This window comes from Leopardus geoffroyi, chromosome C1 (assembly GCF_018350155.1).
Source record: "Leopardus geoffroyi isolate Oge1 chromosome C1, O.geoffroyi_Oge1_pat1.0, whole genome shotgun sequence".
Classification (NCBI taxonomy): domain Eukaryota; kingdom Metazoa; phylum Chordata; class Mammalia; order Carnivora; family Felidae; genus Leopardus; species Leopardus geoffroyi.
Window position 1 is genome coordinate 18,326,491 of NC_059328.1, and position 62,383 is coordinate 18,388,873.

The 62,383-nt window shown below is 47.8% G+C and overlaps 1 protein-coding gene across 1 annotated transcript; it reads left to right on the top strand.

Annotated features, from left to right (window-relative positions):
• Positions 1-28,529: 28,529 nt before the first annotated feature.
• LOC123599843 (non-compact myelin associated protein) lies at positions 28,530-41,384 on the top strand. Its single transcript, XM_045482209.1, has 4 exons — positions 28,530-28,715; positions 31,711-31,799; positions 35,004-35,088; positions 38,582-41,384. The coding sequence occupies exons 2-4, from the start codon at positions 31,718-31,720 to the stop codon at positions 38,721-38,723; spliced, it is 309 nt and encodes a 102-aa protein (XP_045338165.1). The 5' UTR covers positions 28,530-28,715; positions 31,711-31,717; the 3' UTR covers positions 38,724-41,384.
• Positions 41,385-62,383: the final 20,999 nt, after the last annotated feature.

Consider the following 62,383-nt stretch of genomic DNA (forward strand, 5'->3'; position numbering starts at 1 on the left):
AAAGCCCAAAATAACAGATCTGGGATCCCTGCTTCCTATGGGGAGGAGGGGTAACATGATTAGCATATCCAGAGCATAGAGGTAGGGAAGGGCACTTGGAATCCCAAATCCCACACGGATTTGGTGAAGGAGCCACATGGTCAGAGGTGAAGGAGCTGGAAGTCTGGGTAGGTCAAATACCTTTCTCATGTCCTCTCAGTGACCATCTCAAAGTTATGGGGGGAAAGGAAGGAAGGGGGCCAAGAGACAGCAAAGGACCATGGGTACCCGATGGGAGCAGAAGATGAAAAGGGAAAGGAGCCCCCGGGACCCCTCCATGGGGGTGGGCGTTCCTCACCTTGACCCTGCTGGTGTCTGTGCTGCCGATGATGAGGTGGTCAGAGGGGGCAGTGTGGTGCCAAGCAGGCCAACCGCTGGGTGTGTGTGTGACGAGCCAGGCACGCACTGAGCTGGGTTAGAGGAATGTGCTGTGACTTTAGGGGAATCTGCTGTAGTAGCTTTATATCAACGGCTAATCCTAGAGGCCAGGTCCTGTGCTCCCTGTCGCTCTATGGACTGTGGCCAATCCAGCCTCAGGCCGGGAGGAGCTGTGTCTTTGGAAATAGAACCACTCGAAGTGAAGTGAAGAGCCTTTCTCTTTTCTGAAGTCCCGGAAGGCAGATGTTGGGTTTCCACCTCCCCGGGGGGTGACCAGGAAGATGTAAGAAGCAAAGGTCGGAGGTGGAGGGGAGAGTTTGGGGGGGAACACATCCACAGGAGATCAGAGGCACTGTACCCCTCGAAAGAGCCGGGTTCATAACTTCTCCTCATAGCGCTTTCCATAATTTCCATAATCATTTGTTCAATTTGCAATTTGCCCTGGACAAATCAGTGCCCCAGAGACCCACGGGGGTCCGAAGAGAAGGAAAACAACACCCACACTGATCCCCTCCCCACTGCTCCTGGGACACAGGGTCACAGTGTGTGAGGGCTACGGGGACCCTTGGCAGTAAGAGAGGGCACCCTCCATTTAAATTTGTTTTTTTTAATGTTTATTTATTTTTGAGAGAGAGAGAGAGAGAGAGGGAGACACACACTCCGAAGCAGGCTCCAGACTCCCAGCTGTCAGCACAGAGCCCGATGCGGGGCTCGAATTCACGAACTGTGAGATCAGACCTGAGCCAAAGTCAGACGCTCAACCGACCGAGCCACCCAGGCGCCCCAAGAGGGCACTCTCCATTTAAAGGTGTGGAAGCAGAGGCCACCCAGGCAACCCCCTAGGCTGAACTCTTGCTGTCAGATGGACCTGGGCAGATGCACACTTTGCAGGCTGCCATCGAAGGGCCCCTGAAGGCGGCCTCGAAGCCGCAGCCTGTTTATTTCTCCTGGACAGTGTCCAAGCCCTGTGCGTGCTGCCCCATCACCTTTCCCACTTCCATCCAGCCTGCTGATGCAGTCATTGGCATCTTGGCTTCTGGCATCCCACTCTTTGCTTTGGGATCTGGCAGGATGGATCCCTCTTTGTTTTCCCTCAAACAAATTCCTTATCGGAACCAGAGATCCTAGGCAGGCAGGAGAAGGTAGGTAGGAAGAAGGGGGACTGAGCCAAGGCAGAGAGCGGCTGTGGATTCCTGAGCAGGGCTGGGGTGTAGGTAAGGCTGAGGGAGGTGTGGCAGGGGAGGCGGGAACCTCTCCTGTGGTTTGAACTCCCGGGAGTGGTGGCCGCAGGCTGGCCTAAGGAAGGAAAAGAGGGTGTGCCAGTCTCTAAGACAGAGAGGCCTGTAATTCGGCCAGCTTCAGGGCCTGCTGTGAGCGGCCTCCTGCCTGGGCCGTCACTCCTGAGCCGCTGGGGCCCTTGGTGGGACTGCCACATCCTATGGTGGTTGCTGGGGGCCTTGAGGAAGCGGGGCAGGTGGTGCAGACCCCGGAGAGCCGGTGCGCCCTGCTCCAGGCCAGCCTTGGGCAGAAGTCAGCAGCAGGCCTGGGCGAGGAGCAAGGACTTGGACCTCTGCTTTGGAGTTGTGGGGTCTTGTTTAAGCCATGACACCTCTCTGAGCCTCAGTTCCCTAATTTATTAGAGAGAAAACTATCCACAGCAGTCACTCAATAGATATTAGCTTCCCTTCCCCTTTATTTATTTATTTAAAATATTTATTTTTGGGAGGGGGGCGGGGAGGGGCAGAGAGAGAGAGAGAGAGAGAGAGGATCTGAAGCAGGCTCTGTGCTGACAGCAGAGAGCCGGATGGGGGGCTCGAACTCACAGACCCTGAGATCATGACCTGAGCCGGAAGTCAGACGCCTGACCCTCGGAGCCACCCAGGAGCCCCTTTCTTCCCCTTTTAAGAAACTTGTGTCTTGGGAACTGTGGAGCCAACCTGGAGGGCAAAGAGCCTCTGAATTTTTGAATTCCTCCACAGTTTACACACCATTCACTCATCCCACTTCTCCAGGGCTACCAAGGCCCCCGGCCTGCCCTGGGGATTCCGACACACCCCCAGTTTCTTGCAGACCCCCCAGCACAGCACCCTGGCTTTGCTCGGAAGCTTCTGTATATTCCTGCACCTGGGGTATCTCCTCAGTCTCTTTCTTGTGCCGTCAAAGGCAATTGTGTAACTAGTTCCCCCACTGCTGTACGTCATCCCATCATCCCCCTCCCCCAGATTCTCTAAGGTTTCAGCCTGCAGGTCACAGAGGGAAACAAAGGCGCGCCCACACGGTGCTAAATGCTCCCCGCATGCCTCCCTCCCTGTAACACCCACAGCATCCCAGGAAGCGAGTTAGGAGGATTCCCTAGTTCCGGACCAAGGTCCGGAGACATGTGCAACCTTCTGGTTGTCACAGAGGTAACCAGTGATGCATCCTGACTTTCCTAGGCAGTTCTGCCTTCAAGGGCCCCTTCCTCCATAAAAATATCAAAAGTTTTGGGGCGCCTGGGTGGCGCAGTCGGTTAAGCGTCCAACTTCAGCCAGGTCACGATCTCGCAGTCTGTGAGTTCGAGCCCCGCATCAGGCTCTGGGCTGATGGCTCAGAGCCTGGAGCCTGTTTCCGATTCTGTGTCTCCCTCTCTCTCTGCCCCTCCCCCGTTCATGCTCTGTCTCTCTTTGTCCCCCCAAAAAAATAAATAAACGTTGAAAAAAAATAAAAAAATAAAATACAAAGTTTTGTTTACGACTGCATTGAATAATTAATTAATAATTAATTAAATAATTAATATTTAATTTTTAAATTCAAACTTTTAATTTTTAAATTTAATATATTTAATGTTTAATTGAATCTATATTTAAGTAATATATATATTTAATATACAGTTTTGAAGTTTATTTATGTTGAGAGAGACAGAAACAGTGTGAGTGGGAGAGGGGTGGAGAGAGGGAGAGACAGAATCCCAAGCAGGCTCCGCACAGTGAGGAGCCTGACCCAGGGTTCAAACCCACGAAGGTGCGAGACCATGACTTGAGCCAAAACCAAGATGACACTTAACCGACTGAGCCACCTGTTGGTTAGTGGGGAGCCCACTGTCTCCCCATGTCTCCCCAATGCCCCACTGCATTGGTATATTAAAACATTTTCTTCAACCTAAAAGTTCCTCTTTTCTTCTGTCTTGAAAGAAATGGAAACATTTTTGTGGGCCCCGGGGCTTTGTCTCCTGCGCCCAGTGGCAACGTTGGCCCCAGAGCTAATAGGGCCTGGAAATCCGGCCGACGCCCGTGGGGTCGCTGTGAAGTTCTAACTCCTCCCTGCGCTGCTCTTTAGCAGTTAAAAAAAAAAAAATGAACAAAGAACTGGGGGAAAGGACTGGTTATCTGACACCGTACCACCTGGAGTGGTATTAACAGTTCTTTCTGGAAAAGGAAACTTGATTTGTATATCCCACCCCCCCCACACACCCCCACCCTTCAACCCCCTCCCTGCCTTGCTGGTTTTGGACCAAAACTTTAAAAACATTTTTAAAAATATTTATTTATTTATTTATTTATTTATTTATTTATTTATTTATTTTTGCGAGAGAGAGAGAGAGAGAGAGGGAGACACAGAATCTGAAGCAGGCTCCAGGCTCTGAGCTGTCAGCACAGAGCCCTCCATGGGGCTCGAACCCACAAACTGTGAGATCATGACCTGAGCCGAAGTTGGATGCTAAGCCGACTGAGTCACCTGGGCGCCCCTTGACCAAAACTTTTTAAAGGTCAAGCCCGCTGAATCCTCTTTCTCTAAAACTCCAGATGCCCTACCTGGGCCTTTTCTCCAGTCACAGACCTTAAGGAGAACTGTTTTGCCCAGAGGACAAAGGGGATTCGTTTATTTTTTAGAAATAGCTCCAAGTTCCTGCCTAAGCCCCGAAATCAATATCGTTGGTCATAATAATAGCAACAACAATAATTAACACATTTGCGCCCTCTCCGAGTGCGGGGTGCTGGGCCAATCCCTGGGTGCGCATTGTTTCCTAAAAGCCTGGGTAACCCTATGGATAGATACTGTGAGTATCTCCATTTTGCAGATGAAGAAACTGAGGCTTAGGGAGACTGAGTGGCCCAAGTGGCAGGGGGTCTGCGGGTTGACTGTCAAAGCATAACCTCCACGAGGGCAGGGACTGTTTCCCACGGTCTCCCCATCACCCGGCACGACGTCTTGGTACACACGAGCCTTCAATACAGAATGAATGTTTGACCCCAGAGCCTCACTTCCTAACCTCTCCTCTGTCCTGCTCTTTAGGGAAGCTTACCTGCTTCTGGTCCTGCCCTTACGGGGCAAAAATTGGTAGCTACAGCCCAGGGGTGGTCTGGGACGGGTCAAAGCTGGGGGCAGACTTGAACAGAACAGACAAAGGCGGAGGCATTCACTGCCCCATCAACACCCCTCCTACCACCCCCACCCCCAGCCTATGGAATCCCACTGGGAGAGTCTACCCCTCGCCCAGGCCGCTGCCCAGCTAGGAACTCAAAGGTGCAGCCTGACAGTCACGCAGGCAGAGTGCGGCAGGAAGGGGATGGCCGAGGGTGTCTGTGTGGCTCTCCACCCTGGGGCCCATCTTTTTTCCTCTCCTGTTAGGCCTTTGGCCCTTCCCCGGGGTTCGTGTACAGCCAGATAGCTGGTACCCCCAGGGGAACTTGAACTCACCTGACAAAGTAATTAGACACCTAAGAAATACAGCTACTATAAAAGAAGGACAATAAACCAAGCTACACGTTCCATCTGAAGCAGAATTATTGAAGCAGAGGGACCAAGATTTGAAAAAAAAAAATTTATGTTTATTATTTTGAGAGAGACAAAGAGCGCAAGCAGGGGAGGGGCAGAGAGAGAGGGAGACACAGAATCTGAAGCAGGCTCCAGGCTCCAAGCTGTCAACACAGAGCCCCATGCGGGCTCAAACTCATGAATCATGAAATCATGGCCTGAGCCGAAGTCGGATGCTTAGCCGACTGAGCCACCCAGGTGCCCTGGGACCAAGATTTTAAAGTAAAACCTGATCATAATACTTAAGGAGATAAGAGCAGACATTTGTAAAACGATGCAGAATAAGAAGTCATAGGTCAGAACCAAGTGGTAACATGAGCTATTTAAAATAAAGGACCGAATAGACCGGTGTAAATACATCAGGATGGATACCACTGAAGAATTCACTAGTCAAGAGCCAATTCGGATTGAGAATTATCCCCCCAAAGCAGGAAAAGATAATGAGGTAACAAATAAAAAAGAAAAGCAGAGAGAGATGGAAAGTAGGAGTAGGAGTCCCAAAAGGAGAGGAAAACAGAAATGGAGAGGGGAAATAAGGAATCAGATGATGGAGAGTAAACATTCCAGAATTAAAGAAACATAGATGAACTCAGATTAAAAGGGTTCCTAGAGGAGCCAACGGTAGAAATAAGGGAAAATCCACACGGATGGGGGTGAAATTGAGACTATGAAAGACAAAGAGGAAGAGCAGAGAGAGAGAGAGAGAGAGATGATGACCCTTACGAAGGAACCAAGAATCTGATGGCCGTTCTATTCCTCACTATGGACTCTTGATAAAGGAAGTCACAAAGTCATTAACAACTGAAAGAGAAGGAGTCTTTCCATCCAGCGTTTTAAAGCCAGCCAAACTGTCACTCGCACATGAGGTCATAAGAAAAATATTCCTAGGTAAATAAAACTGCCGAAGGGGAAGTACACAGACCCACACTGAAAATCTTCTTAGAGGAAAGACTTCAATAACGAAAGAAGCAAATCCGGGAGAATCCTGCAACAACTGAGGCAAGTCGGTGCTTCAGGCCAGGCTGAGTGCAAGTGGCAGGGGTGGTGGTGCTCAGCATTTTAGGTGGGAAGAGGGTCTTTAAACATATTGGAAAGACTGGAGAATGCCACGACGCGACGGACTGGCCAGACCAGGGAGCTATATACAGTGCCTGCTCTAATCGGGAAAGTGAGAGAATCCCAAAGCCGCCCCTAACGTTGAAGTTAAGGACACAGTGGCCAGAGCTGTGCGAGCCAGGGTCTGGAAGCTGCTCTGCTGTAACTGCCCGGATCCTGGAACTCAGAGTCCACCGGCTCCAGTGTTACCGACAAAACTTGCTCATCTTTTCAACAAAGAGAGGGTCAGCCCCGGGCTCAGACACTGGGAGGTAACTGTCCAGCTAGAAAGCTGGAACTTAACGACATTGATCTGCTTCATCTAATTTATTTTGTTACCTGCTGTTGATGGCAATGGACATTTTTTTTTTTTTTTCTGTTTTCAGAAGTGATGGGAAATTTCTGTTTCAAATAAACTGGTAACATATTTCAAAGGAAAAGTAGGTCCCGGAATCTCAATACAAAGTCATCATGATTAGTGTAAACACTTATTTAAAGAGGTCAGAGGTGGCAAAGGTGACCTGGGGAGGAGGGGGCGGTTGGGTCTCATGATCGAGGCAGGTTTAGCGGGCTGGAGTTGGGAAGACGTGTTCCTGGGGAGCCAACTGCTCCAAAACTTAGTGGCTTAAATCAACAATTTATTATTTTTTGTCTCCTGGCGCTGTAGGTTGACCAGGTTCAGCTGGGAGGTTCTCGCTCAGGATCTCTCACCAGGTTTCGGTCAGATATTCAGGCGACTGGCCTGGGTATCCGAGGTGGCTCATGTGCATGGCCACCTGTTGACCCTGGCTGCCAGTTGGGAACATAGTTGGGGCTGTCACCTAGAGCATCTACCTGTGGCCTCCCCGTGTACCTTGGGCTTCTCGCGGCATGGCAGCTGGGTTCCAAGAGGGAGGTTCCCAGGAGCAAACACTCAGGAAGCAAACGATGGCACCTAGGGGCTGTACCCAGAACTGCCAGTGTCACTCCCACCATATTCCAGTGGTGCTAGCTGTCACAGGGCCCGCCTAGATTCCAGGGAGTGGACAAGTAGACTCTGTCTCTTGGTGGGACGAGTGGCCAGGAGACATTGCTGGAGATCTTGTGGGATGGAAAACTCTGCGCAGCCAGAATCCGGGACTCCTGGGAAGCACCGGTGAGTGTGGGAGAACGGAAGTGGCTCATTCTGCCTGGGGCAGGAGGAAAGAAGGAGATGCGTGCTGGCGGATCAGACTGAGAAAAGTTCATGGAAGATGTCGGGTGCCAAGACTAAGTCAGAAGTGACCGATGGTATTGGAACGGCAGGGAGACCCCGTGCAGAAGACTAAGGTGTTGGCCGTTCTACACTTTGAATTCCTTTTGCAACAAGTAGGTCCCCAGGGAAGAGGCTGGTGGCTTCTGTTCCTTCGCAGTGGCATATCCCAGCCCCATGACGGAGTGAAAAACACTCTGCCCTCAATCCACTGGGCAGTTGTTGGATGGTTAACGTATGCTGGGTGCTTGACCAGGCCAGGCCAGGTACTGTGCAAGTAAGTCCGACTCATGAACCACTGGCTATTCTGGAAATTCCACTATTTCTACCTTCATTCTGATGCTGGCAGGCTAGGTCTGGGGACCCAGAGGGGGTCCCACAGGACCAGCCTAGAGGGTCCTTCATAAAGGATAGAAATTAAACTCGAGGGGCTCCTGGATGGCTCAGTTGGTTAGGTGTCTGACTCTTGATTTCAGCTCAGGTTATAATCTCATGGTTCATGGGATCGAGCCCTGCTTCGAGCTTTGTGCTGATAGCGTGGAGCCTGCTTGGGATTCTCTCTCACTCTCTCGCTGCCCCTCCCCTGCTCACGCTCTTCCTCTCTCTCAAAATAAATAAACATTTAAAAAGAAATTAGGGGCGCCTGGGTGGCGCAGTCGGTTAAGCGTCCGACTTCAGCCAGGTCACGATCTCGCGGTCCGTGAGTTCGAGCCCCGCGTCAGGCTCTGGGCTGATGGCTCAGAGCCTGGAGCCTGTTTCCGATTCTGTGTCTCCCTCTCTCTCTGCCCCTCCCCCGTTCATGCTCTGACTCTCTCTGTCCCAAAAATAAAATTAAAAAAACGTTGAAAAAAAAAATTAAAAAATAAAAATAAAAAAATAAAAAGAAATTAAACGCGAGCCAGCAGGAGGTGAAAACAGGTTATTGAAGATGTAGAGAGAGCAGATACAGACAGACTGGGAGACTCAGGAAAGAAGGGAGGGAGTCTCGTGTTTGTTCGGGGCCTGGGGGTTTTTACTGAAGACAGGGGTCTAGTGTATGTGTCCTCTCAGGCATCCAGGAACCAGTCAGAACAAAGAAGAGGGTTCGGGTGTCGTTCCTGGGATCCAGGGGGTCTTGGCGTCCAGATGTCTATGCTGCCGTGGTCTAGAATACACGTGTAATAGCTTTCTGTGGTCATTCTCACCCGGTCCTTCCTTAGGTGTTATCTCTTCTAGAGAAGTCAAGGAAGACATATGCCCTTTGCATTACAAGGCTTGTGTAAAGTGGGGTGGGGGTGCAGTAGAGCTCAGGGAGCTCTGGAGTCTGGAGAGTTCAGTGCATGTTCGAAGCTGACCTTTCCTTGGCATCTGCCCGTCTCTTCCACGAAGTGTGCATTCATTCATTGATTCATTCAGGTGTCTTCCTAGATGGCAGACCCCGCGCCGAAGGCTGGCAATACGGCTCTCGGGCAGGATCTGTCCCCCAGGGGGCTGCTAGGATAGAAGGGAAGACAGACCAGTCTACTAATTATGCTTTCATGTGCTGAGTGTTCTAACCGGGGTCCCTATGAGATGCTGTGAAGATTCTCAGAGGAGACTGACCTCCTTGAGGTTGGTGGGGAGGCTCTGGGCAGGTCTTGGAGGAAAAGGAAACCAGCATTTCTGGTGCCCACTGTGCAGGCTCTGCCAGGGGTTTGGCACGCGGGACTAAATGACTCTTGTAGGCAAAACCCTTACACATGCCCGGTTTATACAGCAAGGAGAAGTCATTGGCACTTGTTATGAACAACTATTATCTCATTTGACTGTTGCAACCAGGAATTAGATAGAAATCACAAAGCCCAGCTTGCATAGGAGGAAACAGGCTCAAAAGAAGTTCAGTCACAAGCCCAAGGTGACTCCATTCAGCCAGATGCCAAGCCCGGGGGAACTCTAAAACCCCTACGTCTGTCCTAACTCTAAAACCCATAAGTCTGCCCACTGTAGCACCCTGCCAGTTCACAGGGAGCAGAGTACCTGCCAAGAGAGGGGAAAAACCTTGTGGGAAGGAAAACTCGAGAGTCCCCAAAGAGCCAAGCTGTGGGGTGTGTGGGTGCCAAGGTGGAATGGGAGAAGGGGCAGGAGAAGATGTGAAGGGCCTTGAATGCCAGGCCGGGGGGGGGGGGGGCTTTATTTTATCTGCAAAAGAGAACTGACCGAGGGATTTGTGACTCCCAGCCCATACTGGAGTCTCTCCTCCCAGGTCACTCTCCCATGAAAGCTAATGTCCACGTCCTCTGACGCGGAGCCAGGCTCTGAACACGGGTCTCCTGACTCCCAGCCCAGAACTCACTCCACACCCAGTTTCCTCCCTGTCTCGGCCTCCCTTGCAGGCTGTGGTGTTTGCTCAGAACCTGAGCCCAGGGCAGAGAGCACAGAAATATTTATTTATGTCACGGCCAACCCTGCCTCCTGGAGGCCCCCAAGGGGTACCTCACAGAGAGGTTCAGTTATATAACCCCAAGTTGACACAGCAGGAAGAAGGAAATACATTATAATTACTCATTTTTCTCAATCCCGGACACATTTTGAAACTGACTAGCTTAACGTTTTCCTCTCTTCTTCTCCCTCCCTCATCTTATTGACCTCGGATTTCCAGGATCTTGGTGGTTCTAGATCAGTTGTTGATTTTAGCCTCGATTCTGGTGAGACGGGGGGTTTGGGGAGATCTTCCTACATGGGGCGGAGGGGAGAGAAGTGAACGTATTCAAGTTCTGCTTTGTGCCAAACCCTACCCCAGGGGCTCTGTAGTCATGATCTCATTTCCCCCCAAAAGAGCAACCCCATCCAGAAGGTCCCATTCATTACCTTGATCTTACAGAAAGGAACGGAGGTACAGAGAGATTAAGTAACTTCCCAAAGGGCACCCAGTACAGCCAGGTCAATCTGGGGTTCAAACCTCTCACACGGACATGTAACAGGGATCCTTGAGAGAGCAGGGTGCTGGCTTCTCCCAATCCCAGTAAAAGGGGCACCTGGGTGGCTTAATTGGTTAAGCATCTGACTCTTCTTTTAGCTCAGGTCATGATCTCACAGTTTGTAGGTTCGAGCCCCACGTCAGGCTCTGTGCTGACAGCAAGAAGCCTGCTTGTGATTCTCTCTCTCCCTCTCTCTGCCCCTGACCTACTTGCGTGCGTACTGCCTCTCTCTACCTCTCTCAATCAAAATAAACAAACATAAAAAAAAAAAAAAAATCCAGTAGGGGCGACTGGGTGGCTCAGTCAGTCAAGCATCCAACTTTGGCTCAAGTCGTGGCCCCACAGTTCATGGGTTCGAGCCCCACGTCAGACTCTGTGCTGACAGATTCTGTCTCCTTTTCTGTCTGCCCCTCCCCCACTCGTGCTCTGTCTCTCTCAAAAATAAACATTTTTTTAAAGTCCCAGTAAAATATAATAGCAATACCAATAATAATAAAACTTATAAAGTTTTTAGAAAACTGCTTGGCGCATACTAAGCGATCATTACATGCTTATTCTTAACATTGAACCCTCAAAATATGGAACAGACGCTAAGTCAGATTGCCTGGGTTCGTGCCCCATCTCAGTTGGTGACCTTGGACAAGTTATTTAACCTCCTTGGGCTTTGGTGTCTTTCTTTCTTTCTTTTTTTTAAAGAACATACTTTAGCTTTTTTTCTTTTTAATGTTTATTTATTTATTTTGAGAGAGAGAAGGAGGGTGGGAGCAAAGGGAGAGAGAGAGAGAGAAAGAGAGAGAGAGAGAATCCTTAGCAAGCTCCACGCTCGGCGTGGAGGCTGACATGGGCCTTGATCCCACCACTGCAAGATCGTGACCTGAGCCAAAATCAAGGGTCGGATGCTCAACCTGGGCAACCGAGTCACGGGGTCACACAGGCACCCTGGCCTCGGTTTCTTCATATACAAAATTTAGATGGTAATATGCTTTCCACTTCTGGTGGATGAGACAGTCAAAGAAACATAAAGTACTTTGTAGAGAGCCTAGCACTTAGAACCAATGTCAGCTACTATTACATTACGGGGATTCAGACCCAGGTCACTCTGTACCCCTTCCCCCAACCCAAGAATTTAGTGACCACGTAGTACTACTCAAACTCCACCCTCCCAGGCAGCCTGCCTTCCCCCCCCCCCACCCCCGGCACCCTCCTCAGTGACCTTTCTCTGAGCTCCGCAGCACTCACAGCCTGTCTTGTGTCTTCGTGTCTCGTCTGCATCACCGTGGCAGCCACATGTGGCAGGAAAGCACAAGCCAGATGATCTGTGCTTGATCCTGGCTCGATAGGGCCATTCAGCCAGCAATTACTGAACACCCTCAGCCCCTTCACTAAGCCAGTGGTTTATTTCATTCAGCAACTATGTGTTCACACCTGCAGTGTGCCAAGCAGTTTTCAAGGCTCTAAGGATTCAAAAGGTAAAAATCAAAACCCAGACACGGCCCCTGCACCAGTGGGGAGAGAGGGACATGGCGTTGTGAGAGTGCGCAACACGGGGATTTGAAGTGATGCTTGGGGTAAAGTATCAGATGTGTCAGTAGGTGAGGAAAGAGTGCTCGGCACGTGCAAAGGCCCTGTGGCAGGGATGGGAGGGCCTAATAGGACTGAGCTCAGACGGAGAGGAGAGTAGAAAGGTCTACAGGATCCAGACGCTGTACAGAAGACTTGTTGGCCACTGTAAGTTCTAGATTGGGGTAGCCTTGAGGTGTTTGGAGACGGCTGTGGCTGCATGATGAAGGGTTGCAGGGGCTCAGGGCGGAAGCAGGCAGGACCCGTTGGGAAGTCTGGTGCCAGAGCCTCCGTTGTAGCATCCTGCACCGCTGCCCATATGGCATCGTCTTCATTTCCTAAGTGCTTCCTAGGGTGCCAAGAACTGTGCCAGGCACTGGGATGTCACCTCTGGGTGAAAAAGACAAGCTCCCCACTCTTGCAGAGCTTAGGGTCTGGAGAGATGGATGGGTCACAAACAAGACAGAGCTGGTGAAGGAAATTCACGGGGGTAAGTGAGATGATTTCTGGGGGCGGGGTCAAGGGAACATCTCAGACAGAAGTGACATGGAAACTGACACAGTCATAAAATTGCATAACCACGCGGTAGTTTAGAACTCCAGCGGGGAAGAGGGGCGGGCATAACAAACTTGTGAAGCAGCATTTTTTTGTGTGGGGGGGGGGGGGAGCATGGGACATAAGTTTTTGAGGTATTTGAAGGTTTGGTTTTGAAGTATAAGTAGGAGTTCACCAGGCAGACAGGGTTACGAGGTCACCCTAGAGAGAAGCACAAATACGAGAGAGACAAGTAACGTTACGAGGCGTGTACAGCACAAAGGCTTTGGCATTTTTATTTTATTTTATTATTACTTTTTTAACGTTTATTTATTTTTGAGACAGAGAGAGACAGAGCATGAACGGGGGAGGGGCAGAGAGAGAGGGAGACACGGAATCGGAAGCAGGCTCCAGGCTCTGAGCGTCAGTCCAGAGCCCGATGCAGGGCTCGAACTCGCGGACGGCGAGATCGTGACCTGAGCCGAAGTCGGACGCTTAACCGACTGAGCCACCCAGGCGCCCCGGCTTTGGCATTTTTAAAGTGTGGTCCTTCAGCTCCATGTGGGCTCACATGCAGGGCCTGTATCGTTTCCTCTTCGTGTCCACTGTTGAGTGCCATCTCTAGCACATAGCACACGATGAGTGAGTATTTACGGAGTGGATGCGTGCACGACCAAAGGAATGAGTGAGTGAGCGTCGGTAGGGGAGGCAGCAAAGAGAACGGGTTGTCCAGTGCAATGTTATGTGAAGCACTCACGTAGTTTTAAATTTTCTAGTAGCCACATTTAAAAAGTAAAAAAGATGAAAGGCAAAAAGAAACAGGTTAAGGGGCACCTGGGTGGCCCGGCCGGTTAAGCGTCCGACTCCAGCTCGGGTCGTGATCTTGCAGTTCACGGGTTCGAGCCCCCGCGTCGGGCTCTGTGCTGACAGCTTGGAGCCTGGATCCTGTTTCTGATTCTGTGCCTTCCTCTCTCTCTGCCCTTCCCCCGCTTGCGTCTGTCTCTCAAAAATGAATAAACATTAAAAAGAGAAGAAGGGGCGCCTGGGTGGCTCGGTCGGTTGAGCGTCCAACTTCAGTTCAGGTCATGATCTCGCGGTCCGTGAGTTCGAGCCCCGCGTCGGACTCTGTGCTGACAGCTCAGAGCCTGGAGCCTGCTTCCGATTCTGTGTCTCCCTCTCTCTCTGCCTCTCTCTCTCTCTCTCTCTCTCTCTCTCTCTCTCAAAAATAAATAAACATTACTAAAAAAAAAAAAAATTTTTTTAAAAAGGAAGAAAAAACAGGCTAAATACATTTTGAAAATATATTTTATTTAACTCAGTATATTCCAAATAGCATCAAACAGGTAATCAAAGTTTAAAAATTCCTACTGAGATATTTTCAATTCTTTTCACTTTGTACGAAGTCCTGGGGGTCCCATGGGTATTTTACAGGCGCCACACATCTCGATTCAGACCAGCCACTTTTCCAGAAGTCAGTAGCCACATGTGGCTGCCATATTGGAAAGCACATGTCTAAATGCTGCCAGGCAGTAAGAAAACCTGCTGAGGAGTTCGGACTTCACTCCTCTTAGCTGATGAGAGGCCGCTGAAGGTCTAGGCAGGGGAGAGCAGGGTTCAGATCTGTTGCCTCGGGTGGCTGTGCAGCAGATGTTTTGCGAGTGGACAGGCCCATTCTGTCCTCTCCGCTGTGGGAAGGAGGGTCACACTCAGGGCGTATCTCACTCCACCAGGCTGTGGTGTGACCAGAGAGGGGAAGATCGGGCACTCTCCCCAACTAGGAATCCTCCCTCCCTTGCTAACTCCAGAGCCCAAGGCTCCCGCCCCCACAATCAGCCACTTCTGTGACTCAGCCTGTCTCTCCCGAGGCCATCAGTGGTCCCTGAACAGGGCACGCTTTGGCTGAGCACGGCATCTGTGTAATTTGTAGGTAAACAGATGTGGCTCTGGGCAGCTGGGCAAGGAAATGAAGCACCTATTAGCGTGTTTAGCAACAGCCCCACCTGGCCTAGCTCCCTCGGGGTCTCCTGGGGACACACTGGCCCACGGAGGCACATGCTCACATACTCGCCTCCCTGCCCCGTGCAGCTCAGTGCCCCCAGGAGTGTTGCAGGTGCCCCTGTATACCCCTTACATCCTTCCCTGGACCCCAGACTCACACGGCCTTGCCTCTTCTGCACGCCCTGAAGGTCTCTTCCACAGTCCCTCCAACTTCAAGGACGGCAGAGTGAGTGCTGGGAGGTGTCTGGTTTGGAAAGCAGAAGACCAGGCCCCAACCCTGCCCTGGTAGCTCTGCGACTCCGGGTGGGTTACGGCCTCTCTGAGCCTCAGTTTCCTTGGGTGAAAAGCAGAATGGTGCCATACGGATTAGATGAGACTGTGAGTGTGAAGGCCTAAGTGCAGAGCTGGGCACAGGGGAGGGGCCCAACAGAAGCAGTCATGACTGCCTGCTAAGTGGCCACCATCCGCCACCCCCCTCCTGGGGACCCAGGCCCCCCGCACACACCCAAGGCCCTGGATTCTTCCAGCCTGCACGCCTGTGGTCTTTCCAGGTTGTCAGCCTCAGGACAGGGCTCACCCGGCATTGAAGCTAGGGGGTCCTGCAGAGACGGGGGTCCCTGTGCTCAGCTCTGTGGGTGTGAGGTATGAGGTGTTGGTATTCCAGGACTCTGAGTTCCACGGGCGACTCTTCAGAGAGGACACCGGGGCCCTCAGGCCTTAGAGACAGCACCCGGGACAGGTCAGCACCGAGAGAACCCTGAAACAATATCGGGCTGGCTTACCCCCTGGGCACGACAGACACAGGCTCATGAAACTTGTAAGGACTCCCAAAATATTTTAATTTCTTTTAAAATCGGGGTGGGGGCTGGGGCGCCTGGGTGGCTCAGTCAGTTAGGTGTCTGACTTTGGCTCAGGTCATGATCTCACGGGTCGGGGGTTCGAGCCCTGCATCGGGCTCCGTGCTGACAGCTCAGAGCCTGGAGCCTGCCTCGAGTTCTGCGTCTCCCTCTCCCTCTGCCCCTCCCGTGCTCATGCTCTGTCTCTGTCTCTCCAAAATAAATAAACGTTAAAAAAAAAATTTTTTTTAATCGGGGTGGGGGGCAAAGAAAACCAACTTTGAGTGCAGAAGAAAATGTTTCCAAGTTTTTCCTCACATCAGGTAAGGAAGATTTAGAAAATATTTAGAGCCCGTGAAGATTTATTCTGAGGTGGGGGGAGCCCACAAAAGCCATGACGTGGCTCTGACTGATTCTTCGTTCAGATGCTTTTGTTGGGCAGGCTACTTTCTGTCAGTTCTTGTTCAAGCCTTACACTCTGGTCCAGCCACACACCTCTCTCTGTTACCTCAGATGAGGAAAATGGGACGCACAAAGGGTCACTGAGTTGCCGGGGACAGGGAGCTTAGAGACGACAGCGGTGGGATGTGGGCTTGGGTCCATCTGAGTCCAAAGGCTTTTACTTTGTGACAACACACTATTTGCAAGTTCGTCATTTTACTTAATTTGGTCCCCACAGCAGAAGGGGGGGGACAGTCCCTCCCATTTGAAAGCTGCGGAAACTGAGGCCTGGGAAGAAGGAAGTGCCTTGCTCGCAGTCACTTGCCTTGTCGGTGAGGGAGTCGGGGACTAGCCCTCTCCTCCCGAACCCTGCCTACGGCCCCGTTGCCTCCACCCTCGCCCCCACTGTGCCACCCTCACCTCGGCCACCCGGCACGCGCATATGGCTCCCCTGCCCTCCTTCCCAACCTCCGTCTGCCCGTGTTCCCACCTACAGAGGGGACGCTCGGGTCTGTGCAGTGTCCACATCCCCCCTCCTAGCAAAGCTGGGGGCTGGAACTGCCACCCGAGAGGGTGGGGAGGAAAGAGAGGCCCTGGGCCAAAGGCCAGAGTGAAGGTTTTTGAACGAAACCATGGGTCCCCCGGACAAATGCCCCTCTGTATCTCAAGGCCTGTTGTGACAGGCCAGGGGCCAGCTCTCACCGCAGGCGGCTTAAACGGCCGGGGTGGTTTCCTCACCTCCTGTCCTCTGCAAGCCAGTGCCTGCCAGGCCCGAGCTTGGGCAGGAAAGGGCAGGGGTGTTCCCTCTGGAATGGAGGGTGTGGGAGGCAAACAAGAGTTGGAGAGGCCGAGGGGCCATGTCCTGAACCAAACTGGGGGACTGCGCGAGTCACAAGACGGAAGGCGTGCGAGAGGGAGGTCACGGAGTCCCCGCTCTGCGTCTTGCGGGAGAACAAGTCAAAGCCCAGACAGAACAAGCCACTTGCCCAAGGTCACGCAGCAAGTGCGTAACAGAGGAACTCGTGACTTCCAGCCCAGGGTCCCCACCCGCCGCAGCAGGCGTCCCTGTTAGACTGGCGGCGGTGGCTCTGTTAAGTAGGTAAGGTGGTGAGCTCCACGGACCAGGCGAGAGTGTCACATGTTAAAATTACAAAGTACTGAGTTTCCTAGAATTCCGTGTGAACGTACAGATACTCCAGACGCAGTTTACATCCTACGCTCATTAATTACAAACACTTTGAGGTTAGCCCAGCCCTTGGGAAAGGCAGAGGAAGAGGCAGAGAATCAAAAGCAAGACCACTGAGGGCCACCTGGGTGGCCCAGTCGGTTGAGCGTCCGACTTGTCCTCAGGTCGTGATCTCATGGCTCGTGAGATCAGTGAGAACTCATGCGAGTTCAAGCCCCACATCGGGCTCGCTGCTGTTAGCACAGAGCCTGCTTCGGATCCTCTGTCCCCCCTCTCTGCCCCTCCCCTGCTTGCACACTCTCAAAAAGAAAGACTCTAAAAAGAAAAAAAAAAAAAAAAAAAAAAGCAAGACCGTTGAAAGGTTGGTATTAGGGACAAGTCCAGATTGTTCGAAAACATACCACATGAACTACCCACGGACTTTCCTGTCTCCGTGCCCCTGGTGCCTCACCGGCCCGCAGTTTCTTCATTTGTGAGGAGAGGGCTGCGGACCTAGTCGTTTTCAGGCTGGCTTCCATGGGGTCCTGCGACCGCAAGGAGTTGCCCCCCCACCCCAGGACCACCCCAGGGGTGTGGGGAGGGGTGAACGAGAAATAGAGGCGGGGGTTGGAAGGGAGGCGTTTGGTTCCCCAAGCCCTTTAGGGAAGCTTTTCTATCATAAATTCATTCCCCAAACTCTCCCACAGAAGAGTGGATTTCCTTTCAGTCTGGACCCACACACCAGAAAAGCGGCCAGTCGCCCTTTCTCTGGCTGGCGGCACCCCCTACACCTCCGTCCTCCCCCGAGTAGGACAGGTGACCGCCAGGCTGCTGCAGGGCACCGCGCTGGGCTCCCCCGGGTCCCCGGATCCCGTGTCCTTCTCACACCTTGTTTGTTCCTCCCGGTCGGCGGGGCCCGTCCTCCAGGAGCTCCTGGGGAAAGGTGACTGGGGTGGGGTGGGTTTTTTTTTTTTTTTTTTTTTTTTTAATTTTTTTTTTCAACGTTTATTTATTTTTGGGACAGAGAGAGACAGAGCATGAACGGGGGAGGGGCAGAGAGAGAGGGAGACACAGAATCGGAAACAGGCTCCAGGCTCTGAGCCATCAGCCCAGAGCCCGACGCGGGGCTCGAACTCACGGACCGCGAGATCGTGACCTGGCTGAAGTCGGACGCTTAACCGACTGCGCCACCCAGGCGCCCCGGGGTGGGTTTTTTTTTGAAGCTTCGCCCGGCAGAAAATGTCATTCTTCTACCCTTCCACTCAATATTTAGTTTGGCTTGCTGTACCCTTCCAGGCTGGAAATTATTTTCCCTCAGAACTTGGGAGCCTTGTCTCAGAGCTCCCGGTATTGCCGCTGTCAGACTCTGATTTCGTCTGATTGTTGGGCCTTTTATTTGTATTCGACCTTATTATTATTGGTTTTTTAACCCACAGACATGTATGCGACATGTGTCCTGAAAGGTCACAACGATGCCTTCATTTCTGGGAGGCTTTCGGGTGTTCTTTGATAATTTCCTCTTTTCGATTTTCTTTTTTTTTAAACATTTCTGGAATTCTTACCAACATGATGTTGGGCCTCCAGGAGCAATCTGTTCCCACCTATTTTCTTTATCTTTTTTGTTCCACCTTCTGAGAGATTTTCCCCTCTTTCAACCCTTCTATTGAAGTTTTTGTTTTGTCATATTTTTATTTCTTGGCACCCTTTCTTGTTCTCAGAATATTCTTTTCTTATAGCACCCTGTTCTTGTTTTATAGATGCAGTGTCTTATCTCTCTGAAGACAAGGAAGTTTTCTTCTGCCTTTTGTATTGCCTGCTTTTTTTTTTTTTTTAATGTTTACTTATTTTTGAGAGAGAGAGCATGAGCAGAGGAGGGGCAGAGGGAGAGAGGGAGACACAGAATCAGAAGCAGGCTCCAGGCTCTGAGCTGTCAGCACAGAGCCGGATGCAGGGCTCCAACTCAAAAACCATAAGATCATGACCTGAGCCGAAGTCAGAGGCTTACCCGACTGAGCCACCCAGGCGCCCCTGTCTGCTTGTTTTAAATGCCTCCAGCTGTTCATTTGTTTTGTTTACTGTCTGTTCAATCACGTTTGAGGCTTTTCCCCCCAAAGGTCTATAGACCCTTGACTATTTGTTTTTGTTTAAGAAGAAAGCATTAGAAAGCTCATTTATTTTTTTGTAAGTTTATTTATTTTGCAGGGTAGGGGGAGAGAATGTCAAGCAGGCTCTGAGCTGGCAATCCAGAGCCCAAAGTGGGGCTCGATCCCACCAACGGTGAGATCATAACCTGAGCCGAAACCAAGTCTTGGATGCTTTACCAGCTGAGCCACCCAGGTGTCCCTAAAAAATTCATTAAAAAAAAAAAATCATGAGAAGCTCTGGGTGTGGGGGTGGGCTTTTCAACTCATGACGCCATTGGCTGATTGGCAGGAACCTGGTCATTTCATTGGAGGATCCTGTAACTTGAGGCAGTATCTGTGTCTGTTCTCTTTGGCTGGTCAGGCTCCCCAGCCCCTCTCTAATTTCCTGCCTGGAGGTTTTAAGCCTGATTGTCCAGAGTTCTGGCCCAAGTTGCTAAGGGGACTGGGTGAGCCCCACACTTCAGGATTTAGACTTGCCCTTAGCCCCCTTTTCAGCCAGGAATTGACCACCACCAGCCCTAGGTTTCTCTCCTCTGAGTCCCAAAGTCAGATGTGCATTGAATCACCTAGGGATCTTGTAAAAGGTGGTTTCATGTCCAGGTTCTTATCCAGTATTCCTGACGTGGCCCGAGATTCTGCAGTCCTACCAAGGTCCTCAGAGTTGCCGATGCTGCTGACCCACCAGCCATGTTTTGGGAAGCCAGGGTCTAGGGCAGTGCTGCCCCATACAACTGTGCGCACCAGTGGACCCTGCACCGACCAGTAGGGGGTCACAGAGCACATTCAGCACTTGAAATGTGGCTGGTGCGACCAAGGCACTGAACTGTGATTTTATTGAACTTTACTTGGTTTTCATTTAAATTTGGGTGTCCACAGGGGGCTGTCACCTAGGGCAGTGCAGGTCTCACCGTACTGTGCAGGACAGAGAGGCCAGTGGCAGGGAGGATGGGGGAGCGGGGCTGGAGCTGAGCCTCTTAGAAACCTTCATCTTCCTCTTTTGAGCCCCATTTGGCACCCTGCCTTTTGGTGGCACTCGTTGCCACCTGTTCGTGAGCTTTCCTGAGCTTCTTCAGCTTCTTTTGTCGGTTTCCCCCGATCTGCAGGTTTGGGCCACCTTGGCCTTTTCCAGCTGCAGAGTCATCAGCTCGTCCAGCTTTCAAACCTGGGTCGGCCTCTCTCCAACGTGGCTTCTTCTCGCCTTTCCCTTTGGCCGCGTGGATACACATTTGATTCCTTTGCTGTCCTCCATGGGGGTTTGGGGAGGACGCAGAGATGAATGTTTGTTCTCCCTCCATCTGCTATGTGTAACCAGAAGGCCCTCTGCAGTTTTGTTTTGTTTTCTAAGATTTTATTTTTTTAAGTAATCTCTACACCCAACGTGGGGCTCAAACTCACAATCCTGAGATCAAGAGTCACGTGCTCTACCAACAGAGCTAGCCAGGCACCCCCTCTCTGCAGTTTTTGAAAGATAAAAATAGATCCCAGACTTTGTTTCTCCCGGGATAATGCAAAGCTGAATTTGGCTGTTCCCTGTCGTTTCCTATGGGCCAAGAGACTTGTCACACTCGGTAGCCTGGAGAAACCATCCCTAAGTCACTGCAGAGCCTGAGAGCTGCTGGACAAAGTCAAAGGCTCTGCCTGTCTGGGGCGACAGAGCCTGGCTCACCCACTCAGGGTGGTTTCTCTATTCGATGAAGGGACTGGGGAGCCCATGGAGGGACCAGACAGCTGAAGGCATCCTCACACATCAGAGCAGGGCAGGGAGTGGATTTACAAGACTGAAGGCTTTCTAAGCCCTTGGCAGGGGGGAGATTTGGAAAGGACAGATTGAGAATGGTTGCCAGTTGACTGGGCAAACAAATCATGCAGATGGGACCAAATCCTGGCTGGCAGGGGCTGGGCTGGGGTGGTCCTTCGGGACAGACGAACTGCAGATGGATGTATTTGAAGCTTAGGTTGGAGGTAGGTGCTGAGGCTTATGGGAAATCAGCTTGCGTGGCGGGAGTTGCCCACCTGAGCCCACATCTGCACCCATGTCCCCGCTGACCCAGGGTCCCCAGGACTCTCTCTGCTCCTCTCCAAAGCATTTCTCACATACTCCTTCCCAATGCATGCTGGTGCCCACAAATCTCTGGCTATGTGACCCACCCCACATCCCCCACAGCGGCTAGGTACGTCTCTTCAGGCACAGGAGGGGAGGCAGGAGTGGATTGAGTACAAACCTTGGGGCCAGAGAGATGAGAGTCTAAGTTCTATGTATTGGGCTGAGTGATGGCCCCCGTGGGATCCACATCCTACCCCCCAAAATGTGGGATCATGTTCCCTTACATGGCAAAGAGGAGTTTAAATTAACAGTTATGAGGGGTGCCGGGGTGGCTCAGCCGGTTAAGCATCGAACTTCGGCTCAGGTCATGATTCATGATTCATCTCATGCTTCAGATTCTGCGTTTCCCTCTCTCTCTGCCCCTCCCCTGCTCGCACTCTGTCTCTTCTGTCAAAAAAGAAAGAAACATTGGGGCGCCTGGGTGGCGCAGTCGGTTAAGCGTCCGACTTCAGCCAGGTCACGATCTCGCGGTCCGTGAGTTCGAGCCCCGCGTCGGGCTCTGGGCTGATGGCTCAGAGCCTGGAGCCTGTTTCCGATTCTGTGTCTCCCTCTCTCTCTGCCCCTCCCCTGTTCATGCTCTGTCTCTCTCTGTCCCAAAAATAAATAAATGTTGAAAAAAAAAAGAAAGAAACATTAAAAAAATTTTTTAGGGGCGCCTGGGTAGCTCAGTCGGTTGAGCGACCAACTTCGGCTCAGGTCACGATCTCACAGTTTGTGAGTTCGAGGTGAGTTCGAGCCCCGCGTCAGGCTCTGTGCTGACAGCTCGGAGCCTGGAGCCTGCTTAGGATTCTGTGTCTCCCTCTCTCTCTGCCCCTCCCCCACTCATACTCTGTCTCTCTCTGTCTCAGAAATAAATAAACCTAAAAAAATTTTTTTAAATAAATAAAATTTAAAAATTTTTAAATAAATTAATGGTTATGAGGTGGGGAAATTATCCTGGATTGCCTGGGTGGGGCCGATATAATCAAAAGTCTTTAGAAGAGCAAGGCAGGAGAGCCAGGGAGAAGGAGGCAAGATGATGGAAGCAGAGGTCAGGGACAGAGAGACAGGAAGATGCTACACTGTGAACTTGAGGGAACTCCACCGAGGGTGGAGCTGGAGGGCCAAGGAATGCCAGTGACCTGCCTGAGCTGGAAAAGACTGGGAAACGAGATTCTCCCCTAGAGCCTCCAAAAGGACCACGGCCCTGCCCTCACCTTGTTTTTAGCCCAGTGAGACTGATCTAGACTGCTGACGTCTAGAGCTGTCAGAAAATTAATCTGTGTTGTTTTGAATCACTTCCTTTGTGGTAATTCTTTACAGCAGCCCTAGGAAACGAACACCTAGATCGGCCATATGTTAGCACTGAGACCGTGGGCTGGCTGCCTAACTTCTCTGAGCCTCAGGTCCCTCGTCTGGAAGATAGAGGTAATATACATGAGGAAGCACATGGGAAGTCCTCGGCGTGGGAGTGGGTCTACAGCAAGCCCTGGATGAACGGGCAGCTGTTGTGTTTGTGGTCATCGTCACCGTTGTCGTCACCACTGAGCGTCTGTCCGCAGACGTAAGTACAGACGGGACATTTCCCTTGTTGCCTGGACTTTCTCGGGTCGCAAGGACAGGGAACTGTCAAGACGTGGGCCGATCGCTCGACTCCAGTATTTCTCGACCTGGGGCGATCTGCCTCCCAGAAGATGCTTGGAAAGTCTAGAGACATTTTTTTTTTTTTTAATGTTTATTTATTTTTGACAGAGAGAGAGACAGAGCATGAGTGGGGGAGGGTCAGAGAGAGGGAGACAGAATCCGAAGCAGGCTCCAGGCTCTGAGCTGTCAGCACAGAGCCCAACGCGGGGCTCGAACTCACAAACCTCGAGATCATGACCTGAGCTGAAGTCGGATGCTCAACCGACTGAGCCACCCAGGTGCCCCTAGAGACATTTTTGGCTCTCACACCCCAGGGGTGCTGCTGGCATCTAGTGGGTAGAGGCCGGGGATGCCGGCCAAAGCCCCGGGTAGCCCCGCAATAAAGAGTTGTCAAATGTAAACCGTGCCACGGTGGAGGAGCCCTGCCATCTGCTGAAGGTTCGTTGTGGCTCTTGGGCTCAACTACTAACGAGTAGAAAGAAGAGTGAGCACAGGGCAGGCCCCTCAGAGTGTCCCCAGGAATATTGCTTACCTCCTGCGACGCTTGGCGGCCACGGGCAGCCTCAAGGTGGAAGTTGTGGGTTTGAGACGCAGCTTCTCCACTCGCTCGCTGTAAGACTTTGGGCGAGTCGCTTCACGTCTCTGAGCCTCTGTTTCCTGTCAGCAAAGTGGAGACGAGAAGGCCTGCCTTGTACTGATCAGATGAGAAAACGCGTGGAAGCCCGGTGCCTCGTGCTTTGTCGGTGTCCCCTTAAATGGTCGTTCCCTTCCCTTCCTGACTAGAAGGTCAAGGGGGAATTAATTACTTCCCTCTGACATATTCACGTAGGGGCATAAACTTTCTAACCTTTTAAACTTCTTCCCCCTTCGGGACAGTGGGACACATGGAGACTTACATGAGGGCTCGGATGTGGTTTGAGGACTTTTGGGGGCTGGCCCTTGGCTTGGGCCCCAAGACCGAGGGGCAAATGGAAGCCACGGGTCACATTCCAGCTCTAGGTCGGTCTCAACCACAACGCCCACAGGTCTCCCTCCTGCTGACTCCTGGCACGGCCCGTGCTGCCCTTCTGGCCCTAGGCAAAAATCTGCCTTGTGACCCCTTTCCTCTGGGATTTCTATTTATAACTTTTCATACATGGAACTTCCCAGGCTTGTAGGTCTTGGTTGGAAGCTCTTGGGACACCTTTCTTTCCGGTGTGGGCCACAAAAATCAAAAAGGAAGGGTGTTCGAGCCAGAATTTGGCAGGATGGGTAAAAAAGACTTAAAAGATATGGTGGGCTTGAAACCCAGACTTCCAGATCCAAAGGCTACTCACTGCTTTTTCCTTAGGACTTTCGTATGATATTGATCAGACACCCCAGTGATCAGTGCTGGGCGAGGCATGAGGGGGCTGATCCCCACTAAATACTGATTGGAGGAAAGATTCTTAAAGGAAACCATTCCATTCTCATCCTCTGTGTCTGAGCTCTGGAGACGTGATCCCCATGGTTTTTCTTTGAATCCTCTTAGCGCGATGTACACGGTGGGCCTGGTTGGATGAATGACAGGGAAAATGGACAGAGGAACAGGTGGAAGGATGAATGTGTTTATAGTAGAGGGTGGGTGGCCGGGTATGTGAGTGGATGAGTGGGTAAAAGAATGGATAAATACACGACATAAGAAATTTGCTTCCTAGTTTCAGGGAACCAACCAGAAGGATTCAGCATGTAATTGTGTATGACCCCAAATTCAGGAGAGCGTTAAGCCAATTCAGACCCCACCTTTGGGAGCTGTGACACACAATGGGACAAAGTCACGCAGATAGGGCAGGCGGGGTGGGGGAGACGATGCAAAACCTAACAGGAATGGAGAGTCTAGGTGGTGGCCATTTAGGGTTCAGCTAGACTTGGGTCAACAGAACTTTTGAAGGCTCATTCCTAAGCGTCCTGTATGCGATGCTGCTGACAAGTCAGAACGCCTCTGTGTTCTCCTCGGTTTGTTCCCAGTCTCAGCTGCCTTCGAGGAAGGATTCCTGCCTTCCAGCCTAAACTGCACGCACTCTCCTCTCTCTCCTAACATCTCCAGAGTCAATATCTGCAAAGAAGAATGGGCTTTTGGAAAACACTCGTTCTTAAGATAAGCTATGAATGGCTGCAGTGTAATAAATAGAACCACAGATTTGAAAATCCCTTAGTGATCACTAAGGGGGGTCATTTTATAGACAGGAAAAGGACCCAGTGATCACTGGGTCATTTTATAGACAGGAAAACCAAGGTCCAGAGAAGGGAGAGGACTTTCCAGAGTCACATGGCCAGTCAGTGGCAATGGGAGCCCTGGTCTCCTGGTTCTCACCCCAAGTTACGAATCTGTGGCACACGCTTCCCCACCCCATCCGGCAACCCTCATGCTCTACCAGTCCCTTTAGGATTTTGCCTTCCTGGCAGCGGTTTTACTGTTCCTCAGTGGAAATCCAAGAGCAGGTCAAACCCTCCAGAAGTCTAGTAAATCCCTCTTCCATTCCCCTCCCTGGGACACCATATTCATGGTTTGATTCTCTGACCTCCCTGTTCATACTTCAGTTTGGCCAAATGCAGCAAACACTTGACCAGGTGGAGGACTCGGGGCTCAAGGGCCAAGGAGAGCAGGGAGAGCACAGACTGATGTCAGAAGAAAAAAAAGAAGGGGGGCCAGGAACTGACATTTACCGCTCACCCACCATCCACCAGGCACCCTGCTGGGTAATTATATCTCACTGATTCTTATGGGATAAAGGGTGTCATCCCTGTCTTACAAATGGAAACACCAAGGCCCACAAAACTGCCTCGGCTTATAGAGCTGGTCAGCGATGAGGCCAAGATCAAAACCCAGGTCTACCTGACCCCCAAGCCCTCGCCGGGTCATGAGCTCCTAGACAACGTGCGCTGTTATGACAGAGCACCAAAAGTTCTCAAGAGCCACCCAGAAGGAGCTGAGGACCCACATCAACAAGATCAAGGTTACCAGGGGCCAATGCAAAGTCTTATATTTGAGCTCAAAATGACATTTGCACAAGAGCGTCGTGGAGACCTGGTTATTGGGCAGCAGCGGATCATAATGTTGTCCGCATCGCCACGCAGCTGCTCTTGCCTTCTATTTCCAAAGCACTTTGCAGTTTAGAAAGCCTTTCCACTTACCAACCTCAGGGCTTTGACTCACTGGAAACGAGCATAAGACTAAGTCCGAAAAAAGTTTGGGGTTGTATCAATGGGGGGTGTGTGAACAGTATGCTGTGATTGCCGATAATGAGCTATTTGTTTGCATTAACCCAGGGTAATCTCAACAGACTTTGTGCACAGCCACTGTGCCAAATATATTACATGTTTTATCTCTGTTGATTCTCACAACGGACCCCGTGGAGCTTGCAACTCCTGTTTCACAGATGAGAAGACCAAGAGGTAAAGAAAGTCGACCAGGGCCACATAGCTAGAATTCAGGCTCAGGTCTGATAAGTATCAAGACAAATGTCATTCTGGACATTTCAGGCCCCCTCTGGAGTTATGTGTCCCGTTTGGGGTGCTTTGTCTAAGGGAGACATTGACACACGGCGAAATGAGGAAACCATGAAGGAAACTGTCATTATAAAGACTGCTTGAAGGAGCTTAGAATATTTACCCTGGAAAAAAATAAGCAGAGAACGTATCACTGCTGTGTTCAAGGGCAGAAAGCTCCTTTAAAAGCAGATTGGGGGGGCGCCTGGGTGGCGCAGTCGGTTAAGCGTCCGACTTCAGCCAGGTCACGATCTCGCGGTCCGTGAGTTCGAGCCCCGCGTCGGGCTCTGGGCTGATGGCTCAGAGCCTGGAGCCTGTTTCCGATTCTGTGTCTCCCTCTCTCTCTGCCCCTCCCCCGTTCATGCTCTGTCTCTCTCTGTCCCAAAAAAAATAAATAAACGTTGAAAAAAAAATTAAAAAAAAAAAAAAAAAAGCAGATTGGGTTCGCAGGACTTTTACCAACCGTTTTTGGGTGGGGTTAAACGGGGTATACTGTAGCCAACTGCTATCGCCACCTATTGGTGGGAGGTAAAATTGCTGTGCTGATACCGGCTGCTGTCATTGTTCTATCCTTGAAGTTTTGCGTTTCACCGTTCATACCTAGAGGTGCTTTTATTATTATTTTTTTATTTTTTAAATGTTTATTTATTTTTAAGAGAGAGATAGAGACAGACAGAGCGCGAGCCAAGGTGGGGGGAGAGAGAGAGGGAGACACAGAATCTGAAGCAGGCTCCGAGCCGTCAGCACAGAGCCTGACGTGGGGTTCAAACTCACAAACCGTGAGATCGTGACCTGAGCTAAAGTCGGATGCTGAACTGACTGAGCCACCAGGAACCCCCATAGAAGTGCTTTTAAACCCATCAGGGTGTCATGTGTAAGAGGTAGCACATTTACCTTCGTGGGAAGAGAATTAGGACTGATGGGTGAAAATTACAAGGTAGGGTATTTCGGTTTCAACATGAAGGTTAATTTTCCGAAAAAAACATCCCCCAAACTCAAGAGGCTACTTGGGAGTAGTGGGGCTCAAGTCTGTGGAAGAAACCAGGTCATGCCGAGTTTTCCATGGTTCAGGAGGTGGGGAGAAATCGATCCCAGTGTTTTGGTGGGTGTAGGACATTCATGGGTGACCTACTCTGAGTTACCGTTGGCCAGTTGCATAGCGGTCTGCCAGTGTTGGTCGTGTCTTTGTCGTCTTATCCAGGAGGGAGCTTTTAGGCCAGGCCAGAGGGAAAGAGGGTACCACTGAGGCAGAGGAGTAGGGGAAATATTTGGGACCGGTGGGATCTGGCAATGTTTATCTTCCAGATACGGCTCGAACACTTGACCAAGGGCTAGGGAGAGAGGAATGACTCAGAGAGTAAATGGTCCTGACCTTCCGTCACTTTCCAAACCAACCTCCCACACAGGACCGTTTGTAAACAACCCAAGGGAACAACAGTTCCTTGTAGATTCTGTAAATGTGATTAAGGTTCTGCTGAAGACAGAGGTTCAGAGTGTGCCCAAGGGCAGCGGCCAGGAGATAGGACCAGTCAGGGGTCTGGGGTCTGGGGCAAGGGCTGAGCTGCAGCCTGTGTGAGTTTTCTCATCAAAGCGTTACGCTGATTTAGGCCCTGGGTATTGGGCCCTTTGTGTCCTGTGCGTTCCCTCGGAGGCAGTCCAGTGCGGGTTTGTGGAGAAGGGGCTGCAGAATAGGACAGCCCCGGGCTTGACTCTGAGCCTGGCTACATATTAGCCTTGTGGGTTTAGGCTAATTGCTTCTCTACTGTGAGTCTCAGTTTCTTCATCTGTAGAATGGGCAGCGATTGTGCCCTCCTTACCTGATAGGTATGGGGACTGAATGAGACCTCCCTTCATAAGGCACTGAGCACCATGCCTGGCACACGATTTATTATTATTGTTGTTATTATTATTATTAAATGAACCTCTGTCTGTGAAAACCGTTCTCCCCCTCCCTGCACCCTCTTTGCTTTTCTATGGCCGTGAACCTGGTCACAGGCACATTTGACACTGAAATCCCCCTGCTGGACCTCACTTGGTTAACAAGAATCACTGGGTCCCACACATGAAAACACCCACATCCTTGGCCATCAGTGTTCCACCACCCTCCCTCCCACCTTCTCTGATGTGGCAGAAACAGAGATGTCATTCAGAGCCTCGGGTCCAGACATAAGGCAAGAAATGCCCTGAGATTACTCACTGTTCCCTCAGAAGGAAGAGTAGCCGGCCCATCCGTAAGGAGGTCTGCACCCAGCACTGGGCACCCCCGAGGTCACCTTGAAGGGCCTGCAGAGGAATCTGTGTCCTGGTGGCCTTAGGCAGCTGCACTACTGGTCAGTGTGTGTGTATGTGTGTGTGTGTGTGTGTACATGTGCACGTGTGCATATTTCTATAGTTACCTATCATGACCCCCTCTAGATGCCCAGGTGCCAAGAGCAGGTTGATGCCGTGGGAATTACACAGGCTTTGAAGTTTGCAGGGCCAGGTGCAAATGCCAGGTCTGTATCTTCCAGGCTGTATAAGCAGGGAGAGAGAGCTTGATATCCCCCATTTGATCAAGGGGCCCTCATTTGATCAAGGCAAGAGGAAAGCCTGTTTTGCAATGCGTTTGCTAATTGAATCAAGGCATGGATTAAAAAACAAACAAAAACCTGGCAAAAGGTCTTGGCACACAGCAGGCACTCGGATAGAGGCTTCTGTCATTTTTGTGCACGTTGTTTCAATGGCAGATGTGTCCACAGGCAGGGGTTAGCTTGTCCAGGGATTACGCCATGTCTCTGTCACTAAGCGCTCCTTGATCTGTGGCCACCTATTTGCTTCTCTTTTCTGTTTTTAAAAGGAATTGGAAGAAAGGATTATTGGTGAATCTTCTCAGCTTGATATTGGTAGGGATAGAAGCAGAAGGTTTAGGCAAAGCATAATAAAACTCTTTCCGATGGGACGGGGAGTGGGGGAGGCGGGGGCAGGTGCCTCTCACTGGGAGTGGGAGTGGGGGGGCAGGGGGTGGGGGAAGACTTTCATCCCATGTTCCCCTACGGGTCCCTGTGTATTTTTGGAAGAAGAATTTTTTCTTGCTTTGACCTCCAGACCCACCTGTTTCTCATTGAGTTTGGCAACTGTTTGCTAATACCCACTACAATCCTGAGAGCTGCCATTTATTGAGCACTGAAAGCACTTTCCATACTTAACCTCGAACCCTCAGCTCCCTTGGGAAAAGCTGCCTCGTTTTACAAATGTGCAGCAAACCAAGCTGGGAGAAGTCCAGTCATTCGCTCCAGAACTTCTAACTGGCAGCGGTGAGAAGAGCCAGGCGCTGTGTCTGGGAGAGGTAGAAGGATATGAAAAAGACCCCGAGTAGCCTCTACCTTCAGGGCCCCGACAGTGAACACGGAAGGTTAACTAGCAGACACAGCGACTGAGACACATGCCGTGGTGGCTTCTTGGCAGGGCGCTGCCGTGGGGGCAGAGGACGGATGGCTGATTCCGGCTGGGGGACGGGGAGTCCGCCTAGGGGTGGCTGGGCTCAATCTTGAAGGATGTGTTCATTTTGGAGGGGGAGCAGGCAGTGGAACGTGGCCGCGGGCCTGTTTCAGACAGTCAGGAGACAGGAGGCCCAGCCAGGAAGAAAGGTTGGCCCTTGCGGGAAGGTCAGGCAGAGCCCTGCAGGGCTCCTCGGGAGAGCCCGAGTTGCGTGGGTCCTAAGGCCCTAGGGTCTTTGGTAGGAAGAGACAGGCAAGAACTGGGGGTTTTAGGCAGGGCCCCATGGCTTAAAGGAGGGCAGAGAAAGTGAAGGCAGAGGGGGTCTTTCTGAGTCTGAGGCCCCCACGGGGCGGGGCAAGCCACAGACTCCAGAGCCCCAGCCTGGGTGCAGTGACCTGTCCCCCCCCCCCTCCCAAATGGAGGGACACTGACCCTTTTCCATCAGGAGCTGGGGGCCTGGGGAGCTGCTCTCAGGAGAGGCCCACTGGGGGGACCTGGGGAGGCCAAAGCCTGGGACAGCCAGTCTGCCGACCGCAAAGACCAGGAACGACGGGGGAGGATGGAGTGGTCCGTTGTCACAGAGGTTGGGCAGAGCTTGGTGTGAGGAGGCAAGAGGCTAGGAAGAGGGCATGGAAACAGCCAGGGAAGGGTTTGTCCTGCCAGATACGCAAGTGTGGGCGCTGAGAGACAATTGTGTTTGAGCCCGAGAATGCCGTGATCAAACCTACAGCCTCTCTCACTAGAATGTGAGCTTCTGGAGGCAGGGAGTCTGTCTCGTATCTCGTGGTGTTGTTCCCAGCGCCTGGCACAGCGTCGGTCACTGAGTAGGTGTTCGATTCTGGAGGGATCTGGCGGGAGGATCTGGACGCTTGTTTCTGGGGGGTGTGAGGTGCGAGCCGCGTACCTCCTGGCTCACTCCTCAAGTGTAAGACCACGGGGGTGTGAGTTTGGATTCCTGTCGCTTTCGGGGCAAGGGGACAAGACCGTGCGCTCGGCGAGTATGTTTGAGTCCAAGCTCCACGTCTTCCTCGCTGTGTGACTCGTCGAGTCACTCAACCGCCCTGAGCCTCAGTTTGCTCAGCGGCAAAATGCGATGATGCTTGAGAAGATTAATGAGTGAGCTGGTAGAGCGTGTGAAGGTGCCTGTGACAGAGCCTGGTGGTCGCTCAACACGCATTATCTGTCCTCCTGCCGAGGGCTTTGTGCCACCTGGCCTTCGTCCTCTCTCCTCTCCTCTCAAACCGGGCCCGTCCCTCAAGGCCCATTCCAATTTAGCTTTTCCTCGAAATCTTCGGTCACAACCCAATGATGGCTCATGTCACTGGCTGTTTAACAATAGTAGTCAAGGTTTCCCTCTGCTTATTTACTTGTTTACGTCCGCCTCCTTAGACTGGAAACTTCTGAAAACAGGAACACCATTTCGAGCGTTGCAGGGGGTTTCTGACAGTCCCACCGGCATGGGAGGCGGGCGCCCTGGGTTACGTTCTAACTTGGGGCTCCATGAAGCTTTGGGGGCTTCACTTTCATCCGGAAGATGGCAATAATAGCCTCCCTCACAGAATTTCTAGAAGACCAATTTAGACGTTCTGTGTGAAACCCAGGAGACATTTAATAAATATTGTTGCATTAATTTAAACTGCTTCGAAACATAAAGTTCTTCACAAATGTCAGGCATTAGTTTTAATTCTCCCTAGGAGATAGCGAAAGGCCTTTTATTTACTTGCTGTGAGGAGAAACCGCGTGCTTGAATATTCTCCCGTCATCCAGGTGAAGAACGAAAGAGGCGTTGTACAGGGATTATAAAGCTCACTCTGGTTTTAAACACAATGTCATCTTTGTTCTTACCAGGGTCGAGATGACCACGGCCACCCCGTTGGGGGGGACTACCTTCTTCTCACTGAACGTGACCACCAGGGAACAGGACTTTCTGTACAAGAGTAAGGTCAACTTGGCTTGGCGACCGGGGGAGGGAGTGGCGGGAAGAGGACCAGGGGCAAGCTCATGGTGTAGAGGTCAAGAGCATGGGCTCTGGAGATGGACTGCCTGGGTCTCAGTCTCCGTTCGACCAGATGCCCGACATGACCACTGCGTGACCCTGAGCCCATGACCTCACCGCTTTGTGTCTGATTTTTTGTCAGTAAGAGGGGGATATCACGGAAGCTACCGCATGAGGTAGATGGGAAGACGAAACAATATAATCCATGTCAAGAGCTTAAAATAGTCTCGAGGCACACAAAGTACCTGATGAGTATTATTATTATCATTACTGCTATTACTGTTATTGTCATCAGGGAGTTTGGGGGTCTAGAGGGCAATGGACATTTGACTCTCACGTGAGATGTCTTTAAACGAGTCACCTTAAAATGTAACTACTTTCATCCCACGTTTGTAAGGCGAAAACATCCCATCAATTCACAAAGGAGTAAATGAGTAAAGCTGGGAGTAGTCTGGGGAGACACCTGCCAGGAACGAGAGGTCCGCAGAAAGAAAAACTTGATGACCGCTCTTCAGAAAACCACTGAATTGTATTAGGGGAAGTTGGGCCCATTTCCGTCATTTCTGTCGACGTCTCTGCACATGGAACAGGCCTCCCAATACTGAAGTGTTTCCCCAGTAAGAACAGCTCCAGACCATGTTAGTGGCAGGACGTGTCTCTTCCATGGAGACCCAGAAAACATCACTCTCGGGACACGGTCCCACATTAGCCTGCTTCCTGCCAGGTGGGGGGACCTGCAGAAACCTGCTGAAGTATTTCACAACGGTTCTCAAGGGAAATGTAGGGTAGCTAGAATTTTTGTCAGCAAGATGGGAATAATTCTGCTTTCATTTAACTAAAAGTGGTGACTCTCAGCTAGGCAATTTTGCCCCCTAGATAAAATCGCCAGATTTAGAAAATAAAATACAGGACACCCAGTTAAATTTGAATTTAAGATAACCAATATTTGTTGAGTATAAGGATGTGCCAAGCAATGTTTGAGACACGCCAAAAAAATAATTCATGATTTGTCAGAAATTCTCATTTTATTTATTTATTTTTTTATTTAAAAAAAAATTTTTTTTTTCAACGTTTATTTATTTTTGGGACAGAGAGAGACAGAGCATGAACGGGGGAGGGGTAGAGAGAGAGGGACACACAGAATCGGAAACAGGCTCCAGGCTCTGAGCCATCAGCCCAGAGCCCAGAGCCTGACGCGGGGCCCGAACTCACGGACCGCGAGATCGTGACCTGGCTGAAGTCGGACGCTCAACCGACTGCGCCACCCAGGCGCCCCAGAAATTCTCATTTTAAATAGGTATTCCATACTTCATCTGGCCACTCGACTACCAGGGGACATTTGACGATGTTTGGACACTTGCCTGTCACAGCTGGTGGGGAGGGAGAAGTGTCATTGACATCTAGTGAGGGCCGAGATGGTGCTAAATATCCTACCATGCACAGGACAGTCCCCACAACAAAGGATTATCCAGACAAGGTTGAAAAACCATGAACTAAAAGTATGATCACTGGGCTCCACGGGAAGGGAAAAAAACCAAGTTATTCTATGATGGATCCCCCACCCCACCCCCTCTTTCTTTCCTTCCAGTCTTACTTCCTGTCAATATTTGCACGTAGTTTTGTTTTTGTTTTTGTTTGGTAAACCTTTTATAAGAGCATTGCATACCTTCCAAAAAATGCATGAATCCTAAGTGCACAGCTGGATGAATTTTCACAAAGTGAACACGCTTGTGTAACCAGCCCCCAGATCAAGAAACGAACCACTACCAGTTTCCCAGAAGTCCCAGCACCCCTTGCCACACGATCCCCACCTGCTCAAGGGAATCTGCTGTTCTGACCTCTCACACCAGACCTTAGTTCTACCTGGTTTTGAGTTTTATGTAAATAGAAACATATCATACGTAGGCTTGGGTCTGGCTTCTTTTACTCAACATTATGTTTGCATGCACATATTTTAATGGTTGCAACACAATGTGTATATGCGGGTGTGGACATAATATCATATTCTATTCTTCACGCATCATTCAAATTATAGTGTGATATTTCATGAGAGGCATGCCGCACCTTATTAAACCATTCCTATATCTGGAATATAAATAGTATCGTAACTAACATCGTCATTTATATAGCTTTTTCTGTATTTAGGATTATCCCCTAAGATAAACTCCCCAGAATCAAATAGATTGGCCTAAAGTACGACTCCCCCTTTGTGGGTTTTTTTTTTTTTTTTTTTTGTATTTTCAATATCAATTCTGACAAGCATGTTGATCTTGAACATGGACTTAGAGGTGGACATTGGGAGTGGGCATTGATATTGAAATTAGAGTCTGAGATATGAAGCTACAGGGACATTCACCATAGCCTTGTTTTTAATAGGGTAAAATTGAAAACAACATAAATATGCTTAATAGAGAATTGGTAAACGAGTCCAAACAATGGAGTGCTACATAACCATCAAAAGTCATGGAAAAAATGCAACTGCATGGAAAGATGATTAGGATAGTGTTGTAAAACTGTGTATGGAACATTGTTCCATTTTTATCAAGTGCACATTTTCCCACTTTTATGACTACTTCCTTGAGGTGGATTTTCAGACATAGGATTAATACCTTTATTCAAAAAAGACCGGTAGATAGGTATTTAATATGCGTATATGCATATACATGATCACACTGGAGAACGTCCATATGTGTAGATGATCAACAGTTCCTGGGGCGAAGAGTTCTTTATCCTCCCCCACCCTTTTTTTTTGCTTGTATTTATATTTTCAAAATATAACTACAAAAATCACATATTTCTTTTGTGTCATCAAGAAGAGGGACAGGCGCTTTGCTTGCCTGTTGACACAGGAAGCTTGATGCTATGTTAGGACTGATAACAACAGGATGGCCTGAGACAGAATTTTGGCAGGTGATGTGCTGAGGACACTGCCCTCAAGCCCCATTGGGGGTAGGGGTACTCTGCCACTGTAGATATGCATGTCTCTGTCCTGGGGTCAGCAGTCAGGGTCCCAGGACATCACATTCTCTGCCCCCCTTGATCCAGTGAGGATGCAGGATGCCCTGTGTAAGCCCCCCTGCCAGTCTCTGAACACTTCTCTTTATTTCAGTTCACACGTTTGCCATTTCCACCCCTCTCCTCGTAGGTTCCGGAGCCATCGTTGCTGCCATTGTCGTGGTTGTCATTATCATCTTCACCGTGATTCTGATCCTGCTGAAGATGTACAACAGGTACGGGACGCCCTGGGCTCTAGATGGTCTTGTCCCGTCGGTGATGTCAGAATGAATGGGAACTGACACTGTGAGTGCCAGTCGCGTGCCCAGCGGTATCCCTAAGTCCGTCGTCAAGCGCTCTAACCCTTTGGGTGTCCTTTTTTGACATCTGTTCTGCTGTAGGAACCTCATGGTAATATTTTTGTATCTGGAGAAATATTTTTTACATATAATAATCATAATGACAATGATAATGGCCTTGAGCACTGTGGGAAGCCCTTGTATGTAACTTACAGTAATAGAGGAATATTTCAATCCTTTTCTCTCAGGGAGCCTTCTGCTAGGTTGTGTTAGGCAGACTACATAAGTAGGTTTCATTTTTTTTTTTTTTTTTTTTTTTTTTTTTTTTCAACGCTTATTTATTTTTGGGACAGAGAGAGACAGAGCATGAACGGGGGAGGGGCAGAGAGAGAGGGAGACACAGAATCGGAAACAGGCTCCAGGCTCTGAGCCATCAGCCCAGAGCCTGACGCGGGGCTCGAACTCACGGACCGAGAGATCGTGACCTGGCTGAAGTCGGACACTTAACCGACTGCGCCACCCAGGCGCCCCATAAGTAGGTTTCAAATACTGGAATGCCTGTGCCCCCAGCTCCACTTTCTGGGACCAAATAAGACAAAATATAATTTGATTTCATAAAGAATAAATGTTGGGGCGCCTGGGTGGCTCCGTCGGTTATGCATCCAACTTTAGCTCAGGTCACGATCTCACGGTTCATGGGTTCAAGCCCCGCGTCGGGCTCTGTGCTGACAGCTCAGAGCCTGGAGTCTGTTTCAGATTCTCTGTCTCCCTCTCTCTCTGCCCCTCCCCTGCTCAGGCGCTGTCATTCTCTCTCTTAAGAACAAACAAACATTAAAAAAATGTTTTTAAATAAAGAATAAATGTTGTGTTATCACCTTATGTGTTAGCACCTCTAAGTCACAACTTTGCTAGAAGGTATTCTTTCCAGGCAAGAAATTAAAATAGACTATAAACACAACCACATCATAGCAGACTTGGAAGCCGTTAAAAAAAAAAAAAAGATACTATAGAAGAGTTTTATTGGACAACCATTTACAGTATATCGTCAGTTTACAAAAATAATGTATATGTTATGACTATACATGTGGATTATACACACACACTCAAGAAACATTCAAACGATACACAGCAAAGTATTGACAACCAGTGTGTCTGCACAATGGGATTGCTCTTTGGTTCGTTGGTTGGTTTTTGCAGAGGTGCATATATTTATTTATTTTTGAGGAGGTGTAAACATGCATTGTTTTTATTTATTTATTTTTAAATGTTTACTTATTTTTGAAGGAAAGAGAGAGCGTGAGCAGGGGAGGGGCAGAGAGAGAGGGAGACACAGAATCCGAAGCAGGCTTCAGGCTCTGAGCTGTCAGCGCAGAGCCTGATGTGGGGCTTGAACCCACAAACCGCGAGATCATGACCTGAGCTGAAGTCAGTTCCTTAACCGGCTGAGCCACCCAGGTGCCCCAAGATGCATTGTTTTTATAATAATGTTAATGTTATTTATAAAACATGTATTATATGTTTTATATTATATATTATGTATATATTTTATATATAGATATATCTCATATATATTATATAACATATATTGATCTCTTAATATGTGCCAGGCATAATTCCAAGCTCCTTGTATGTATTAACTCATTTAATCCCCCACAACAACCCCACAAGGGGGTAATTTTATACCCCCCCCCAATTTTGTAGGTGTGAAACAGGCACCAGGAAATGAGCTAACTACTCAGCCCTCCGTGACAGAGTTGGGATTCAAAGCCAGTACATGTGGTTTCAAAGAAAATGCTCCCACCACTACATGTAATAATAATAATAACACTTAATGAGTTATTATTAATATTTTGGGGGGGCTATTGCAATTTGGATCCATCCCAGACCAGGAAGTGGCATCAAACCACAATGTCTGCCCTTCATTCCTGTCCATCATTCCTGTGCTCTGAGTCTGTTTTCTGGAATGTAATTGGATGGAGACTCTACTCACCAGTTTACAGTGATGCCTGGGCTGAAATGGAGAGACCAGGGTTCAGTCTTTGGTCTCTTAAAGGCAGCCAAGGCATTTAACCTCTCTGTGCCTCAATTTTGTCATCTTTATTTATTTTTTTTATTTATTTAAAAAATATTTTTTTTAACGTTTATTTATTTTTGAGACAGAGAGAGACAGAGCATGAATGGGGGAAGGGCAGAGAGAGAGGGACACAGAATCGGAAGCAGGCTCCAGGCTCCGAGCCATCAGCCCAGAGCCCGACGCGGGGCTCGAACTCACGGACCGCGAGATCGTGACCTGAGCTGAAGTCGGCCGCTTAACCGACTGAGCCACCCAGGCGCCCCTGTCATCTTTATTTTTTAAAGTTTATTTATTTATTCTGAGAGAGAGCGGGGGGAAGAGAGAGAGAGAGAGAGAGAACGCACAAGCAGCAGGGGAGGGGAAGAAAGAGGGAGAGAAAAAGAATCCCAAGCAGGCTCCGCACTTTCATCGAGGATCCTGATGCGGGGCTCCATCTCATGAACCGTGAGATCATGACCTGAGCCGAAATCAGGAGTCTGGTGCTTGTCCGACTGAGCCATCCAGGCGCCCCGATTATGTCATCTTTAAAGTGGAAGGCTCTCCAAGTGTGATAACTGAGTGATGATTACATCGAGAATGCCATTGTTTTGAGGAATATTTAGGGGTGAAGTGGCACGACCTTTGCAACTAACTCAAATGGTTCATGATTTAAAAAAAACAACTGTGTGCGTGTGTGTGTGTGTGTGTGTGTGTGTGTGTGTGTGTGTGTGAATGGAGAGAGGGGGGCAGGAGAGAGAGAAGGCAAATGTGACAAACTGCCAGCCATCAGAAAATTGTTCCATGAAGGATATTCAGATACTAATTGTACTGTTTGTGCAACTTTTCTGAGCATTTGAAATTAAAAAAAAAAAAAAAAAAGAATTATGTTAGGTCAACAAGATGAAATTTCATGCAGACGTTAGAATTAATGATTGTTGCCAGTCACTGCATTTTCTGGCATATAAAATGAAAGACTGGATATACGTTTTGAGTCCATTCTCTTTTCAACTACGTAAAAAGTTCTTAAATGTTTCTAGCAATAAACTTAGGAAGCACAATGAAACTGCAAAATGTAACTCACACTACGGCTTTGGACAGAAAAAAAACCATAACGTCTTCATTTCGTCTCTAATAATAGTCACCTATCTGACACCATTCATTAACAGGGAAAAAAAATACAATTAAATATCTAATCTAGGTTACACAAAAAATGGAAGGGTCAGACTAGCTGAAGTCTAAGGCCCCCCCACTTGCAAAATTCTGTAGTTGGCCATCAAGCAATGTGATTTAACGATGATCCACGTTAATTCCATCAGAGCCAAAATCATTGAGTCTATGGGGCAGAAGACTCCAACATGCATGCGTATCTCGTTCCAGGAAAATGAGGACAAGGCGGGAACTGGAACCCAAGGGGCCCAGGCCATCCTCCCCTTCTGCCTTGGGCCCAAACAGCAACAGCAGCCAACACCCTGCAACTGTGACCTTCAGCCCTGTTGACGTCCACATGGAGACTCGGTGACCCCCACGCTGGTGCTATCTTGGCCACCATCCAAAGAGCCTTCTCCCGTCAAGACCCAGAAGCACATTTCTCCTCTGGCAGCTTCATTATGAGTTCCTTCTGGTCGACAGGGGCGTCTCTTATTCAATTCCTGATGCTTCAGGCAACCCCTAACCCTGTCCCGCCCTGCACCACCCTGGCTATGTCCATATCCCTATTGCCCCCCCCCCCCTTACAAAAAGCTATGGAACATTCTTTTGTGATCTGATGAGGTAGACCCAGGTTGGGAATCCACTGAAATGGATGTGGCTGTCTTCCCCAAACACAGTTGCTAGACAGACAGACAGACGGATAGCCCAGGAGTCTTCTGGTCAGGAGGCAGGGGTTAGGGCATGCCCCCGAGTGTACAACAGGGTCTGCCACTGGGGTCAGATCAGAATGAGTGCCATCTATATCCACGGCTTTGCAGAGCAAAGTATTCAGTCCCATTAATCAGGCACAGGGGAACTAACTTGGGCTAACTAACCAGAAAACCAGCTTGTTAATTTATAACTTGTTCCAGTACTGAATGACCGCTAGCTAGCTCATGACAACCGGTCAGCACGTTTCTCCCTCTTTGAGAAACGCTATGGGAGAAACTAAATTCTTCTTGAAAGGTTTCTACTTCATTTGTAAAGAGTCCGAGAGGGACTAGGGTGACCTTGAGGAATGATGGCCTCTAGGGCAAAAGCTTATTGCTGTGTCGCTGGGCCTTGAATGAGTCTGGGGCTAGTCAGAGCCCCTCTTCTCCCTTTGGGCCTGCGTTAAGCCTGACTCAGCCTCATTTCCTGGCTCTCCTCTATTTGGATTCCCAGCAATCCTCTCTCTCCGGGTAAACCTTCCTTCCAAGGACCAGTATTAGAGACTGATAAGATTACAGCCCCGTGTATGTTACCTGCGCCCTTCCCGGTCACCTTGCAGAGATTCAGGGCACGTTCTCAGCACCACATTCGCACACCATGTCTCTGCACAGAGCTGATCTTTTCGACTCTTTAGTCTAGAGAACAATCTGTTGAGAGGGGAAAGCATTTTTGAGATTAAGAAGACTTGTCTCCCAAGACCTGCCCCCTGGTCGTGTGGCTTTGGAAGAGTGACTTGAGCGCTCCATAGTCGGTTTGCTAACCCCAAAGTGGGAATGATGACATCTGCCCCCCCCGGGGTTACGATAATCAGCCACGGACGTAGTGAAGCACCTGGGGTAGTGCACGGCACCCAGCAGATGCTTAATAAATGACAGCCAGCATTGTTTATGGCAGTCAGAATATGTCTTAAAATCGATGGGTCCGTTACCGTAGTTGTACTTTTTCTCTCTCAAAAAGCTGGTTTTTAATCAGTTGTGCTTCTTACCGTTGAAGGCATCTTGGAAGCAAGGTAATAAATCCTTATCCTGTTCTAGAAAGTAACACACGCTGCCCTTTAACCTCACATTCTAGGAGTGTCTCCTTCTTGGAGTCAGAAATCTCCTTTGAGGGGAAATCGAGGGTCAGGAAGGTAAGAAGACTGACCCAGGGTCACAGAGTCCTGCCATCCCATGATAAAAATGCTCGCTTGAATATGTCTGGAAAAATGCTTGCAAATTCTTCCTCCCCAGACAACATTTGTCCCTACTGTGTTTAAATATCCACCAAGTACCAGGTCCTTGGCAAGATGCTTTCACATAAATTGTCCCATAGGATTTATTTTTCCTAATAATCCTGGGAGGTATTACTTTTTTCTGTTTGCAGGTGAGAATTGCAAACTCAAGGAGAAAGGTACTTGCCCAAAGTCCCACAGCTAGTAAGTTGCAAAGACAAGACTCAAACTCACGTCTCTTCAACTCCAAAGTCCCTCTCTCTCTGTTGTACCAAATTATTCCCTAACCTCCTGGCTCAAAACACAAGAGTGTGAGCCAAACAAGAGGAGGACAGGGGTCCATGTGCCTGAGCGGAAGTCAGGAATCTAGCTTCCAAACTAACAGTGGGGGCAAAGCCATTCTGGTAGCCTCCTTTGGGCTTCCGTGATTGGAGCCAAAGGACCCCTTTCTAAGCCCATGGAAGCCCTAAGGATTCTCGTTTCATTTCCCCTAACATTTTCCCCAAGGAGCAAGGGGTAGAATGGCATCCAACCAGGGCAAAGCCATTTCCTTAAGGGCTCAAACCCCAAATAGATACGTTTCCCAGAGATATTCTGCTTTAAAAAAAAAAAAAAAAAAAGACGTTGGGAATGTTCCAGCCCTAAAACCAAACTCTTCTGCCCATAGTGAAATCTAGTAATTCCGACCAGAGGAATTATCCTCTGGTCTATGTTGTTCTGCTAAATGAAAGCTTGGAAGTGAAGGAGGGGGGAGAGGGAAAGAGGAAAGAGGAAGGCCAGGAAAAGGGTTTTAGCGTTTTGTTTTTAACTAAGGGAGATAACTCAGTAATCCTTTATGGGCCCCTGTGTGGAAGTTGAGGTGCCACTAAACACATTAAGCCATGGTCCCTGTTCTCAAAGAGTCTGCAGCCGGTCTCCCGAGACAGGGATCTTGCAACACCGCAGAATTATTTCATTTCTGACAGGTGCATTTCCTAACAGAGCAGATGCTGCCTTATTGGGCCACTGAGTCAATAAAAGATACTAAACATCTGAAGAAAAATGTCTAAAAATAAAGAGGTTCAAACCAAACATTCCTTGAGTTGACTTCAATTTCATTTAGAGTTAACAAATACCTTTCCTAGGAACTTCCTTTCCCTGACACTGTAAATAGGGTTCTGCAGGGAAGCCTGAGCTGTTTTGAAACTGTGCCGTCGCTTCTAAAGGCCGATGGAAAGGGTGGGCTGCCAGGCCTTCCGTGATTAGGAAACTCGTTAATTTGATTAACTATTAGAAAAGGAATCTCATTTGAAAGCCTGCTGTTAAACACGAGACAAACTAAGATGTCAGAGTTTGGGGACCGCTGGGAGAGAAGTAGACATATTAGAATGCAACCCAAGTCCTATCTAATAATGATGTTTACCATTAACTGAGCTCCTCCCTAATGTGTACCAGATATATAAGTGTGTGTGTGTGTGTGTGTGTGTGTGTGTGTGTGCCTATATATATATATATATATATACACATATAGGCATTTTATACCCACCAGCTCCTCTAAACACAACTCCCATGCGTAGGAGTCATCATTATTTCTATTTTTTTGGATAAGGAAACGGGCTCAGGGAGGTAGCTTGTCATTGGGTGATGCCGTGGATGTGTGTCCCTCTTTTGGTGGCCATTCTTGCGTTTGGAGAGTCCGCTACTTTAAGAGGCAAGAACACCTCCTGCTAAAGCTGAAGAGGACAGACACTCATTTTCCTGGAGTCCCCCGCTGCTAGGGTGAGGGCACAGCGCCCAGGCCTTGCCAATCGGGGGCACTCCCGCCGTGGACTTTGAATCGAGAAGTTGGTGACATCCAGGGATACGCTTCGTGCGACATATGCTCTGGGCTGGTGTGTTGGCACGTGGCCTTGCGAGAGGCCGCCACATCAGGGGTTCTGGCGGCAACGGCAGCCTCATTCTTGAGTCCAGGCCAGTGTCCACGGAGTTGGCCACGGAGCTTAGTTTGACCACAGCAGCCACGGTGTCTGTACCAAACTGGTTCTTTAGTATGACTTTAGGCACCATACCTGACATACCAATGAAGGTTCTAGCCTTCTGGAAATTCCAGCAACTTGCTCATTCCCTCCTCTGCTTACATCAGCACTCACTTCCTGCTGCTTGTACCTAAGTACTGTGTGGCTTGCTCATGGCCACCCACCTCGGAGGTGGCTGGCACGAGGACCCAGGTCTTCAGAGCTCTCGCTCTTTCCTTACACATGCTTCCGGCTGAGGCTAAGTGATCAAGGGGTCCACAGAGTGCTATGTAGAGAAGGTAGAGTTGCCTCCGATTACATGTATCTCGGAGACTTTGTGACTGTCAACGAGGAAGTATTTAAAAGGACCTGGAAGAATGGGTAGGATTTTTAAAAAAAATTTTTAACGTTTATTTATGGTTGAGAGAGGGGGAGAGAGAGCTGGAGCATGGGGAGAGGCAGAGAGACACAGAATCGGAAGCAGGCTCCAGGCTCTGGGCTGTCAGCCCAGAGCCCAACCCATGAGCCGTGAGATGGTGACCTGAGCCAAAGTTGGACGCTTACCTGCCCGAGCCACCCAGGTGCCCCCGTTACCATTTTTTAAATAACAGCTTTATTGAGATATAATTTGCATGCCATCAGGCTTACCCTGTAAAAATATACAAGTGGGTGGTTGTGAGTGTATTCACGGAGCTGTGCCGCCATCACCACGAATCAAATTCCAGAACATTTTCATCACGAGCTCCATACCCATTAGCAAATATTTCCCATTGTCCCCTCTCCCCAGACCCTGACAACTAATCTACGTTTTGTCCCTATGGACTTTCCTATTCTGGACATTTCATATAAATGGAGTCATATAATATGTGCCCTTTTATGACTGGCTTCTTTCACTCAGCTTCATGTTTTCGAGGTTCATCCATGTTGTGGCATGAAACAGGACTCCATTCCTTGTGGTGGATGAATGTTATGCCATTATACGGCTATACCACAGTTTGTTTATCCATTCTCCAGTTGATGGACATTTGGATTGTTTCTACTTTTTTTGCTATTGTGAATAATGCTGCTGTGAACATTCATTGACAAGTTTGGTGTAGACGTTTCATTTCTCTCGGGCATTTACCTTAGCGGTGGAATCGCTGCACTATGGGATAACTCTGTTTAATCTTTTAAGAGAATGCCAAACTTGGTTTCTGAAGTACGTTTCCACCAGCACTATGAGGGTTCCAACAGCTCCACATCCTTGCCAACATTTTATTGTCCATCTTTTTTTTTATTTTACTACAGCCGTACTTGTGGTTGTGGAATGGTATCTCATTATGATTTCAATCTGAATTTCCCTCATGACTAATGATGTCTTAGTTTAGATTAATGGTGTCTTTTCATATGCACATTGGCCATTTTATATCACTTTTGAAGAAGTGCCTATTCAAATCCTTTGCCCATTTTTGAATTGGGTTATTTGGGGTTTTTAAATGAATATCGTTGACCTTTAAGAAATCTTTATATATTCTGGTTACAAATCCCTTACCAGATATATGATCTGCGATCGTTTTCTGCCATTTTGTGGGTTGCCTTTTCACTTTCTTTAACTTTCACGTTTGTAGCACAAAAGTTTTTCATTTTGATAAAACTCAATTTATCTTTTTTTCCTGTTGTCACTTGTGCTTTTGGTATCGTATTTAAGAAACCACTGCCTAATCCAAGGTCATGAATACTTAGTCCTATGTTTTCTTAGAAGAGTGTTATGGTTTTAGTTCTTAAATTAATGATATGACCCAATTTGAATTAAGTTTTGTATATGGTGTGAGACAGGTATTCAATCTCATCTTTTGCACATGGATATACAATTGTTCCAACGCTATTTGTTGAAAAGACTACTTTAGCCCCATTTAATTGACTTGGTATCCTTGTCAAAAATTAATTGACCATAAATACAAGGGTTTATTTCTGGACTCTGAATTCTATTTCATTGATCTGTATTTCCATTCTTTCTGCCAGTACCACACTGTCTTGATATGTAGCAAGTTTTGGAATCTGGAAGGGTGAGTCCTCCAACTTTTTTTTTTTTCTTGCCCAAGATATTTTGGCTAGTTTTTTCTCTTGCTCAAGATATTTTGGCTATTTTTTTTTTCTTGCTCAAGATATTTTGGCTATTCTGGGTCCCTTACATGTCTACATGAATTTTAGTATTAGCTTGTCAATTTTTCAAAAATGGCAGCTGAGATTTTGACAGGGACTGCATTGAGCTTGTAGATCATTTTGGGGAGTATTGCCATCTTAATACTATTAAATCTTCTGATCCATAAATATGGGATGCTTTTCCATTTATTTTGGTCTTCTTTAAATTTTTTCAATGAAATTTGTAGTTTTCGTTGTGTAAGTCTTACACTCATTTTGTTAAATTTATCCTAGTGTTTTATTGTTTTTGATGCTATTATAAATGAAATTGTTTTCTTAATTTCCTTTTTGGGTTGTTAATTGCCAGTGTGTAGAAATCCAACTGATTTTTTGTGTGTTGATTTCATATCCTGCAACTTGGCTGAATTTGTTTATTAGCTCTGATAGTGTTTTGTGTAACATCTTTAGGGTTTCTACATATAAGATCATGCCATTGTGAATAGAGATCATTTTACTTCTTCCTTTACAATTTGGACGCTTTTCATCTCTTGTTCTTGCCTAACTGCTCTCATTAAAACTTCCAGTACTATTTTGAATGTAGGGATTGGGAGCAGACATCTTTGTCTTCTTCCTGGTCTCAGGGGGAAAACAGCCAGTCTTTCACCATTAAGTATGATGTTAGCTGTGTTCATAGATGGCTGTCGTTACATTGAGGAAATTTACTCATATTCCTAGCTTAAGTATTTTTATCAGGAAAGGGAGTTGAATTTTGTCCAATGATTTTCTGTATCTGTAAGATGACTATATTGTTTTTGTCCTTTATTGATATGGCATATATACTGCATTGATGGATTTCCATATGTTAAACCAAACTCCCATTCCTGGAATAAATTTCAATCGTGGTGTAAGATCCTTTTTATATGTTTGTTGCTAGATCCTTTTTGCATCTGTATTCTAAGAGATGTTGTCTATAATTTTCTTCTGGTGTCTTTGTCTGTTTTGGGACCAGAATAATACTGTCCTCGTAGAGTGAGTTGGCAGGTATTTCCTCTTCTGTTTTTTGAAAGGGTTGACGGTAATTATTTAGACATTTGGTAGAATTTACCAGTGAGGACATCTGATTATTTGGGCCTGGGCTTTTCTTTGTTGGAAGTTGTTGCTGTTGTTTTTTAATTACTATTACTATTCAATCACTTTACTTGTAGATTTATTCAGATTTTCTATATCTTCTTCAGTTTGGTAATTCATGTCTTTTTAGGAATTTGTCCATTCCCTCCGGGTTAGCTAGTTTGTTGGCATACAATTTTTTATAGTATTCTAATTCTTTTTATTTCTGAAAGATCCATAGTGATGTTTCCTCTTTCATTTCTGATTTTAGTAATTTGAGCCTTTTTTTTTCTTAATTCATCTAAAGGTTTGTGAATTTTATTAATTGTTATAAAGAACTGACTTTTGGTTCTGTTGACTGTCTATTATTTCTCTATTGTGTCTGCCTTGCTAATTCGCTTACTGGTGTGTTTTAATGAAAATAAGTTTAAAAAAATTTTTTTAACGTTTATTATTGAAAGACAGAGAGACGCAGAGCATGAGCAGGGGAAAGGTAGAGAGACGGAGAGACACAGAACCTGAAGCGGGCTCCAGGATCTGAGCTGTCAGCACAGAGCCCGACCCGGGGCTCGAACTCCCAAACCGCGAGATCATGACCTGAGCCGAAGTCGGTCGCCTAAACAACTGTGCCACCCAGGCGCCCCTAATGAAAATAAGCTTTTAACGTGAATGATAATTTACCAGTGTTTTCCTTTTTTGTATCCTGTTTAAGGACTTTTTGTATCCTGTTTCAGCAATCGTTGCCTACCTAAAGGTTTTGAAGATTTTTTTTCCCATACGTTTTCTTCCAAAAGTCTTAGTGCTTTGCTTTTCCTATTTAAATATACAGTCCACCTGAAATTGATTTTGGTGTGTGTGCAAGGTAAAGTCAAGATTCATTTCTTCCATATAGACGTCCTATTGACCCAGAAATGTTTTTTGAGAACACCATTCTTCCCGTGCTTTACTGCAGCATGAACTTTCTCATGAATCAAGGGACTGAGTACATGTGGTTTGGGTAGGAATTTTATGGACAGGAATGGTCAGGTAGGGGAAAGAAAAACTTGGGAGTCAAGGAAGACTGTTCAGTTCACTTGCTCTTTCTTGATTGCTTACATTCATGAGTCCATAGCAGAGCCTAGAGATCCAGCGGTAAGCAAGGTGGATATGGTCCCTGACCTCGCAGAACTTACCGTGTAGCAGGGCAGACAAACAATTAAGCAAACGAATACAATTTGGAACCACCAGTTTTGCGACAGGAGGAATTTCAGGGTTTTATAGAAGCCTCTCGCTGGAGTACCTAGTTCAGCTCGGAGTTTGATAGGTAGGGAGCAGAGCTCCCCAGAAGAAATAACATGTAAACTAAGAGCGAAAGATGGAACTGGAGTGAGTCCAGGGAAGAGTGGAAATTTAGAAAGCGAGAGCGAGAACCCTGCTGCAGAGAAGCTTTAGCCTAGCACAGGTCCAAGCGAGCCGTGGGAGAGGGGCGGGGAAGAGAAGAGAGGCTCCAGTATGAAGGATCTTCAATGCGTGGTTATTTTAAAGGCAGTGGGGAGCCACTGAAGGTGCTCGAGCATTGGAGTGACAAGATCAGATCTGTGCTTTCGGGAGACTAATCCTGCTATAGTGTGCAGAATGGGTTGGCGTGGGAGAGACTGGAGGCCGGGAGAACAATTTCGAGTCCATTGCAAGAAGTAACAGGCGCATCTGTGTATCTGTTAGTTTTTAAATGCTTTTTCTAAATAGCCCTCTAATTGTAAAGCTTTGTGCTTTTCCCTTTTTTAAGTAGCTCTTCGTGGGTGTGCAGTAACCCAACAAAAATGTCTCCAGGAATTGCCTGGGGCCCACTGGATGGGAGCACACAGCAGGGGCATTGTGTCAGCTCTGTAGCCTTTTGTCCCAAGACACCCATTCCCTGCACAGAAAATTTCCTGGCAAAGAAGAAAACTGCTGTGGTTGAGCAGATACTACTGTCCCGGACTCTGACAGTCAGCCCACGTTCGGGTGAAGCAGGTAGAAACATGACTGACCTTCAGATCTCTAGTGATATGAACCCCTCGGTCTGGGGACAGCCCAGGTACTGTCAGAGAGCGTTCCCGCCCTGCTCAAAATCTCCTCTTGAATGAATTTTAGTGGGGCCCCTTCAAGAATGCTGTGATGCCTTAATTGACCTCCAAGAAATGTAATTACCAACTTACTCCTTCTTTGCAGCTTTCCAGTTCTTGCCTTGGTAGTCACTTGAAAGTAAAAGAGATTTACAAAAATATTTTACACATTTATTTATTTCTGAGAGACAGAGAGAGACAGAGCACAAGCAGGGGAGGGGCAGAGAGAGAGAGGGAGACGCAGAATCCGAAGCAGGCTCCAGGCTCCGAGCTGTCGGCACAGAGCCTGAAGCCCACTTCAGATTCTGTGCCTCCCTCTTTATCTGCCCCTTCCCCGCCCGTGCTCTCTCTCTCAAAAATAAATAAACATTAAAAAAAAAAATTGTTTTAATAAAAACAGAAATTATCCTTGCCAGATCTACTCCTTGTTCATCTCCTCTACTCACAGCAGGATGAGGGATGGCCTATCACTCCTTCCTGCTGGAAATACTTTCCTACTTGGCCCCCAGGACCCTTCCCTCTCTTAGTTCTGCCCTCAGTGACCATTCCTTCCCCATCTCCCGTGCTGGCTCCTCATCACCTTCCTTCCTTCTTCTTCTTCTTCTTTTAATGTTTATTTATTCTTTTTTTTTTTTTAATTTTTTTTTCAACGTTTATTTATTTTTGGGACAGAGAGAGACAGAGCATGAACGGGGGAGGGACAGAGAGAGAGGGAGACACAGAATCGGAAACAGGCTCCAGGCTCTGAGCCATCAGCCCAGAGCCCGACGCGGGGCTCGAACTCACGGACCGCGAGATTGTGACCTGGCTGAAGTCGGACGCTTAACCGACTGCGCCACCCAGGCGCCCCAATGTTTATTTATTCTTGAGAGAGAGAGACACACACACAGAGAGACAGCACAAGTGGGGGAGGGGCAGAGAGAGAGGGACACACAGAGTCCGAGCAGGCCCCAGGCTCTGAGCCATTAGCACAGAGCCCGATGCAGGGCTTGAACCCACAAACCGTGAGATCATGACCTGATCTGAAGTCAGGCGCCCAACTGACTGAGCCACCCAGGTGCCCCCACCTTCCTAACTTCTGAATGACGAGCGCCTCAGGGCTTGGTCTCAGACTTCTTTGCCATCTGTCCTCACTCTCTTGGTGACTTCCTCTGATTCCGGGATGTAAGTACCATCTATATGCCGCAACTCTCAACTGAGCATCATCGGACCTCTCCCCAGATTCTAGACATAAATGGCCAACAACCCACGTAATAGCGCCACTTGGATATCTAACGCGTATCTCAAACAGCCCAAAGCAAACTCTTGCTTTTCCACCTAAAGCTTCTTCTCCCCAGTCTTTCCCATCCTGTGAAGAGCAACTCGGTTCTCCCAGTTGTTCAGGCCCAAACCCTCAGCCACATCCCTGATTCTTTTCTTTCTCTCACACCCACCCAGTAGTAAATCATCTGCTCTATTTTTAAATTGTGTATCTTTTCCCACTTTGCGACTTGTCTTTTTCCTCTTTGTGGTATCTTTTGATGAACAGACTGTAGTCATATTTATCAATGTCTTTTTTTTTTTTTTTTATGGCTAGCACTTTTAAAACCATCTTGTTTCAGGAGGTATTCCCTATCCCTAGTCCTTAAAGATACTCTCCTGAAGCTTTTTTTTCTTTTCTCTTCTTTTTTTTCTCTTTCTTTTCTTCTTTTTCTTTTTTATCTTCTCTTTTTTTCTCTTCTTCTCTTTCTTTTCTTCTCTTTTCTTTTCCTTTCACCTTTGACATCTTTTCCATAACCCTACTCTAAATCACCATCACCTCTGTCCTGGGTCACTGTAATAGCCTCCTCCCTGCTCTTCTGGCCTCTAGTCTTGCCTCTGCACAGTAACCACGATGATCTGAGCTGGATCGCTTCAGTCCCCTGCTAAAAAGCCTCTAAGGGATTCTCATTTCATTCCAAGCAAAATCCCGGCCACCGTAACCTCTCTCACTTCCTGTAGCTCCCTCTCTCGCTCCACTCCAGCCACACACTGATCTCCTTAATGCTTCTAAAACATGTCCAACACACGCCCATCTCAGGACCTTTGCACCTACTGTTCTCTTTGCCTGGAATTCTCCTCCTCCACATAGCCACAGTGTGGCTCCTCCTCTCAAAGCAGACTCAAAGGTCACTTTATCAGAGAGGACTTTCATGGCCACCCATTGTCGAAACAGTACATCTCGTTCATCAACAGTGTCCGTTTCGTGTACCTCATTAATTCTTCCTGATTATCTGTCTTCTTGCAATAGAAGCTCCACAAAAACCAGAATTTTGTTGTTTGCTGCTGTATTCCCAATGTCAAGGGTGGTGCCTCACATAATAAATAATGAAAAAATACTTAACGAATCCATAATTGAATGAATGAATGTGCCTTAAAAAAAATACAATGTTCTTTTTTTTTTTTTAAGTTGTATGTATTTATTTATTTATTTTTTTAATTTTTTTTTTTTTAATTTTTTTTTTCAACGTTTATTTATTTTTGGGACAGAGAGAGACAGAGCATGAACGGGGGAGGGGCAGAGAGAGAGGGAGACACAGAATCGGAAACAGGCTCCAGGCTCTGAGCCATCAGCCCAGAGCCCGACGCGGGGCTCGAACTCACGGACCGCGAGATCGTGACCTGGGTGAAGTCGGACGCCTAACCGACTGCGCCACCCCGGCGCCCCTGTATGTATTTATTTTTTAAGAGAGACAGAGAGAGGAGCAGGGGAAGGGCAGAGAGACAGGGGACAGAAGACCTGAAGCAGGTTCCAGGCTCTGAGCTGTCAGCACAGAGCCTGACACAGGGCTCGAACTCACGGACTGTGAGGTTGTGACCTAAGCCGAACTCACGGACGGCGAGATCATGACCCGAGCTGAAGTCGGACGCTTAACCCACTGAGCCACCCAGGCGCCCCTTCTCATCCATCATCTACACAGTTTGCCTCGAGATCCAACTACACACACAAAATAAAAGAAACATTCTCAAATATACACCCTTACTCATCTGTATGTGAGGTCTTTTTGGTATGGGGGTGGAGAAGGGGGAACATTTTTATGCCTTGGCGTAGAATTGCTGAGTCATAGAACACACATTATATTTAATTTGACTAAGTACAGCCAGAAGGCCTTCCTTTTAGAAAGGCACACAGTTTATATACCTCCAGGTATAAACAGGGAAAAAGCACACATAGCTTCTACCTCCATCAGCAATTAGTGGAAAATATCCTGTTTCCTCCATATCCTTATGGGCCCTTTGAATTACTGTGGGTTTCTAATTTTTTGGCAACATTATGGTTATAAAATATTATCTAATTGCTGCTTTAGTTTGAATTTCTCTGATTACCAACAAAGGACACTTAGATTTTTGGGGGGGTGGGGTGGGGAGGAGTTCAAGTTTTCAGACACTAATAAAATTGTTTAAGTCATTTATTCGCCTTTACCACCCCCCCCCCGCATATGTCATTGCTTTCTTCTGCATTCAGTTCTCTTCTTTAGGAGTGATTTCAAACAAGGTTTTTATGTGGCAACATTTCTGAGGCCCTGAGTAAATATTTATTTTACTCGAGTATTTAAATGACAGTATAACTAGAGATAAAATTCTAGTTTCAGAGTTCTTTTCCTCCATTACTTCGGAATATTACTCCATTGTCTTTTTGCGTAGCAGCTCTTAAGAAGTCCTTCTGTCAACAATCTAACCATATTGCCAGGAGTTTCCCCCACCCCCGCCATACTGTGTTATATTTGTAAAATACCAAATAAAATATGTAACATTAAAAAAAAAACGGCTCTGAACACACTCCACTCTACTCCAGAGTTGGAGCATTACCAATACTGTTTAATAATTTACTTCTGTGTTCTTTCCCTATCTCCTCATCCATTCTGACCCCGGGGGGAACCACTTTCCTGAACGTTCTTCACCTTAAAAATAATTTTGTCATAAAGGCATGCTTCCCTAAAACAATACGTCGTTGAGTTTTGCTAGCTTTTTCTTTCTTTTTTTTTTTTAATTTTTTTTTAATGTTTTTATTTATTTTTGCGACAGAGAGAGACAGAGCATGAGCAGGGGAGGGGCAGAGAGAGAGGGAGACACAGAATCGGAAGCAGGCTCCAGGCTCTGAGCTGTCAGCACAGAGCCCAATGCGGGGCTCGAACCCACAGACTGTGAGATCAGGACCTGAGCCGAAGTCGGACACTTAACCGACGAGCCACCCAGGCGCCCCTTGCTAGCTTTTTCTTTTCATTTTTTGATAAATGAGCTCACACTGTGCATAGTCTTTTGCAACTTGTTTTGTTTTTTTCAGTCTCAATTTAATTTTTTTAATGTTTATTTATTTTTGAGAGAGAGAGAGAGAGAGAGAGAGAGAACAAGCAGGGGAGGGGCAGGGAGAGAAGGGAACAGAGGATCTGAAGCCAGGCACGGGCCTAGCGGAAGACGGACATGCGACCGACTGAGCCACCCAGGTGTCCCTTCCAGTCAATTTTAAAGTTTTACCTATTTTGTGCCATGCACCTGTACTCCATTCCATTTCCTTTGAAATTCCATTTTAAAAACATACTGCCATCTATTTATCCATGATCCTGGTGACAGACACTTATGTTATATCCGGTTTTTTGCCAGTAGGAAAAATACTGCTTTGCATATTTTGCACATGGCCCCGGTACACACATGCACTGTTTGGAGTGGAAATGCTGGGTCATGGGGTTTGCACATCTTTGATTTTATTCGATAATGCCATATGACGGATAGTATTTCAAAGTGTGGGCACCGATTTACTCTCCTGCCAGAAGAATATGAGAGTTCCAGTTAATCTGCATCTTCGGTAACACTTCGTATTACCAGACTTCTTAACGTGGAAGTAGTCCAGTCCATATCAATTGGCATCGTGTGATCTTGATTTGCTTTTCCCAGATCGCTAAAGAGGTTGATAGACTCTCCTGTGGAACGCTGGCCGGTTCAAGACTTTGCCCATCTTTCCATTGGGTTGTCTGCTTTTTTCTTACTGGCGTGTGACCGTTTCGAAAGAGTGTATTCTACCTACGCATCTTTTTTCAGTTACAGTGACATTGTCACAAATGTCTTCTCCCGGTTTGCAACTTGTCTTTTTTACTCTGTGGTATCTTTGGACAAGCAAACATGCTTTAAAGTCAATGGACATTTTAAGAATTTGAGAACAAAAAGTTGGCTTTTAATTTTTTTGTAAATGCTTGTTTATTTTTCAGAGAGAGAGAGAGAGAGAGAGAGAGAGAGAGAGGGAGAGGGAGACACAGAATCCAAAGCGGGCTCCAGGGTCTGGGCTGTCAGCGCAGAGCCCGATGCGGGGCTTGAACTCACAGGCCATGAGATCATGACCTGAGCCAAAGTCGGACGCTTAACTGAGTCAGCCACCCAGGCACCCCAAATTGTTGCTCATTTTAAATGAAGTCAAGAATGAGTTGAATCACTGATCGCTTAGGGCCACTACTGCCCTGATGGTCCAGGGCCCGACACAAAGAAAATTCACCCAAGCCCCTCTGGCTTTCCCTTTCTTTCACCCGGTTTGGGCGCAGACTGGGAGGCATTTGGTGACCGGCTACATTCCCTCCTCCAGCTATTTGCTTAAACGCCTACAGATAAGCCATTAGTGACGTCGTGGTCCCAACTCTCAGCAGACAGACCAGACCCTAAAAGTGAGTTCTGTCGTATGCGGGCTGTGTGATTGTAGGTAACGCACTTCTCCTTCCTGGGCCTCCTTCTGCTCATTTCTACAATTGGGATAGCGATGTATTAATTTTCAAGAGCTGCTGTAACAGATGACTACAGACTGGGAGATTTGAACCACAGAAATTTATTTTCTCACGATTCTGGAGGCTAGAAGTACAAGGTCAAGGTGTTAGCAGGGTTGGTTTATTCCGAAGCCTGTCTCCTTGGCTTGTAGATGGCCGCCTTCTCCCTGCACCTTTGCATGGTGTTCCTGTCGTGTGTCTGTGTCCTGATTTCCTCATGTAAGGACCCAGTCGTATTGGATGAAGGCCCACCTAGTGACCTCACTTTAACTTAATTACCTCTCTAAAGACTCTATCTCCAAATACAGTCACATTATGATGCACCAAGGGGTGAGGACTTCAACATGTGAATGTGGGGTAGGGGGACACAATTCAGCCCGCAACAGCCTACTAGGTATTATTGTTAGGACTGAGTTAGCTAATGCGTTTAAATTTTTTTTTTTCAACGTTTATTTATTTTTGGGACAGAGAGAGACAGAGCATGAACGGGGGAGGGGCAGAGAGAGAGGGAGACACAGAATCAGAAACAGGCTCCAGGCTCTGAGCCATCAGCCCAGAGCCCGACGCGGGGCTCGAACTCACGGACCGCGAGATCGTGACCTGGCTGAAGTCGGACGCTTCACCGACTGCGCCACCCAGGCGCCCCACGTTTAAAGCGCTAATGATGGGGTTTTTGGGGTGATGGTGGGGGTTCAGAGCTGACGGCCAAGAAAGAATTCTTGAAGACGTCTTTGGTGCAAAAAGGTGATTTTATTAAAGCACGGGGGATTGGGGCGCCTGGGTGGCTCAGTCCGTTGAGCGTCCGACTTCGGCTCAGATCATGATTTCGCAGTCTTTGAGTTCGAGCCCTGTGTCGGGCCTTGTGCTGACAGCTCAGAGCCCGGAGCCTGCTTTGGATTCTATGTCTCCCTCTCTCTCTGCCCCTCCCCCACTCATGCTCTGTCTCTCTCTCTCTCTCTCTCTGTCAAAAATAAACATTAAAAAAAAATTTTTTTTTTAAAAAGCACGGGGGACAGGACGGAAAGAGCTGCACCGAGGCTGTGAAGGGTGACTGATTACACACCTTCAGGTTGGTAGGTGGTTACGGATAGCATAAGTCTCAAAGGAATTTTGGAAATAAGGTTTTCAGGACCTTGAGGGGGTAGGTGTTGTTAGGAAAATGTCATTTATTACTGTTTAGTGAAACCTCAGTCATGAGACCCTTCAGATGTATATCAGGGGCCATATGCCTGGAGTATAATTGCCAATATATACTTGGGGGCTAACGATAAAGGAAGTTTGCAAAGGAATTTTTATGTGTTTAGGGACACTCACGGGATCCTGGGGGCGTCAGGATAATGTTAAGCCAAGATTCCCTTTTGCCCCTAGCAAGGTGTCATCGTCGAGGCAGCTGAGCTCCTAGAGGGAGGTCAATCTGCCCGTTTCAAGGACTCCTCGATGGGCTGTAGGCAGTAAGGGAACTTAATTTTTCATTTGCCTTTGTTTCTCCCATCACCGCGGCAAGCACCTAAACCCCCTTCCATCTTGATGAGGGTGCTATGAGGCCTCCAGGAAACGGAGTCTACAGGTTTCTGGAGAATAGGCTATGGATAAGATTGTCCTTTTCTTGCCGTTTACTAAGTTATCCGTAAACTGAAGGAGACTTCTGTCCTGCCTGACTGTGATCTCTGACGCGGGATCGTGGGGCCAGCTGAGGGCAAAGTACAGGCTAAGAGCACCTCCCTGCCAACACCAGGTGGGATACATGTGATATTGCTCAGACACTCCTGGCTGCCCACGGACAGGGGAAAGGAAAGAAAGTAAATGGTTGACTGACTCTTTTAAAAACATGCCAACACAGGGGCACTGGGTGGCTCAGTCCGACTTCGGCTCAGGTCATGACCTCACGGTTCATGAGTTCGGGCCCCGAGTCGGGCTCTGTGCTGACAGCTCGGAGCTTGGAGCCTGCTTCAGATTCTGTGTCTTCCTCCTTGACCCTCGCCCACTCATGTCTGTCTCTCTCTGTCTCTTTCAAAAATAAACATTAAAAAAAGTTTTTAAATAAAAAAATAAAAATAAAAATAAAAGTAAAAGTAAAAATTAAAATTAAAATTAAAATTAAAATTAAAATTAAAAAGATATGCCAACACAGGGGCACCTGGGTGGCTCAGTCGGTTAAGTGTCCGGCTTCGGCTCAGGTCATGATCTCACAGTTCGTGAGTTCGAGCCCCACCTCGGGCTCTGTGCTGATAGCTCCGAGCCTGGAGCCTGCTTCGGATTCTGTGTCTCCCTCTCTCTTTCTGCACCTCCCCCGCTCATTCTCTCCTTCTATCTCTCTCTCTCTCTCTCTCAAAAAATATATAAACATTAAACAATTTTTTTTTTTTAATATGCCAACACAGTGCCTGAATATAACATCTGTGGGGGTGGGGGAACTTTCTACAGGATGGAAAGCAAAGCAGGCAGTTACACTGTTGTTATTACATGTGCCTGTTGCTGTTATCTTTCTGGCTATATTATAAGCTCCCTGAGGACTATCTTAAAACTTCCCTTGTTATACCCACGAACTACATGGTGAACACATAGTCAGGGCTCAGTAAAAACCAACCAAACCACAGTTGTCTTTATGATAGTTTACTTCCTTCTGAGAGGATAGAACGCCATCTAGTGAATCTTGTATTAGACTCAGAAAGTGAGATTCAGAAAATCCCAGACTGTTGTTCCATGTCTTACATAGCTGATATTTGTATATGCAAAAGCAACTAGAAATCTCTTATAGTTTGAGCTTGATATTTTTTCATTTATTAGTTTCTTAAAATTTACATCCAAATTAGTTAACATATAGTGCAATAATGATTTCAGGAATAGAATTTAGTGATTCATCACTCACATGTAACACCCAGTGCTCATCCCAACAAGTGTTGGAATGCCCCTTGGCCATTTAGCCCATCCCCCCCACCCACAACCCCTCCAGCAGCCCTCAGTTTGTTCTCTGTATTTAAGAGTCTGTTATGGTTTGTCCCCCTCCCTGTTTTCATATTATTATTAACAGCTTGATATATTAATGACAAATTCAAGTAAGCTTTTATTTTCTTTTATTGCCAAGAGATTTCTGGCTTTCGTAGAGTTAACCTCATAGTGAATCTGATTATTTATGGAATGGAAATGCCATAAATAAAAGTGTCATGCAACTATGAATGACAATAAAATAAACATGGAGACGGCCATGAGAAATTCAGCAATCATAAAGTGTCCATTTAGTGTTAAAAATGTGCAGCATAGGGGCACCCGACTGGCTCAGTCAGTGGAGCATTCAACTCTTGTTCTCAGGTTCATGAGTTTGAGTCCCACATTGGGTGTAGAGTTGTTTGTTTTTTTTTTGTTTTTTTTTGTTTTAAATTTTTTTTTTTTTTCAACGTTTATTTATTTTTGGGACAGAGAGAGACAGAGCATGAACGGGGGAGGGGCAGAGAGAGAGGGAGACACAGAATCAGAAACAGGCTCCAGGCTCTGAGCCATCAGCCCAGAGCCCGACGCGGGGCTCGAACTCACGGACCGTGAGATCGTGACCTGGCTGAAGTCGGACGCTTAACCGACTGCGCCACCCAGGCGCCCCTTTTTTTTTTTTTTTAATGTGCATTATAGTGAGTGCAGGAACACTATAGTGCCAAGAAGCTATTATTCCTGCCTGTACTATAATGCCAGACTTAATTTGACTACTAAAGACTTTAACAATAAAGTTGTAATTACAGCTGTTGTTAAAATTTTATACTTTCTTGATACAAGTTTATTCTGTATCCAAAAATTTGCTCTATGATGGCAATCTTCAGCTTTAGCAGAATATTGTTTTTAATACTCAACTATTGTGCATATGGCCAAAGTGTGTATTTGATGCACATATACTTAGAACCTACTATTTGTCAAACTCTGTTTTGGGCACTGATGATAAAGAGAGGAGACATAGTTCCTACCTTCAAAGAGTTTTGTGTGGTGGTAGGGGGTCGATGGGGTAGGAGTAGAGATGAACACATACATGATTAGAATATAATGGAAAATATGCTAATAGGTAGAATATGAGGAATCTGTTTGGGAAGGTCTACCATTGGGGTTTTGGGGGCTCAGCAACACCCTAAAAGATACTCAGATGGAAAAAAACAAAACAAAACAAAACAACTCAGATGGCAAGTACTAAGTCCCACTACCAGAAATGCTTCCTGGAAGAGATTACATCTAAATTAGAAGGGCGCCTGGGTGACTCAGCCAGTTAAGCATCTGACTTTGGCTCAGGTCATGATCTCATGGTTTGTGGGTTCAAGCTCCCTGCCAGGCTCTGTGCTGACAGCTCAGAGCCTGGAGCCTGCTTCAGATTCTGGGTCTCCCTCTCTCTCTCTGCCCCTCCCCTGCTCATGCTGTCTCTCTCTCTCTCTCTCTCTCAAAAATAAACATTAAAATTAATTAATTAATTAAACCCTAGAGGAAGAATTAGAGCTGGCTAGTTAAAAAGGATTAAAGGTAGAGGGACAAGGTGGGGAGGGCAAGGCAAAGCCTGGAAGGGAGGGAACAGTGGTTCTGGATCAAGGGAACAGAATACGGGCAAAGGTTTCTGAGGAGAGAGAAAGAATGCAATCCTTTCTAAATCTAGAAGTATACAAACTCTTGTACTTACATATTCTTTTTTATTTTTATTTTATTTATTTAAGTAATCTTTACAGCCAACGTGGGGCTCAAACTCATAACCCTGAGATCAAGAGTCGCATGCTCTTCTGACTGAGCCACCCAGGTGCCCCTACATTTGCAACTTACAAATACTTATCCCAGTAGCCAGCCTCCAAGATGGTCCCCAATGATCCGCAGCTGCTAGTATCCACACTCTTGTGCTGTCCCCTCCAAAACGGATTACGAGTAACCTGTGTCACCAATAGGATAGTGTGGAAACTATGGTGTGTGTCTTCTGAAGTTAGGCATTAAAAGACACCATAGCTTCTGTCTTGCTCTCTTTTGGATCATTTGCTCTGGGGGATGCTACCAGGTCATGAAGACACCCAAACAGCCTATGGAGAAGTCATTGTGGCAAGGAACTGGGGCCTCGTGCCAATAGCCATGTGAGTGAACCTTCTTGGAAACACATTTTCCAGGCCCAGTTGACTGTAACCTAGGCCAATATCTTGACTACATTCTCTTAAAAGGCCTTGAGCCAGAACCATCCAAAGAAGCCACTCCGGATTCCTGGTGCACAGAAATAGTGCATGATAGATAACAAATATTTAATGTTTCAAGTTACTAAATTTGGGGAGTTATTCGGCAATAGATAACTAATACACTCACTGATGTACTCAAAGACACCTTCCAGAGCAAAATGCATCAGCTTTTATCCATCAGGCATTTTCATTTCAGTTATGGGATTATTTTAGTCTGTGGCTTGTTTGCTAAATTTGCACTTGGTTTTTGAGATATTTTGTGAAGACTGTTCATCTGTTTTATCTAGGAAACACAAATGCAGAGCTAAAAGAAAGAAGCAAATGACAGAGACAGATGTAGAGACGAGAACAAAAGCTGAAAGGGGTGAGAAAATCACACAAGATGCACCTCCTGGAGGGATGGTTATCTTCAGGACCAGTGGCTTTTAAAGGACAGAGGGAATAGGGACCAGGTGAAACACTTCTATCAGGAACAGCAATCAATGAACAATGAGGAAAAGTGGTTGATGAAATGAAGAAGTCTTGGACTCTGGGCCTAGAGGATCAACACTCAGGTTGGCTGCCCATTAGCTTTTAGAGGCTCAGAACATATTTGAGGACTTAAAGACCAGACCTAGCAAAGAACCACCAGAGGCTCACTGGGGATGGCTTCTTGGCTTTAAGACCCATTTTGATCTGCACAGCATCAAAGTGAGCAGGAGATAGCGTCTGCAAATACCTTCACTGCCAAGTACTTCTACACTGCACCTGCTGGGAGAAGGCTTATTTGCCTCAGCAGAGTTTTCAATGTGGACTCCCCTTATAGAATCAAAGGTTACTATTTCAAAGAACAGACTCACTCATTGGTAGAAATGCCTGTCGTTACTGGTCCTGACTCTTACTCACGCATTTATTCACCAAATATTTACTGAGCTCTAAGAATGTGGCAGATACTCTTCTAGACACTAAGGCTTTGATGGTGAACAAGAAACTCATAGTTTCTTCTTCTTTTTTTTTAATGGGGGCAAAACGGTAAGCATGTAAACAAAATAGATAACAATGTCAGATACTATTAATTGCTATGAAGAAAAAATAAAGCCAGGTATGATAGAGTGAGTGGGGAGAGGGTTCAGCTATTTTCAGAAGGCTGGTCAGAAAAGGCTCGTTTGAGGAAGTGATATGAGTCGCCTCCTAGTAACTTTAGATTTACCAACATACAGACAAGAAACTGACTTTTGAAACCTAACCTGTTCGTAATTAGACCACATCTGTAGTTCAGTGTGGCTGCAGCTTAGAAGTGAAGGATGTGGCCAGGAAGAGGATTGGTCCATGTGATGAGTCTGAAGAAGGGAGCAATAAACAAATCATAAAGGGGTTTGTAGGCCACAATAACTAGCTTGGGCTTTATCTAGAGGACAATAGGGAGCCACAGAAAGGTTTTCAAATTGAAGGGTGAAAGGATTAAGACTATTACCTTAGAAAATCACTCTCAATATAGAGTGGAGACATCAACTCTGAAGGGAGGGGAAATCTTAATAGGTTGTGGCTGCAACGGCCCAGACAGTAATCCAAATTAAAGAGGCAATGGGGCAAGAAGGAAAGCAACAGAAATGAAAAGGCAGGAGTCTGAAGAGTATGAATGATGACAGATAGAAAGGTAGGCTCATTCATTGAAAAATGGGAAAAAAAGGGTTGAGGCAAGTGAAAGAAGATGAAGACATTTTGGGACACGTTGAGTGTGAGGTACCTATAGGACGTCCCAAGTGAATGTCAACAAGAAGTTGCACATATGGGTCTGGGGCAGAAATTTGTCTCAAATATATAGGCTTGGAAGATGAAATGGTCATGGAACCAAGAGAAGACAGATAGGTCATCTTTGCTGAGTAAAAAGTAAAAAGGGTCAATGGCAGGACTGTAAGAAAGCAACATTTATGGGATTGGCAGCACAAGAGCAGAGATAGTAAAGATAAAACACAGTGACTGATCAGAACCACAGATCACAGTGAGATTTCATAGTTCCAACTGGTCAACTGGCTTGTTCTGTGGAAGCCAGTTAGCTCCCCATCTTTGATGCTTTGACAATGCTGTCATTCATTCAATAAATTTTATGCAGGGGTGCCTGGGTGGCTCAGTGGGTTAAACGTCTGACTTTGGCTCAGGTCATGATTTAATGACTCATGGGTTCCAGCCCCCACATCCGGCTCTGTGCTGAGAGCTCAGAGCCTGCATCCGATTCTGTGTCTCTGTCTCTCTCTGCCCTATTCTGCTCGTGGTCTGTCTCCTTCTCTCAAAAATAAATAAACATTAACAAAAAGTTTAAAAAATAAATCTTATTGAGCCATTAAGACGTGCCAGACGTTGTCCTAGGTGCTAGAGACGCATCAGTGAGCAAGAAAGACAAATGCCCTGACTTTAAGGAGTTTACGTTCTAGTGTGGGGAACACACAATAAACATTAAAGATAGGTAAATAAATATTACAGGGTGGTAAAAGCTATGGGAAAAAGCAAAGTAGATCAGAGGCATCAGGGTTCTGGAGAGTGTGTAAGCAATTTCCAGGAGGATAGTCAAGGTAGACCTCCTTGACTAGGTGATACTTGAGTAAAACCCTGAAATTTACCAAGGAGATATCTGATGGTAGAGCGTTCTAGGCAGAAGTTACAACCAGTGCAAAGGTTGTGAGGCAATAGCAAGCTTAGAAAGTTCAAGCAGTGAGCAGTGTTAGGGCCCCAGGAAGAGGATCACAGAAACAGGGGAGCCATCAGGTAGGATTTTAACCTTTGTTTTGAGAAAAATGAGGGACTTTGGGGAGGTTTGGGGCTTAAGAGCGACATGACTAAGGGTTTCTAATAGGATCACTCTGCTGCATTTAGAAAAGATGCTCAGTGACAAGGGTAGAAGGGAGACCAGTTAGGAAGCCGGTGCGGAGGTTCAGGCAAAAGATGATGGCACCTCGAGCTAGGATCATAGCTGAGTGGGTTTCCCGGCAGTCTAGAAGTGGGGTGAAAGAGAAAGAGAAGTCGGGAGTAACACCAAGGCTCGTGGCCTCAACACAGGAAAGATGTTGCCATCGACCGAGGCGGGGGGACCTTGGGAGGGGCAGGTCGGTCTTCTGGGGTGCGTGAGGAGGGAGGGGGAAGAGAAGGGTGGGCATCAGGGGTTCGGTTCCGGGACACGTTAAGTTGGGGATGTCTCTCCAAGTGGAAATGCCAAGCAGGAAGCTGCCTGTACCAGCTGGAAGACCGGGAGAGAAGCCTGAGCTCGACTTTGTTAGCACAGAACTCGTATTCAGAGCCGCGGGAACGACATCCACACGGTGCGGGGCATGATGCGGGCCATGGCAGGGCGGGCAAGGAGAGCGTGAGCGCGCAGGGACAGCTAACTTTATAAAATATGGCCAGAGGGACACGCGCCTTCCCGCGCTGGGCGGCGAGCCGGCGGAGCCCTGCCCGACCCGCAGCCCCGGGCCCGGGCGCTCTCGTCCGCTTCCTGCCCGTCGGCGTGGTTACCGGGCGGCCGGAGCCGAAACTCCTCCGACGGGCGTTTGCATTTTCGGCCAGCTCCCAAAACGAGGCAGCTGTGCGCCGACCGGGGGAGGAAGCCCAGGAGACCGGGGCCACGGGGCGGACTTCATTGACACTACACAGCTCCACCACGTTAGAGCCGATCTTAGTCACCCGTGGACTCGTAAAACCAACACAATCACAACTTTCAGGATGACAGGAGAGGCCGGCAGGCTTCTCTTCCGCGCGCGGGCCGCGCCGCCCGCGTCACTCTGAGGTAACAGCCTTTCTCTTCAATCGCTCCATGGAGCCCCCAGGGCGGGAGGCCTCCTCCACTACGAG

What these genes read in the sequence shown, in the direction of transcription:
- LOC123599843 (XM_045482209.1), top strand. Translation starts at nt 31,718, where the DNA reads ATGACCACGGCCACCCCGTTGGGGGGGACTACCTTCTTCTCACTGAAC. An exon ending in ACAGGACTTTCTGTACAAGA is followed by an intron (nt 31,800 to 35,003) that starts GTAAGGTCAACT and finishes CTCTCCTCGTAG; the next exon opens with GTTCCGGAGCCATCGTTGCT. An exon ending in CTGCTGAAGATGTACAACAG is followed by an intron (nt 35,089 to 38,581) that starts GTACGGGACGCC and finishes ATCTCGTTCCAG; the next exon opens with GAAAATGAGGACAAGGCGGG.